The sequence below is a fragment of the Papaver somniferum genome, chromosome 3 (genome assembly GCF_003573695.1).
Source record: "Papaver somniferum cultivar HN1 chromosome 3, ASM357369v1, whole genome shotgun sequence".
Lineage (NCBI taxonomy): Eukaryota > Viridiplantae > Streptophyta > Magnoliopsida > Ranunculales > Papaveraceae > Papaver > Papaver somniferum.
Genome location: NC_039360.1, coordinates 188,047,181 through 188,119,269, shown reverse-complemented (window position 1 = coordinate 188,119,269; position 72,089 = coordinate 188,047,181). Strand labels below are relative to the sequence as shown.

The 72,089-nt window shown below is 36.5% G+C and overlaps 2 protein-coding genes across 2 annotated transcripts in view; both read left to right on the top strand.

Annotated features, from left to right (window-relative positions):
• The first annotated feature begins 37,514 nt into the window (after positions 1-37,514).
• LOC113360439 lies at positions 37,515-39,236 on the top strand. Its single transcript, XM_026603948.1, has 5 exons — positions 37,515-37,857; positions 37,922-38,251; positions 38,411-38,584; positions 38,651-38,986; positions 39,118-39,236. Exons 1-5 carry the CDS (start codon positions 37,515-37,517, stop codon positions 39,234-39,236), a joined length of 1,302 nt encoding a protein of 433 aa, XP_026459733.1.
• Positions 39,237-64,916: 25,680 nt separating this feature from the next.
• The window catches only part of LOC113360438 (subtilisin-like protease SBT4.2), a 15,784-nt gene continuing 8,611 nt past the window's right edge, over positions 64,917-72,089 (top strand). The window contains exons 1-4 of the mRNA XM_026603947.1: positions 64,917-65,049; positions 65,144-65,235; positions 65,513-65,656; positions 65,742-65,844. Of these exons, the coding sequence (XP_026459732.1) occupies positions 64,931-65,049; positions 65,144-65,235; positions 65,513-65,656; positions 65,742-65,844 (458 nt within the window). The 5' untranslated portion in view covers positions 64,917-64,930. The remainder of the gene's footprint in view (positions 65,050-65,143; positions 65,236-65,512; positions 65,657-65,741; positions 65,845-72,089) is intronic.

The window sequence follows — 72,089 nt, the reverse complement described above, 5'->3', positions numbered from 1 at the left end:
TTTCATGGGGTGCTATTCGTGTTTTTGAGTTCGTGTCTATTTGGTAGCATTTTCTTTTTGCTTTGTCTTAATTTGCTGCGAAAGGAAGAGAATGAAGCACCAGGTTTCACCCGGGTGAAGCTTCCTGCCCAACAACTTTCTCCAATTCCTTACTTTACCTTACCATAACTTAGTTAGTCTAACTTGATACCTAGTAAATATATAGATACTGTGATATTTTTCTAATGTCCTACGGCTGTCTACATTTTTTTTGAAAAAAAAATTGCGAATTTTTTTGCATTGGTTTCCTTTTTTTTTTTTTTGTTTTCCCTTATAGATGAAACGTAAGTATCTCTCAAAACGTAGTCAGATAAGGAAATTTGAATATATCCCTCTCCCATATTTTTATTAGGAAACGTAGTTAACGTGGTATATTTTTCCCGATATATAATGGTCAAGACATCTTATTATGGAAGCATAGTCAAATCAGGAAACCCAACAATCCGACGGATGTCTATATTGAACATATAACGAATCGATCCACGCCGTGGGATGACGAAATCGATGGTCGGATTTATCAGGCTACACACACAACACTTCTTTTTATAATATAGATATATATCTATATTATAAAAAGAAGTGTTGTGTGTGTAGCCATACAAATCCGACCATCGATTTCGTCATCCCACGATGGAGATTGATCGGTTATATGTCTTATATAGACGTCCGTCCGATCCCTTGGCTTCCTAATAAAAATATGATTCTAAAGATTATTTAACGGCGTCAGATCCTTGGATTTCTTAATTTTACTGCAGCGTCGGATTTCCTAATTTGACTAAGTTTCCGTTAATATAGGCTAACACTAAGTAGATGTATTTATAGAACAGAAGAGCATCATTCTTTAACGGTTTCACCAACAAATGGTCTTCTATCTATAGTTCTTCCCCTCCATTAACGACTTCTAATTCTTAACTTCGTCTCTCTATATCATAATAATACTGAGTTATTAATACTAAGTTATTATTATGGAAGATTTAAAGGATGGATACGGTGAAATAAAAGAAAACAGAGCTGGTGATTTAAAAAAAAAATTGGTCTAAAGAGGAAAGGAGAAGAAAGAAAACCTAATAGAGGAAGAGGAGTGAATTGGGTAAGAGGTTTTATGTTTAATGCAACCAAATATCTCCTTACTAATACATCTTCACGGTAAACATATGGCTAAGGGTCTGTTTAGATTATGTTTGGTGGATGACCCTCCATGAAAGATTATTCGTATACACCAGATATACCCTGGTCCATCGAATAAGTCATTTGAACGTTCAATCATCCAATAAGCATAATGATTTGTACCATAACTTTCTCAAGAAAATTTAAGTTAGCCTCAACTAATCTAAAAGCTATTTCTAAAAAACAAATAAAATAAAAAACATGGTAAAGATTTATGTGCGAGATTTAAGTGTGACAACCCCGACCAACAAAACATTAGGGAATGTTTAAGGGCCACGGTCGGGGCTGTAAGCGCCGGCAAATTTGACCTGACCAACAAAATACTATAGTATTCTCAAGGGACCACGACCCCGGCTAATTTGACCCGATCAACAAAATACTATGGTATCCTCAAGGGACCACTGCCGGAGCTGTAAGCCCCGGCTAATTTGACACAACCACAAATACTAGGGACGCAAGTACGAACTAACTTATAAGCTCGATGTTTGACCGTTATAATCTAATTAGTTTTGCGAATGAATAAAAAAGATTTTGGTAGAATACGGACCAGCCGATCAAACAACAAAACGAAAACGAAAAAGGTTGAGCCCTGGACGTAGGCCGGGGTCATACCTAGTGTATATATATATATATATATATATATATCAAAACGTTCCCAGGTTTTATATTATATAAGAAAGATAATTTAATAAATGACTAATACAAAATTTAAAGAAATGAAATCTTCATAATTAAAATAAACTTCAAAAATAAATGAAATCTTCATAATTAAAATAAACTTAAAACATAGATAACGAGTAGAGATACTTACAAAGTAGTCTTTTATTCCTTTTAGATAACACACCAAACAACTTCAGATTCACACTCAGAACATGAAAACACTCACAAACTATCACTCTCAAAATAGGAAACACTCAGAAACTCTCACTCTCAAACTTATAAACAATGACTCTTGAAAACTAAAAACTTGCTCTTTCCCTTTCCCTTAACGGGTATTTATATAGGGGAAAGTTTGCAAGAAACAAAAGAGATAAGATTTTGTTTTTTGAGAATCCTATCTATAATTACAACAACCTATAAGTGGTAGACAAGTGGAAGACATATCTAAGGTGGAAATCTTAGATAAGATTTACCTTTTTTGTTTTTTGGAAAATATTAAACCTTTCCACTTTTACTATTTTGAAGCAAATACGTGTCCTTGATGAATAGTGGAGTCGATCCTGCTTCGTGTTGATGAAAAGTTGACCAATTTTTTTTTTTTTTTTTTTTTTTGCCGGAAAATAATTAGAATTTTCCTATCTTCTTCGAACCATTTAAACCCTAAATCATTCCAAAGCAATCATCACCATTTGCATTTAGGTCTTCTGTATTTTCCGATTTTATCTCTTCTTCCTCAAAGGTTTTTGACGAGGACGGTTGGGAACCCAAATCTTCGTTATCAAGTGCCTCCAAAATCTGCTTCTTAAATTCTTCCTTTGACAAGTCCCCGTGCCTATGCTTTAGTGCGAGTATGTGGGTTGAGAATTCCATCGGCATTGAGGTGGTTGATGCCGATACCATAAGCTGAGCTGCAACAAACTGCATGTTAAATGTAGATGGTTGTAGATGTGCTGCATTATATCTATCCCACCATTTGATAATAATTGCCTTTCTAAATAAGGGATATAATCCCAATCAGGATCATTATCTTGTGGAATCGAATAATTCCATCTTAGAATCCATGGGATTTCATACAGTAAAGAACCACTGCATTAATCTTCTTATATCATAAGATTGGCTATTAGCCTTGATAAACTTATTTAACATATCTACAATATATGCAGGTAAAATCTCCGGGCATGGCCCCCAGATACTTAGCCATGCTCAAACCAATTTGGTAGCTCTTTGATTGTATTGAGTTTAAAACCAATATACCAGGAATGAGAGAATCTCTGAGTTTGATAGCAAAAAATATGTGTCCATGCTATAATCAGTATAAGAATATGATCTCGGTTTGATATGGGGGTGATCATTGAATTTTTTTAACCCATGAGGGTTCATTCCCCAATCTCGGTATGATAATACCTTAAGAATAACAAGCTTGGAGAACGCAGGAGGACCATTACCATTACTGTTGGCCGTGTTATGTGTTAAAAGGATAGATCCTGTCTCTATGAGTATTGTTTCATAAAACTCTCTAGTTTTACCATAATGTGGTAAAATATGCTCTTTTAAGTACATGCTTGCAACTTCTGCAGGATCTCTGTTAGCATGTTCTGTTTCTACCGCTAAAAGCGGTATTGATGTGGACATTATAAATGCCGACTTTTCTTCTGAAGAAGAATATTGTTTTCCCTTATTTGGGTTTCCTTTAATCATAATAGGATTACTTTTGTTCCTTTTATTAGGAGATGGGTAAGAAAATTGAGGAGCCTTTCCCCTAGTTATCTGGCAGTCCATGCTTCCCCTGCAAAAATTCACGAGTCAAGAAATCAGGTAGAGAATTAGTTTCACCTTTTATATATTCAATTTTGAAATCAAACGCTGATAAAATGGCTTGCCATCTTGCAAAAATTTGCCGAGAGGCTAAATTTTTAACATCCTTTACCAATACTTCCTTAGCTGCCTGACAATCCACTCTAATAAGAAATTCCTGGTTTAACAAATCACTTTCAAATTTAGTAACACAATGAATTATTGCCAATATTTCTTTTTAATGGTTGAGTAATTTTGTTGTGCCGATTTCCATACACCTGAGGTATATCTTACTAATTGCTCTTTATTATGAATCCTTTGTTTAAGGATTCCTCCATATCCGACATCTGAAGCATCAGTCTCAACTATTTTGTAGGCTGTTGGATTCGCTATAGTTAGGCATGGCAATTCTTTAGCTTTAGCTTTGATTTTTATAACAGCAGTTGTATGCTCACTGCTCCAATTAGCAGGGTTTTTCCGTAATCTTGCATATAGAGGTTTGCTATCCTTAGCTAAATCCTTATAAAAATCTGCTATATAATTTAAGCTTCCTAAGAATCTTTGTAATTGTTTTTTATCCTTGATTTCATCAGGAAATTTATCAGCAAAGGATATAGCCCGTTCTATAGGTATTATAGTACCTTTATTAATATTGTGACCAAGGAATCTAACCTGGGTTTGAAATATTTTCATTTTTTTGCAGATACCACTAATCCGGCCTGTTTTACTATTTTGAGGAATATTGATAAGTGTTTAAAATGTTGCTCAATTGATTCAGAATATATAATACATCATCAATGTATACAATTGTAAAAGTTGAATAAGAATTAAATATGTTATTCATAATATGTTGAAATTCTGATGGAGCATTTTTTAAACCAAATGGCATAACATTCCATTCATAATGTCCAAAGGGAACCGTAAATGCAGTTTTATACTTGTCTTTTTCTGCGATTTGAATTTGCCAATATCCTGACTTTAAGTCAAATTTTGAAAATATGACAGCATTATGTAATCTATCTAAAAGATCTTTTTTATTAGGAATTGGATACCTAATCCATCTTAATGCTTTATTCAAAGGCTTATAGTTGATGACTAATCTCGGAACTCCTCTTTCTAATTCAGCTGCTTTTTCTACATAAAATGCAGGACAACTCCAAGGAGAGTAACTTTTTCTAATCAAACCTTTATCTAGTAAATCTTGAATTTCAGATTTACATATTTCTAATAATCTATTGTTCATTTGAATTGGTCTGGCTTTTGTTGGAATCATTTTTTCAGAAAAATCTGGTTCATAAGGTAATTCTACTATATGTTGTTTTCTTTCCCAGAATGCATTTGGGATTTCAGCACAAACTTCTTTCACTAGAAGATCATTAAAATCATTGATTTTTTTTGGAGTTTTGGGCAATTTAGTTTCTCTTCTATTTGCTTATATTGAATCTCCTCTTTTAAGAAGAACAAAATTTTCTTTGTGCTTGATTTTTTCTTGAACCTGGTTAATAAATTTTTGCCTAGGTTCAGAGACAAATTCAAATAATATTTTATGTCCCTGAATGAGGGCTTCAATGCCCGTATTGTTTAATGGGTATAACATATTCAAGAATGGAGTCCCTAATATGCAGGATTGAGATAAATTCTTTACCATGATAAATGGTGTCGCTAGACAAATACCATTATTACACACCGCAGCATCAGATAATTTGTAATTAATTATCAATTTGTTTCCATCTGCAGTATTAAGAACTTGGGTTGTTTTGCTAAAATACTTTGTGGGAACTAATCCTTCATTTAAGCAGTTTAGATCTGCACCCGAATCTATGAGTGCCATAGTTTCAAAACGGTATTCTTTTCCTATGATTAGGGTGACTAAGGTGTACCACTTTTGAGTGATTACTTTATCTATTATATTAATGAATTGCATGTTTTCGATATCCTGGTTATTAGTAGGTGATTCTGGTTTATCTATATGTGTAGTAATATGAGCCTGGTAGTTTTGTAAAATTTCATCAAAAGAGTTTTCTTCTTGTGAGTCATACTCACAGTCTACTGGTTTATGAAGTTCCAATATCTGGACTCTTTGCTTAAGACTTCTTAATTCTTCTTTAACCTGATTAACTTCTGCCCTAAGATCATTGACTGATGGTTCTTTTTTAATGTGATGATTTTCTACTCTTGCCATTATTTCCTTAAAACTATAAGGTTTGTAAGAAGTTTCGATTTTCTCTTGTTTTGGTGCTCTTTTAGCTACTTCAATATATTTTTCTAAAGCTATTCGCTTTGATTCTGGATTTTCAATTTTATCAATTAACTCTAATATAAAATTTTCTTCATTGGTGAGGACATTAATTCCTAGACTAGATATTTGTTTATGAAAACAATTTTTACAAGAACAACCATCTGTACATTCATCATCCTCCAATCCTGAAATTGTCCCTGAATCATTTTCTGAGGAGGATGATTCATCCTCTTCAGATAGATCGGAGTCCATTAAGAGGACTTGTTCTAATTGACGTTTGAGACCTTCGTCTAGATTAAGCTCATTTATTTTTGTTTTGTACGACACTTATTACTATAATGCCCAATTTTTCCACACTTGTAACAGACCGGAAGTGACTTATTAGTCTTTTTATTTAATTGTTGTGTCTTATTGTTGTTTTTCCTAAAATTGGGTCGTTTAGATTTCAATGGATACCTATTAGGATATCTAGTAGTCTTAGGATTGTTATGGGAAGGTGGTCGAGTACCTTTCTTCCTAGATAATAACGCGGATGGTGTATTAGTGTATCCAAATTGCTCACAAAAATCACCTCTCTTGTTAGATAATTTATTCTTTTGTATTTGTCTATGTAGCTTTATGTCTGAGCATAAAGCTAAACCTTCACATACAATTTCGGAAGATAGTTGGCCAAAAGTATATTCGCCATACTCAATACGTTGTTGAATATTTTTTGATTTTAGTCTATTTCTAACCCTTTCAGCAAACAGAGGGGGTAATCCTGAGACGAATTTCTCTTTCCAAAAATCAGAATTAGAGGAACAATCTTCTCTGCTAAACAATTTTGAGAAGAATACATCCTTGTACCATCTATAATGGGAGAGGGTAGGACATTTAAGATTAATAAGTAATTCCCTAGATCTTTCCATTTGTTGGCTATTACTTCCTACAAAGTGCAGGCCAATGGTATAAAGTAGGGTACTAACAATATCTTCCTGAGAGTATTCAGTACCATCTTCTAGCTTGATTGGTTTCTTTGCCATATAAATGCTATATTTTGCCTGGTCGGACATATGGAAATCCCACCATCCTTTAAGTTGGCCAGTAAAGCCAGTAACTATGGATTCAACAATTTTTTTTCTGGGTTTTTAATGAGTCTAGAAGCAGAAGCATACATCGACATTTGTCTTATGATATTTACTATTTGGTATTCTGTCATACCATCTATGTTCCACTCAACTATGGATCTTCCATCAAACGAAGTCTGATTCCAATTATAATCCTCTTCCAGTTGTAAATCTACCGGTGTTGGTCTAGGGTAATAATTTCTAGTAGGAACTGTCGGTGTATTTTTTTTTCCAAAAGATATTTATTAATGTCATCAGAATTGTTAATATTACCAGAATTTGATGAATGAAAAATTTCTTCCAGTTCTTCTATATCTATATCACTGTATTCTTCGTGTTTGGACATAACATTTATTCCTTCTTTTGATTGTTTGGATGCTTTAGATGGGCCTGAACCAGATAAGCTTAATTTTCCTAGCTTTTCTACTAGTGCATCTACAAAGCTATTATCTGGGTTGGACAACCTGAAGACATTTGGTTTTTGGATCACATTTATCTCAAATTCTAGATCGGAGAATGTCGGTTCTACTTGTTCAGGAATATTTCTAACCGTAGATTTTGGCGTTTCTACTTTATAATAAGGTTTATTAACCTGATGCGCGGTTTTTTTAACTCCTTCTATAATATTATTTGGGTCATTTATAAAATTATGAATAGGATCTGTATAAGAAGAAGATGCTACAGATGGCCTTGGTACACTTCCCTCGCCTTCTGATATCTTAAGCCTAGTTTTCCTAAAGATGTAAACTGTATTTCCACATCTCCATCTTCATATTCAATTATTTGTTGAAGATTTTGGTTTTGGTAAGGCTTTGCTGGAACTTCTACCTGTAAAGTCCACTTTTCAGGGAGGGTAACCTGATCCCACTTTATGGTTCTGGGAATAACTGTATGGGCTTTACCAATATTGGTATGAAAAAGAGTAGTCTGACCTTTTGTGTCATAAACTTGAGCATTAGGACATAAGGTATTCATAACCTTATAATATATTCTATACACAACAGCTAAGTTCTTCGACCCTGCGACCATATCAAACCCCTGAGTTCTAACATTTAAAGTTAGAGTTTTAAGGAGTCCTGGATTAGACAGAGACACCGAAAAATTTGGGAAACAATTAAAATAAATTGGACCTTCACATAAGGTGGACTCAATAATTCCTAATAATGAATCAGTGAATTTATTGTGTCTACAATACCTGACACATAAGAGTACAAAATTATTTAATCCTGTCCTTGTCAATGGTTTTACGGCTATTTGGATTAAGCCTATATGAAGATAATTAAATCTTTTTTGTTTATGATTTTCTATCATTCTAGGAGAGAAAATCTCAAAATTATCATTCGAATCAATTATAGATATGGTCTTTTCTACAGTTTTAATTGCCCAATCGCTTCTGAATTGAAAAGATCCTTTCTTATATACTTCATTAACTGGAAGTTTAGGAATATTCCAATTTTGTAATTGTTTTTCAATGTCATGCATTATGACCTTTTCTGAATTAAGGGTTATTTTATTTTTCAAACTATTTTTCTTTGAAAACGATCTGACAAAGCTAGCCATAATTAGGGTTTATAAAGCTGTAAACGGTCAACAGGAATAAATGCTCTAATTTTTTTAAAGAGATTTTATTTAACTACGAACTCACTGCGACTAATATTTAGCACTTTATCTCCCCTTTTACCTGGCTCTGGGGAGATATTTAGCAGTGAGCTCGTAAAATAAATGGCTCTGATACCATGATATCGAAAAACCTGGCTCTGATACCAAAATATATTAAAATAAACCAGTGATTCTAATTTCAATATTAGGAATTAGACTACTTTGCAAGTTATTTTGTTGTATTAACTGACCAATATCTTTATGGTTAGCTACTGAATCAGTTCCCTTATGTTCTAATTTGTATGGGGCTGCTATAGCACCTTTGATATCAAGTACTACTTCTGGTGGATGGATTGACTGAATAACATTTCCATCTTTTGTCGTATAAGATTGAAACTGGGTTTCCAACATATTAAGCGATCTCTTATATTTATTTAAATTGTAAGTTTTGGTAAAATCTTCAAACCAGGTGAAAAATGGGTTTGGATTTTTATTATGACTTAAGTATAGAGCATAAGTTTTATATATTCTTGTTCTTCTATTAGAACTAAAGTTGGATTCAAACCAAGCCCTTTTATTTGTATTTTCTAAAATATAGTACTCTTTTCGAAGTTCTTTTAAATCCAATGATGGTTTTTAGATCACATTTATCTCAAATTCTAGATCGGAGAATGTCGGTTCTACTTGTTCAGGAATATTTCTAACCGTAGATTTTGGCATTTCTACTTTATAATAAGGTTTATTAACCTGATGCGCGGTTTGTTTAACTCCTTCTATAATATTATTTGGGTCATTTATAAAATTATGAATAGGATCTGTATAAGAAGAAGATGCTACAGATGGCCTTGGTGCACTTCCCTCGCCTTCTGATATCTTAAGCCTAGTTTTCCTGAAAGATGTAAACTGTATTTCCACATCTCTATCTTCATATTCAATTATTTGTTGAAGATTTTGGTTTTGGCAAGGCTTTGTTGGAACTTCTACCTGTAAAGTCCACTTTTCAGGGAGGGTAACCTGATCCCACTTTATGGTTCTGGGAATAACTGTATGGGATTTACCAATATTGGAATGAAAAAGAGTAGTCTGACCTTTTGTATCATAACCCAGCGGAAGCGTGGTGGGCCCATACCCACAGGTCCCAGGTAAAAGGGGAGATAAAGTGCTAAATATTATAAATGTATGGGCTTTACCAGGCTCTGATACCAAAACGTTCCCAGGTTTTATATTATATAAGAAAGATAATTTAATAAATGACTAATACAAAATTTAAAGAAATGAAATCTTCATAATATCTTCATAATTAAAATAAACTTAAAAAAGAAATGAAATCTTCATAATTAAAATAAACTTAAAACATAGATAACGAGTAGAGATACTTACAAAGTAGTCTTTTATTCCTTTTAGATAACACACCAAACAACTTCAGATTCACACTCAGAACATGAAAACACTCACAAACTATCACTCTCAAAATAGGAAACACTTAGAAACTTTCACTCTCAAACTTATAAACAATGACTCTTGAAAACTAAAAACTTGCTCTTTCCCTTTCCCTTAACGGGTATTTATATAGGGGAAAGTTTGCAAGAAACAAAAGAGATAAGATTTTCTTTTTTGAGAATCCTATCTATAATTACAACAACCTATAAGTGGTAGACAAGTGGAAGACATATCTAAGGTGGAAATCTTAGATAAGATTTACCTTTTTTGTTTTTTGGAAAATATTAAACCTTTCCACTTTTACTATTTTGAAGCAAATACGTGTCCTTGATGAATAGTGGAGTCGATCCTGCTTCCTGTTGATGAAAAGTTGACCATTTTTTTTTTTTTTTTTGCCGGAAAATAATTAGAATTATCCTATCTTCTTCGAACCATTTAAACCCTAAATCATTCCAAAGCAATCATCACCATTTGCATTTAGGTCTTCTGTATTTTCCGATTTTATCTCTTCTTCCTCAAAGGTTTTTGACGAGGACGGCTGGGAACCCAAATCTTCGTTATCAAGTGCCTCCAAAATCTGCTTCTTAAATTCCTCCTTTGACAAGTCCCCGTGCCTATGCTTTAGTGCGAGTATGTGGGTTGATAATTCCATCGGCATTGAGGTGGTTGATGCCGATACCATAAGCTGAGCTGCAACAAACTGCATGTTAAATGTAGATGGTTGTAGATGTGCTGTATTATATCTATCCCACAATTTGATATATAATTGCCTTTCTAAATAAGGGATATAATCCCAATCAGGATCATTATCTTATGGAACTGAATAATTCCATCTTAGAATCCATGGGATTTCATACAATATAAAGAACCAGTGCATTAATCTTCTTATGTCATAAGATTGGCTATTAGCCTTGATAAACTTATTTAACATATCTACAATATATGCAGGTAAAATCTCCGGGCATGGCCCCCAGATACTTAGCCATGCTCTAAACTAATTTGGTAGCTCTTTGATTGTATTGAGTTTAAATCCAATATACCAGGAATGAGAGAATCTCTGAGTTTGATAGCAAAAAATATGTGTCCATGCTTTAATATAATCAGTATAAGAATATGATCTCGGTTTGATATGGGGGTGATCATTGAATTTTTTTTAACCCATGAGGGTTCATTCCCCAATCTCGGTATGATAATACCTTAAGAATAACAAGCTTGGAGAACGCAGGAGGACCATTACCATTACTGTTGGCCGTGTTATGTGTTAAAAGGATAGATCCTGTCTCTATGAGTATTGTTTCATAAAACTCTCTAGTTTTACCATAATGTGGTAAAATATGCTCTTTTAAGTACATGCTTGCAACTTCTGCAGGATCTCTGCTAGCATGTTCTGTTTCTACTGCTAAAAGCGGTATTGATGTGGACATTATAAATGTCGACTTTTCTTCTGAAGAAGAATATTGTTTTCCCTTATTTGGATTTCCTTTAATCATAATAGGATTACTTTTGTTCCTTTTATTAGGAGATGGGTAAGAAAATTGAGGAGCCTTTCCCCTAGTTATCTCGCAGTCCATGCTTCCCCTGCAAAAATTCACGAGTCAAGAAATCGGGTAGATAAATAGTTTCACCTTTTATATATTCAATTTTGAAATCAAACGCTGATAAAATGGCTTGCCATCTTGCAAAAATTTGCCGAGAGGCTAAATTTTTAACATCCTTTACCAATACTTCCTTAGCTTCCTGACAATCCACTCTAATAAGAAATTCCTGGTTTAACAAATCACTTTCAAATTTAGTAATACAATGAATTATTGCCAATATTTCTTTTTTAATGGTTGAGTAATTTTGTTGTGCCGATTTCCATACACCTGAGGTATATCTTACTAATTGCTCTTTATTATGAATCCTTTGTTTAAGGATTCCTCCATATCCGACATCTGAAGCATCAATCTCAACTATTTTGTAGGCTATTGGATTCGCTATAGTTAGGCATGGAAATTCTTTAGCTTTAGCTTTGATTTTTATAACAGCAGTTGTATGCTCACTGCTCCAATTAGCAGGGTTTTTCCCTAATCTTGCATATAGAGGTTTGCTATCCTTAGCTAAATCTTTATAAAAATCTTCTATATAATTTAAGCTTCCTAAGAATCTTTGTAATTGTTTTTTATCCTTGATTTCATCAGGAAATTTATCATCAAAGGATATAGCCCGTTCTATAGGTATTATATACCTTTATTAATATTGTGACCAAGAAATCTAACCTGGGTTTGAAATATTTTCATCTTTTTTGCAGATACCACTAATCCAGCCTGTTTTACTATTTTGAGGAATATTGATAAGTGTTTAAAATGTTGCTCAATTGATTCAGAATATATTAATACATCATCAATGTATACAATTGTAAAAGTTGAATAAGAATTAAATATGTTATTCATAATATGTTGAAATTCTGATGGAGCATTTTTTAAACCAAATGGCATAACATTCCATTCATAATGTCCAAAGGGAACCGTAAATGCAGTTTTATACTTGTCTTTTTCTGCGATTTGAATTTGCCAATATCCTGACTTTAAGTCAAATTTTGAAAATATGACAGCATTATGTAATCTATCTAAAAGATCTTTTTTATTAGGAATTGGATACCTAATCCATCTTAATGCTTTATTCAAAGGCTTATAGTTGATGACTAATCTCGGAACTCCTCTTTCTAATTCAGCTGCTTTTTCTACATAAAATGCAGGACAACTCCAAGGAGAGTAACTTTTTCTAATCAAACCTTTATCTAGTAAATCTTGAATTTCAGATTTACATATTTCTAATAATTTATTGTTCATTTGAATTGGTCTGGCTTTTGTTGGAATCATTTTTTCAGAAAAATATGGTTCATAAGGTAATTCTACTATATGTTGTTTTCTTTCCCAGAATGCATTTGGGATTTCAGCACAAACTTATTTCACTAGAAGATCATTAAAATCATTGATTTGTTTTTGGAGTTTTGGGCAATTTGTTTTCTCTTCTATTTTCTTATATGGAATTAGAGCTGTGAAACGGGCCAAGCTAGGGTCAACCCGTCCCTAGCTTTCCAACCCGTACTAGGGTTAGGGTCAACCCTAGCCCTAGTACTATTCACGAAAAAGCTCAAAACCCTAACCCTAACCCTAGACGGGTCAACCCTGACGGGTTGGCGGGTTGGCTTGTTAATGTTATCAATTTAAAAATTAAATTTAAAATTTAGGATTGTTTAGGATTATTCATTTAGTAAAGGTCGAACCTAGGTCAATTTGGTGTTTAACTAGAAGCCCCACCACTGAGTTGTAAAGTGGACGTTTTTATTCCCACTTAATCAACGATATAGCCGGTTACGACGCTTTAGTTTTCTTAGGCAGAGAACCCTAACATCAACTAAGCATTTTACTTTTTTTTTTTTTTTTTATCATTTATAAGTTTAAATTAATGTGAGTAAGACTAACTCACTATTTAAATTATGCTAGTCTTTTTATCAATTTAGGACATCCTGAATAAATATGTGATTGATGAATCTAAGTTGTAATTTAATTTATTGATTGATTATTTAAAATCTAATAATTGTTATGGGATATCTAGTAGTCTTAAGATTGTTATGGGAAGGTGGTCGAGTACCTTTCTTCCTAGATAATAATGCGGATGATGTATTAGTGTATCCAAATTGCTCACAAAAATCACATAACTCTTGCTTTTTAGATAATTTATTCTTTTGTATTTGTCTATGTAGATTTATGTCTGAGCATAAAGCTAAACCTTCACATACAATTTCGGAAGATAGTTGGCCAAAAGTATATTCGCCATACTCAATACGTTGTTGAATGTTTTTTGATTTTAGTCTATTTCTAACCCTTTCAGCAAACAGAGGGGGTAATTCTGAGACGAATTTCTCTCTCCAAAAATCAGAATTAGAGGAACAATCTTCTCTGCTAAACAATTTTGAGAAGAATACATCCTTGTACCATCTATAATGGGAGAGGGTAGGACATTTAAGATTAATAAGTAATTCCCTATATCTTTCCATTTGTTGGCTATTACTTCCTACAAAGTGCAGGCCAATGGTATAAAGTAGGGTACTAACAATATCTTCTTGAGAGTATTCAGTACCATCTTCTAGCTTGATTGGTTTCTTTGCCATATAAATGCTATATTTTGCCTGGTCGGACATATGGAAATCCCACCATCCTTTAAGTTGGCCAGTAAAGCCAGTAACTATGGATTCAACAATTTGTTTTTCTGGGTTTTTAATGAGTCTAGAAGCAGAAGCATACATCGACATTTATCTTATGATATTTACTATTTGGTATTCTGTCATACCATCTATGTTCCACTCAACTATGGATCTTCCATCAAACGAAGTCTGATTCCAATTATAATCCTCTTCCAGTTGTAAATCTACCGGTGTTGGTCTAGGGTAAGAATTTCTAGTAGGAACTATCGGTGTGTATTTATTTTTTCCAAAAGATATTTTATTAATGTCATCAGAATTGTTGTTAATATTACCAGAATTTGATGAATGAAAAATTTCTTCCAGTTCTTCTATATCTATATCACTGTATTCTTCGTGTTTGGACAAAACATTTATTCCTTCTTTTGATTGTTTGGATGCTTTAGATGGGCCTGAAGCAGATAAGCTTAATTTTCCTAGCTTTTCTACTAGTGCATCTACAAAGCTATTATCTGGGTTGGAAAACCTGAAGAAATTTGGATCTATTATTAGGTTTGGTTTAAATAATAATCCACTAGATGGTGCCAGATTAAGTTTAAGCTCATTAGGTTGTATATGTTGGATTTTATCCTTGTTTAACAAGCCTTCAATTCTTGTCGTTTGTTTTCCTATTGAATGTAAATATAAATTGGTGTAGTTATTTTGTTGTATTAACTGACCAATATCTTTATGGTTAGCTACTGAATCAGTTCCCTTATGTTCTAATTTATATGGGGCTTCTATAGCACCTTTGATATCAAGGACTACTTCTGGTGGATGGATTGACTGAATAACATTTTCATCTTTTGTCGTATAAGATTGAAACTGGGTTTCCAACATATTAAGCGATCTCTTATATTTATTTAAATTGTAAGTTTTGGTAAAATCTTCAAACCAGGTGAAAAATGGGTTTGGATTTTTATTATGACTTAAGTATAGAGCATAAGTTTTATATATTCTTGTTCTTATATTAGAACTAAAGTTGGATTCAAACCAAGCCCTTTTATTTGTATTTTCTAAACTATGATACTCTCTTCGAAGTTCTTGTAAATCCAATGATGGTTTTTGGATCACATTTATCTCAAATACTAGATCGGAGAATGTCGGTTCTACTTTTTCAGGAATATTTCTAACCGTAGATTTTGGCGTTTCTACTTTATAATAAGGTTTATTAACCTGATGCGCGGTTTGTTTAACTCCTTCTGTAATAATATCATTTGGGTCATTTATAAAATTATGAATAGGATCTGTATAAGAAGAAGATGCTACAGATGGCCTTGGTGCACTTCCCTCGCCTTCTGATATCTTAAGCCTAGTTTTCCTGAAAGATGTAAACTGTATTTCCATATCTCCATCTTCATATTCAATTATTTGTTGGAGATTTTGGTTTTGGCAAGGCTTTGCTGGAACTTCTACACACTTTTCAGGGAGGGTAACCTGATCCCACTTTATGGTTCTGGGAATAACTGTATGGGCTTTACCAATATTGGTATGAAAAAAAGTAGTCTGACCTTTTGTGTCATAAACTTGAGCATTGGGACATAAGGTATTCATAACCTTATAATATATTCTATACACAACGGCTAAGTTCCGCGACCCTGCGACCATATCAAACCCCTGAGTTCTAACATTTAAAGTTAGAGTTTTAAGGAGTCCTGGATCAGACAGAGACACCGAAAAATTTGGGAAACAATTAAAATAAATTGGACCTTCACATAAGGTGGACTCAATAATTCCTAATAATGAATCAGTGAATTTATTGTGTCTACAATCCCTTACACATAAGAGTACAGAATTATTTAATCCTGTCCTTGTCAATGGTTTTACGGCCTATATGAAGATAATTAAATCTTTTTTGTTTATGATCTTCTATCATTCTAGGAGAGAAAAGCTCAAAATTATCATTCGAATCAATTATAGATATGGTCTTTTCTACAGTTTTAATTGCGTAATCGCTTTTGAATTGAAAAGATCCTTTCTTATATACTTCATTAACTGGAACTTTAGGAATATTCCAATTTTGTAATTGTTTTTCAATGTCATGCATTATGACCTCTTCTGAATTAAGGGTTATTTTATTTTTCAAACTATTTTTCTTTGAAAACGATCTGACAAAGCTAGCCATAATTAGGGTTTATAAAGCTGTGAACGGTCAACAGGAATCAATGCTCTAATTTTTTAAAGAGTTTTTATTTTACGAGCTCACTGCGACTAATATTTAGCACTTTATCTCCCCTTTTAAATGGCTCTGATACCAAAACGTTCCCAGGTTTTATATAATCTTTATATTGAAAGAGAATATATATATATATATATATAAAACTTCAAAACAGAATATATTATTAAAACTAATAAATAGAAATAGTGATTGAAAGATAATTTAGAAAATGATGAATAGAAAATTAAAAGGAATCTTCATAATTAAAATAAACTTAAAACATAGATAACGGGTAGAGATACTTACAAAGTAGTCTTTTATTCCTTAATAGATAGCACACCAAACAACTTCAGATTCACACTCAGAACATGAAAACACCCACAGACTATCACTCTCAAAATAGGAAACACTCAGAAACTTTCACTCTCAAACTTATAAACAATGACTCTTGAAAACTAAAAACTTGCCCTTTCCCTTTCCCTTAACGTGTATTTATATAGGGGAAAGTTTGCAAGAAACAAAAGAGATAAGATTTTCTTTTTTGAGAATCCTATCTATAATTACAACAACCTATAAGTGCTAGACAAGTGGAAGACATATCTAAGGTGGAAATCTTAGATAAGATTTACCTTTTTTCTTTTTTGGAAAATATTAAAACTTTTCACTTTTACTATTTTGAAGCAAATACGTGTCCTTGGTGAATAGTGGAGTCGATCCAGCTTCCTGTTGATGAAAAGTTGACCAATTTTTTGCCGGAAAATAATTAGAATTTTTCTATCTTCTTCGAACCATTTAAACACTAAATCATTCCAAAGTAATCATCACCATTTGCATGTAGGTCTTCTGTATTTTCCGATTATATCTCTTCTTCCTCAAAGGTTTTTGACGAGGACGGTTGGGAACCCAAATCTTCGTTATCAAGTGCCTTCAAAATATGCTTCTTAAATTCTTCCTTTGACAAGTCCCCGTGCCTATGCTTTAGTGGGAGTATGTGGGCTGATAATTCCATCGGCATTGAGGTGGTTGATGCGGATACCATAAGCTGAGCTGCAACAAACTGCATGTTAAATGTAGATGGTTGTAGATGTGCTGCATTATATGTATCCCACCATTTGATATATAATTGCCTTTCTAAATAAGGGATATAATCCCAATCAGGATCATTATCTTGTGGAATCGAATAGTTCCATCTTAGAATCCATGGGATTTCATACAGTATAAAGAACCACTGCATTAATCTTCTTATATCATAAGATTGGCTATTAGCCTTGATAAACTTATTTAACATATATACAATATATGCAGGTAAAATCTCCGGGCATGGCCCCCAGCTACTTAGCCATGCTCTGAACCAATTTGGTAGCTCTTTGATTGTATTGAGTTTAAAACCAATATACCAGGAATGAGGGAATCTCTGAGTTTGATAGAAAAAAATATGTGTCCATGCTTTAATATAATCAGTATAAGAATATGATCTCGGTTTTATATGGGGGTGATCATTGAATTTTTTTAACCCATGAGGGTTCATTCCCCAATCTCGGTATGATAATACCTTAAGAATAACAATCTTGGAGAACGCAGGAGGACCATTACCATTACTGTTGGCCGTGTTATGTGTTAAAAGGATAGATCCTGTCTCTATGAGTATTGTTTCATAAAACTCTCTAGTTTTACCATAATGTGGTAAAATATGCTCTTTTAAGTACATGCTTGCAACTTCTGCAGGATCTCTGTTAGCATGTTCTGTTTCCACCGCTAAAAGCGGTATTGATGTGGACATTATAAATGCCGACTTTTCTTCTGAAGAAGAATATTGTTTTCCCTTATTTGGGTTTCCTTTAATCATAATAGGATTACTTTTGTTCCTTTTATTAGGAGATGGATAAGAAATTGAGGAGCCTTTCCCCTAGTTATCTGGCAGTCCATGCTTCCCCTGCAAAAATTCACGAGTCAAGAAATCAGGTAGAGAATTAGTTTCACCTTTTATATATTCAATTTTAAAATAAAACGCTGATAAAATGGCTTGCCATCTTGCAAAAATTTGCCGAGAGGCTAAATTTTTAACATCCTTTACCAATACTTCCTTAGCTGCCTGACAATCCACTCTAATAAGAAATTCCTGGTTTAACAAATCACTTTCAAATTTAGTAACACAATGAATTATTTCCAATATTTCTTTTTTAATGGTTGAGTAATTTTGTTGTGCCGATTTCCATACACCTGAGGTATATCTTACTAATTGCTCTTTATTATGAATCCTTTGTTTAAGGATTCCTCCATATCCGACATCTGAAGCATCAGTCTCAACTATTTTGTAGGCTGTTGGATTCGCTATAGTTAGGCATGGCAATTCTTTAGCTTTAGCTTTGATTTTTATAACAGCAGTTGTATGCTCACTGCTCCAATTAGCAGGGTTTTTCCGTAATCTTGCATATAGAGGTTTGCTATCCTTAGCTAAATCCTTATAAAAATCTGCTATATAATTTAAGCTTCCTAAGAATCTTTGTAATTGTTTTTTATCCTTGATTTCATCAGGAAATTTATCAGCAAAGGATATAGCCCGTTCTATAGGTATTATAGTACCTTTATTAATATTGTGACCAAGGAATCTAACCTGGGTTTGAAATTTTTCATCTTTTTTGCAGATACCACTAATCCGGCCTGTTTTACTATTTTGAGGAATATTGATAAGTGTTTAAAATGTTGCTCAATTGATTCAGAATATATTAATACATCATCAATGTATACAATTGTAAAAGTTGAATAAGAATTAAATATGTTATTCATAATATGTTGAAATTCTGATGGAGCATTTTTTAAACCAAATGGCATAACATTCCATTCATAATGTCCAAAGGGAACCGTAAATGCAGTTTTATACTTGTCTTTTTCTGCGATTTGAATTTGCCAATATCCTGACTTTAAGTCAAATTTTGAAAATATGACAGCATTATGTAATCTATCTAAAAGATCTTTTTTATTAGGAATTGGATACCTAATCCATCTTAATGCTTTATTCAAAGGCTTATAGTTGATGACTAATCTCGGAACTCCTCTTTCTAATTCAGCTGCTTTTTCTACATAAAATGCAGGACAACTCCAAGGAGAGTAACTTTTTCTAATCAAACCTTTATCTAGTAAATCTTGAATTTCAGATTTACATATTTCTAATAATCTATTGTTCATTTGAATTGGTCTGGCTTTTGTTGGAATCATTTTTTCAGAAAAATCTGGTTCATAAGGTAATTCTACTATATGTTGTTTTCTTTCCCAGAATGCATTTGGGATTTCAGCACAAACTTCTTTCACTAGAAGATCATTAAAATCATTGATTTGTTTTTGGAGTTTTGGGCAATTTAGTTTCTCTTCTATTTGCTTATATTGAATCTCCTCTTTTAAGAAGAACAAAATTTTTTCTTTGTGCTTGATTGTTTCTTGAACCTGGTTATTAAATTTTTGCCTAGGTTCAGAGACAAATTCAAATAATATTTTATGTCCCTGAATGAGGGCTTAAATGCCCGTATTGTTAATACTTAACGGGTATAACATATTCAAGAATGGAGTCCCTAATATGCAGGATTGAGATAAATTCTTTACCATGATAAATGGTGTCGCTAGAAAAATACCATTATTACACACCGCAGCATCAGATAATTTGTAATTAATTATCAATTTGTTTCCATCTGTAGTATTAAGAACTTGGGTTGTTTTCCTAAAATACTTTGTGGGAACTAATCCTTCATTTAAGCAGTTTAGATCTGCACCCGAATCTGTGAGTGCCATAATTTCAAAATGGTATTCTTTTCCTAAGATTAGGGTGACTAAGGTGTACCACTTTTGAGTGATTACTTTATCTATTATATTAATGAATTGCATGTTTTCGATATCCTGGTTATTAGTAGGTGATTCTCGTTTATCTATATGTGTAGTAATATGAGCCTGGTAGTTTTGCAAAATTTCATCAAAAGAGTTTTCTTCTTGTGAGTCATACTCACAGTCTACTGGTTTATGAAGTTCCAATATCTGGACTCTTTGCTTAAGACTTCTTAATTCTTCTTTAACCTGATTAACTTCTTCCCTAAGATCATTGAATGATGGTTCTTTTTTAATGTGATGATTTTCTACTCTTGCCATTATTTCCTTAAAACTATAAGCTTTGTAAGAAGTTTCGATTTTCTCTTGTTTTGGTGCTCTTTTAGCTACTTCAATATATTTTTCTAAAGCCATTCGCTTTGATTCTGGATTTTCAATTTTATCAATTAACTCTAATATAAAATTTTCTTCATTGGTGAGGACATTAATTCCTAGACTAGATATTTTTTTATGAAAAGAATTTTTACAAGAACAACCATCTGTACATTCATCATCCTCCAATCCTGAAATTCTCCCTGAATCATTTTCTGAGGAGGATGATTCATCCTCTTTAGATAGATCGGAGTCCATTAAGAGGACTTGTTCTAATTGACGTTTGAGACCTTCGTCTAGATTAAGCTCATTTATTTTTTGTTTTGTACGACACTTATTACTATAATGCCCAATTTTTCCACACTTGTAACAGACCGGAAGTGACTTATTAGTCTTTTTATTTAATTGTTGTGTCTTATTGTTGTTTTTTCTAAAATTGGGTCGTTTAGATTTCAATGGATACCTATTAGGATATCTAGTAGTTTTAAGATTGTTATGGGAAGGTGGTCGAGTACCTTTCTTCTTAGATAATAACGCGGATGGTGTATTAGTGTATTCAAATTGCTCACAAAAATCACCTAACTCTTGCTTGTTAGATAATTTATTCTTTTGTATTTGTCTATGTAGCTTTATGTCTGAGCATAAAGCTAAACCTTCACATACAATTTCGGAAGATAGTTGGCCAAAAGTATATTCGCCATACTCAATACGTTGTTGAATATTTTTTGATTTTAGTCTATTTCTAACCCTTTCAGCAAACAGAGGGGGTAACCCTGAGACGAATTTCTCTTTCCAAAAATCAGAATTAGAGGAACAATCTTCTCTGCTAAACAATTTTGAGAAGAATACATCCTTATACCATCTATAATGGGAGAGGGTAGGACATTTAAGATTAATAAGTAATTCCCTAGATCTTTCCATTTGTTGGCTATTACTTCCTACAAAGTGCAGGCCAATGGTATAAAGTAGGGTACTAACAATATCTTCCTGAGAGTATTCAGTACCATCTTCTAGTTTGATTGGTTTCTTTCCATATAAATGCTATATTTTGCCTGGTCATACATATGGAAATCCCACCATCCTTTAAGTTGGCCAGTAACTATGGATTCAACAATTTGATTTTCTGGGTTTTTAATGAGTCTAGAAGCAGAAGCATACATCGACATTTGTCTTATGATATTTACTATTTGGTATTCTGTCATACCATCTATGTTCCACTCAACTATGGATCTTCCATCAAACGAAGTCTGATTCCAATTATAATCCTCTTCCAGTTGTAAATCTACCGGTGTTGGTCTAGGGTAATAATTTCTAGTAGGAACTGTCGGTGTATATTTATTTTTTCCAAAAGATATTTTATTAATGTCATCAGAATTGTTGTTAATATTACCAGAATTTGATGAATGAAATTTTTTTTCCAGTTCTTCTATATCTATGTCACTGTATTCTTCGTGTTTGGACAGAACATTTATTCCTTCTTTTGATTGTTTGGATGCTTTAGATGGGCCTGAAGCAGATAAGCATAATTTTCCTAGCTTTTCTACTAGTGCATCTACAAAGCTATTATCTGGGTTGGACAACCTGAAGACATTTGGATCTATTATTGGGTTTGGTTTAAATAATAATCCACTAGATGGTGCCGGATTAAGTTTAAGCTCATTAGGTTGTATATGTTGGATTTTATCCTTGTTTAACAAGCCTTCAATTCTTGTCGTTTGTTTTCCTATTGAATGTAAATATAAATTGGTGTAGTTATTTTGTTGTATTAACTGACCAATATCTTTATGGTTAGCTACTCTTATGTTCTAATTTGTATGGGGCTGCTATAGCACCTTTGATATCAAGGACTACTTCTGGTGGATGGATTGACTGAATAACATTTCCATCTTTTGTCGTATAAGATTGAAACTGGGTTTCCAACATATTAAGCGATCTCTTATATTTATTTAAATTGTAAGTTTTGGTAAAATCTTCAAACCAGGTGAAAATGGGTTTGGATTTCTATTATGACTTAAGTATAAAGCATAAGTTTTATATATTCTTGTTCTTCTATTAGAACTAAAGTTGGATTCAAACCAAGCCCTTTTATTTGTATTTTCTAAAATATGATACTCTTTTCGAAGTTCTTGTAAATCCAATGATCGTTTTTGGATCACATTTATCTCAAATTCTAGATCGGAGAATGTCCGTTCTACTTTTTCAGGAATATTTCTAACCGTAGATTTTGGCGTTTCTACTTTATAATAAGGTTTATTAACCTGATGCGCGGTTTGTTTAACTCCTTCTGTAATAATATCATTTGGGTCATTTATAAAATTATGAATAGGATCTGTATAAGAAGAAGATGCTACAGATGGCCTTGGTGCACTTCCCTCGCCTTCTGATATCTTAAGCCTAGTTTTCCTGAAAGATGTAAACTTTATTTCCATATCTCCATCTTCATATTCAATTATTTGTTGGAGATTTTGGTTTTGGCAAGGCTTTGCTGGAACTTCTACCTGTAAAGACCACTTTTCAGGGAGGGTAACGTGATCCCACTTTATGGTTCTGGGAATAACTGTATGGGCTTTACCAATATTGGTATGAAAAAGAGTAGTCTGACCTTTTGTGTCATAAACTTGAGCATTAGGACATAAGGTATTCATAACCTTATAATATATTCTATACACAACGGCTAAGTTCTGCGACCCTGCGACCATATCAAACCCCTGAGTTCTAACATTTAAAGTTAGAGTTTTAAGGAGTCCTGGATTAGACAGAGACACCGAAAATTTGGGAAACAATTAAAATAAATTGGATCTTCACATAAGGTGGACTCAATAATTCCTAATAATGAATCAGTGAATTTATTGTGTCTACAATCCCTGACACATAAGAGTACAGAATTTTTTAATCCTGTCCTTGTCAATGGTTTTACGGCTATTTGGATTAAGCCTATATGAAGATAATTAAATCTTTTTTGTTTATGATCTTCTATCATTCTAGGAGAGAAAAGCTCAAAATTATCATTCGAATCAATTATAGATATGGTCTTTTCTACAGTTTTAATTGCGTAATCGCTTCTGAATTGAAAAGATCCTTTCTTATATACTTCATTAACTGGAACTTTAGGAATATTCCAATTTTGTAATTGTTTTTCAATGTCATGCATTATGACCTCTTCTGAATTAAGGGTTATTTTATTTTTCAAACTATTTTTCTTTGAAAACGATCTGACAAAGCTAGCCATAATTAGGGTTTATAAAGCTGTGAACGGTCAACAGGAATCAATGCTCTAATTTTTTAAAGAGGGTAACCTGATCCCACTAAAAAGAGGGTAACCTGATCCCACTAAAAAGATCCCCTATTTTACTTTATCAGTGGGTTAGTTACTCCCCATTTAAAACATAGATAACGGGTAGAGATACTTACAAAGTAGTCTTTTATTCCTTAATAGATAGCACACCAAACAACTTCAAACTCACACTTAGAACATGAAAACACTCACAAACTATCACTCTCAAAGCAGGAAACACTCAGAAACTTTCACTCTCAAACTTATAGACAATGACTCTCGAGAACTAAAAACTTGCCCTTTCCCTTTCCCTTAACGGGTATTTATATAGGGGAAAGTTTGCAAGAAACAAAAGAGATAAGATTTTCTTTTTTGAGAATCCTATCTATAATTACAACAACCTATAAGTGGTAGACAAGTGGAAGACATATCTAAGGTGGAAATCTTAGATAAGATTTACCTTTTTTCTTTTATGGAAAATATTAAACCTTTTCACTTTTACTATTTTGAAGCAAATACGTGTCCTTGATGAATAGTGGAGTCGATCCTGCTTCCTGTTGATGAAAAGTTGACCAAATTTTTTTTTTTTTTTTTTTTTTTGCCGGAAAATAATTAGAATTTTCCTATCTTCTTCAAACCATTTAAACCCTAAATCATTCTAAAGCAATCATCACCATTTGCATTTATGTCTTCTGTATTTTCCGATTTTATCTCTTCTTCCTCAAAGGTTTTTGACGAGGACGGTTGGGAACCCAAATCTTCGTTATCAAGTGCCTCAAAAATATGCTTCTTAAATTCTTCCTTTGACAAGTCCCCGTGCCTATGCTTTAGTGCGAGTATGTGGGTTGAGAATTCCATCGGCATTGAGGTGGTTGATGCCGATACATAAGCTGAGCTGCTGCAACAAACTGCATGTTAAATGTAGATGGTTGTAGATGTGCTGCATTATATCTATCCCACCATTTGATATATAATTGCCTTTCTAAATAAGGGATATAATCCCAATCAGGATCATTATGTGGAATCGAATAATTCCATCTTAGAATCCATGGGATTTCATACAGTATAAAGAACCACTGCATTAATCTTCTTATATCATAAGATTGGCTATTAGCCTTGATAAACTTATTTAACATATCTACAATATATGCAGGTAAAATCTCCGGGCATGGCCCCCAGCTACTTAGCCATGCTCTGAACCAATTTGGTAGCTCTTTGATTGTATTGAGTTTAAAACCAATATACCAGGAATGAGAGAATCTCTGAGTTTGATAGCAAAAAATATGTGTCCATGCTTTAATATAATCAGTATAAGAATATGATCTCGGTTTGATATGGGGGTGATCATTGAATTTTTTTAACCCATGAGGGTTCATTCCCCAATCTCGGTATGATAATACCTTAAGAATAACAAGCTTGGAGAACGCAGGAGGACCATTACCATTACTGTTGGCCGTGTTATGTGTTAAAAGGATAGATCCTGTCTCTATGAGTATTGTTTCATAAAACTCTCTAGTTTTACCATAATGTGGTAAAATATGCTCTTTTAAGTACATGCTTGCAACTTCTGCAGGATCTCTGTTAGCATGTTCTGTTTCTACCGCTAAAAGCGGTATTGATGTGGACATTATAAATGCCGACTTTTCTTCTGAAGAAGAATATTTTTTCCCTTATTTGGGTTTCCTTTAATCATAATAGGATTACTTTTGTTCCTTTTATTAGGAGATGGGTAAGAAAATTGAGGAGCCTTTCCCCTAGTTATCTGGCAGTCCATGCTTCCCCTGCAAAAATTCACGAGTCAAGAAATCAGGTAGAGAATTAGTTTCACCTTTTATATATTCAATTTTGAAATCAAACGCTGATAAAATGGCTTGCCATCTTGCAAAAATTTGCCGAGAGGCTAAATTTTTAACATCCTTTACCAATACTTCCTTAGCTGCCTGACAATCCACTCTAATAAGAAATTCCTGGTTTAACAAATCACTTTCAAATTTAGTAACACAATGAATTATTGCCAATATTTCTTTTTTAATGGTTGAGTAATTTTGTTGTGCCGATTTCCATACACCTGAGGTATATCTTACTAATTGCTCTTTATTATGAATCCTTTGTTTAAGGATTCCTCCATATCCGACATCTGAAGCATCAGTCTCAACTATTTTGTAGGCTGTTGGATTCGCTATAGTTAGGCATGGCAATTCTTTAGCTTTAGCTTTGATTTTTATAACAGCAGTTGTATGCTCACTGCTCCAATTAGCAGGGTTTTTCCGTAATCTTGCATATAGAGGTTTGCTATCCTTAGCTAAATCCTTATAAAAATCTGCTATATAATTTAAGCTTCCTAAGAATCTTTGTAATTGTTTTTTATCCTTGATTTCATCAGGAAATTTATCAGCAAAGGATATAGCCCGTTCTATAGGTATTATAGTACCTTTATTAATATTGTGACCAAGGAATCTAACCTGGGTTTGAAATATTTTCATCTTTTTTGCAGATACCACTAATCCGGCCTGTTTTACTATTTTGAGGAATATTGATAAGTGTTTAAAATGTTGCTCAATTGATTCAGAATATATTAATACATCATCAATGTATACAATTGTAAAAGTTGAATAAGAATTAAATATGTTATTCATAATATGTTGAAATTCTGATGGAGCATTTTTTAAACCAAATGGCATAACATTCCATTCATAATGTCCAAAGGGAACCGTAAATGCAGTTTTATACTTGTCTTTTTCTGCGATTTGAATTTGCCAATATCCTGACTTTAAGTCAAATTTTGAAAATATGACAGCATTATGTAATCTATCTAAAAGATCTTTTTTATTAGGAATTGGATACCTAATCCATCTTAATGCTTTATTCAAAGGCTTATAGTTGATGACTAATCTCGGAACTCCTCTCTAATTCAGCTGCTTTTTCTACATAAAATGCAGGACAACTCCAAGGAGAGTAACTTTTTCTAATCAAACCTTTATCTAGTAAATCTTGAATTTCAGATTTACATATTTCTAATAATCTATTGTTCATTTGAATTGGTCTGGCTTTTGTTGGAATCATTTTTTCAGAAAAATCTGGTTCATAAGGTAATTCTACTATATGTTGTTTTCTTTCCCAGAATGCATTTGGGATTTCAGCACAAACTTCTTTCACTAGAAGATCATTAAAATCATTGATTTGTTTTTGGAGTTTTGGGCAATTTAGTTTCTCTTCTATTTGCTTATATTGAATCTCCTCTTTTAAGAAGAACAAAAAATTTTTCTTTGTGCTTGATTTTTTCTTGAACCTGGTTAATAAATTTTTGCCTAGGTTCAGAGACAAATTCAAATAATATTTTATGTCCCTGAATGAGGGCTTCAATGCCCGTATTGTTAATACTTAACGGGTATAACATATTCAAGAATGGAGTCCCTAATATGCAGGATTGAGATAAATTCTTTACCATGATAAATGGTGTCGCTAGACAAATACCATTATTACACACCGCAGCATCAGATAATTTGTAATTAATTATCAATTTGTTTCCATCTGCAGTATTAAGAACTTGGGTTGTTTTTCTAAAATACTTTGTGGGAACTAATCCTTCATTTAAGCAGTTTAGATCTGCACCCGAATCTATGAGTGCCATAGTTTCAAAACGGTATTCTTTTTCTATGATTAGGGTGACTAAGGTGTACCACTTTTGAGTGATTACTTTATCTATTATATTAATGAATTGCATGTTTTCGATATCCTGGTTATTAGTAGGTGATTCTGGTTTATCTATATGTGTAGTAATATGAGCCTGGTAGTTTTGTAAAATTTCATCAAAAGAGTTTTCTTCTTGTGAGTCATACTCATAGTCTACTGGTTTATGAAGTTCCAATATCTGGACTCTTTTCTTAAGACTTCTTAATTCTTGTTTAACCTGATTAACTTTTGCCCTAAGATCATTGACTGATGGTTCTTTTTTAATGTGATGATTTTCTACTCTTGCCATTATTTCCTTAAAACCATAAGGTTTGTAAGAAGTTTCAATTTTCTCTTGTTTTGGTGCTCTTTTAGCTACTTCAATATATTTTTCTAAAGCCATTCGCTTTGACTCTGGATTTTCAATTTTATCAATTAACTCTAATATAAAATTTTCTTCATTGGTGAGGACATTAATTCCTAGACTAGATATTTGTTTATGAAAACAATTTTTACAAGAACAACCATCTTTACATTCATCATCCTCTAATCCTGAAATTGTCCCTGAATCATTTTCTGAGGAGGATGATTCATCCTCTTCAGATAGATCAGAGTCCATTAAGAGGACTTGTTCTAATTGACGTTTGAGACCTTCGTCTAGATTAAGCTCATTTATTTTTTGTTTTGTACGACACTTATTACTATAATGCCAAATTTTTCCACACTTGTAACAGACCGGAAGTGACTTATTAGTCTTTTTATTTAATTGTTGTGTCTTATTGTTGTTTTTCCTAAAATTGGGTCCTTTAGATTTCAATGGATACCTATTAGGATATCTAGTTGTCTTAGGATTGTTATGGGAAGGTGGTCGAGTACCTTTCTTCCTAGATAATAATGCGGATGGTGTATTAGTGTATCCAAATTGCTCACAAAAATCACTTAACTCTTGCTTGTTAGATAATTTATTCTTTTGTATTTGTCTATGTAGCTTTATGTCTGAGCATAAAGCTAAACCTTCACATACAATTTCGGAATATAGTTGGCCAAAAGTATATTCGCCATACTCAATACGTTGTTGAATATTTTTTGATTTTAGTCTATTTCTAACCCTTTCAACAAACAGAGGGGGTAACCCTGAGACGAATTTCTCTTTCCAAAAATCAGAATTAGAGGAACAATCTTCTCTGCTTAACAATTTTGAGAAGAATACATCCTTGTACCATCTATAATGGGAGAGGGTAGGACATTTAAGATTAATAAGTAATTCCCTAGATCTTTCCATTTGTTGGCTATTACTTCCTACAAAGTGCAGGCCAATGGTATAAAGTAGGGTACTAACAATATCTTCCTGAGAGTATTCAGTACCATCTTCTAGCTTGATTGGTTTCTTTGCCATATAAATGCTATATTTTTCCTGGTCTGACATATGGAAATCCCACCATCCTTTAAGTTGGCCAGTAAATCCAGTAACTACGGATTCAGCAATTTGTTTTTCTGGGTTTTTAATGAGTCTAGAAGCAGAAGCATACATCGACATTTGTCTTATGATATTTACTATTTGGTATTCTGTCATACCATCTATGTTCCACTCAACTATGGATCTTCCATAAAACGAAGTCTGATTCCAATTATAATCCTCTTCCAGTTGTAAATCTACCGGTGTTGGTCTAGGGTAATAATTTCTAGTAAGAACTGTCGGTGTATATTTATTTTTTCCAAAAGATATTTTATTAATGTCATCAGAATTGTTGTTAATATTACCAGAATTTGATGAATGAAAAATTTCTTCCAGTTCTTCTATATCTATACCACTATATTCTTCGTGTTTGGACAGAACAATTATTCCTTCTTTTGATTGTTTTGATGCTTTAGATGGGCCTGAAGCAGATAAGCTTAATTTTCCTAGCTTTTCTACTAGTGTATCTACAAAGCTATTATCTGGGTTGGACAACCTGAAAACATTTGGATCTATTATTGGGTTTGGTTTAAATAATAATCCAATAGATGGTGCCGGATTAAGTTTAAGCTCATTAGGTTGTATATGTTGGATTTTATCCTTGTTTAACAAGCCTTCAATTCTTGTCGTTTGTTTTCCTATTGAATGTAAATATAAATTGGTGTATTTATTTTGTTGTATTAACTGACCAATATCTTTATGGTTAGCTACTGAATCAGTTCCCTTATGTTCTAATTTGTATGGGGCTGCTATAACACCTTTGTTATCAAGGACTACTTCTGGTGGATGGATTGACTGAATAACATTTCCATCTTTTGTCGTATAAGATTGAAACTGGGTTTCCAACATATTAAGCGATCTCTTATATTTATTTAAATTGTAAGTTTTGGTAAAATCTTCAAACCAGGTGAAAAATGGGTTTGGATTTTTATTACGACTTAAGTATAGAGCATAAGTTTTATATATTCTTCTTCTTCTATTAGAACTAAAGTTGGATTCAAAACAAGCCCTTTTATTTGTATTTTCTAAACTATGATACTGTTTTCGAAGTTCTTGTAAATCCAATGATGGTTTTTGGATCACATTTATCTCAAATTCTAGATCGGAGAATGTCGGTTCTACTTGTTCAGGAATATTTCTAACCGTAGATTTTGGCGTTTCTACTTTATAATAAGGTTTATTAACCTGATGCGCGGTTTGTTTAACTCCTTCTATAATAATATCATTTGGGTCATTTATAAAATTATGAATAGGATTTGTATAAGAAGAAGATGCTACAGATGGCCTTGGTGCACTTCCCTCGCCTTCTGATATCTTAAACCTAGTTTTACTGAAAGGTGTAAACTGTATTTCCACATCTCCATCTTCATATTCAATTATTTGTTGGAGATTTTGGTTTTGGCAAGGCTTTGCTGGAACTTCTACCTGTAAAGTCCACTTTTAAGGGAGGTTAACCTGATCCCACTTTATGGTTCTAGGAATAACTGTATGGGCTTTACCAATATTGGTATGAAAAAGAGTAGTCTGACCTTTTGTGTCATAAACTTGACCATTAGGACATAAGGTATTCATAACCTTATAATATATTCTATACACAACGACTAAGTTCTGCGACCCTGCGACCATATCAAACCCCTGAGTTCTAACATTTAAAGTTAGAGTTTTAAGGAGTCCTGGATCAGACAGAGACACCGAAAAATTTGGGAAACAATTAAAATAAATTGGACCTTCACATAAGGTGGACTCACTAATTCCTAATAATGAATCAGTGAATTTATTGTGTCTACAATCCCTGACACATAAGAGTACAGAATTATTTAATCATGTCCTTGTCAATGGTTTTACGGCTATTTGGATTAAGCCTATATGAAGATAATTAAATCTTTTTTGTTTATGATCTTCTATCATTCTAGGAGAGAAAAGCTCAAAATTATCATTCGAATCAATTATAGATATGGTCTTTTCTACAGTTTTAATTGCGTAATCGCTTCTGAATTGAAAAGATCCTTTCTTATATACTTCATTAAATGGAACTTTAGGAATATTACAATTTTGTAATTGTTTTTCAATGTCATGCATTATGACCTCTTCTGAATTAAGGGTTATTTTATTTTTCAAACTATTTTTCTTTGAAAACGATCTGACAAAGCTATCCATAATTAGGGTTTATAAAGCTGTAAACGGTGAACAAGAATCAATGCTCTAATTTTTTAAAGAGGTTTTATTTTACGAGCTCACTGCGACTAATATTTAGCACTTTATCTCCTCTTTTAAATGGCTCTGATACCAATAAATTCCTTATGTATCCTGCATGTTGGTATAAGAGCCAGGTAAAAGGGGAGATAAAGTAAAATAGGGGAGGGTAACCTAATCCCACTAAAAAGATCCCATATTTTACTTTATCAGTGGGTTAGTTTCTCCCCATTTAAAACATACATAACGGGTAGAGATACTTACAAAGTAGTCTTTTATTCCTTAATAGATAGCACACCAAACAACTTCTAACTCACACTTAGAACATGAAAACACTCACAAACTATCACTCTCAAAGCAGGAAACACTCAGAAATTTTCACTCTCAAACTTATAGACAATGACTCTTGAGAACTAAAAACTTGCCCTTTCCCTTTACCTTAACGGGTATTTATATAGGGGAAAGTTTGCAAGAAACAAAAGAGATAAGATTTTCTTTTTTGAGAATCCTATCTATAATTACAACAACCTATAAGTGGTAGACAAGTGGAAGACATATCTAAGGTGGAACTCTTAGATAAGATTTACCTTTTTTCTTTTTTGGAAAATACTAAGCCTTTTTCACTTTTACTATTTTGAAGCAAATACGTGTCCTTGATGAATAGTGGAGTCGATCCTGCTTCCTGTTGATGAAAAGTTGACCAATTTTTTTTTTTTTTTTGCCGGAAAATAATTAGAATTTTCCTATCTTCTTCGAACCATTTAAACCCTAAATCATTCCAAAGCAATCATCACCATTTTCATTTAGGTCTTCTGTATTTTCCGATTTTATCTCTTCTTCCTCAAAGGTTTTTGACGAGGACGGTTGGGAACCCAAATCTTCGTTATCAAGTGCCTCAAAAATCTGCTTCTTAAATTCTTCCTTTGACAAGTCCCCGTGCCTATGCTTTAGTGCGAGTATGTGGGTTGAGAATTCCATCGGCATTGAGGTGGTTGATGCCGATACCATAAGCTGAGCTGCAACAAACTGCATGTTAAATGTAGATGGTTGTAGATGTGCTGCATTATATCTATCCCACCATTTGATATATAATTGCCTTTCTACATAAGGGATATAATCCCAATCAGGATGATTCCAATTATAATCCTCTTCCAGTTGTAATTGGAATCAGACTTCCATAGTTGAGTGGAACATAGATGGTATGAAAGAATACCAAATAGTAAATATCATAAGACAAATGTCGATGTATGCTTCTGCTTCTAGACTCATTGAAAACCCAGAAAAACAAATTGCTGAATCCATAGTTACTGGCTTTACTAGCCAACTTAAAGGATGGTGGGATTTCCATATGTCCGACCAGGAAAAATATAGCATTTATATGGCAAAGAAACCAATCAAGCTAGAAGATGGTACTGAATACTCTCAGGAAGATATTGTTAGTACCCTACTTTATACCATTGGCCTGCACTTTTTAGAAAATCATCACATTAAAAAAGAACCATCAGTCAATGATCTTAGGGCAGAAGTTAATCAGGTTAAAGAAGAATTAAGAAGTCTTAAGCAAAGAGTCCAGATATTGGAACTTCATAAACCAGTAGACTGTGAGTATGACTCACAAGAAGAAAACTCTTTTGATGAAATTTTACAAAACTACCAGGCTCATATTACTACACATATAGATAAACCAGAATCACCTACTAATAACCAGGATATCGAAAACATGCAATTCATTAATATAATAGATAAAGTAATCACTCAAAAGTGGTACACCTTAGTCACCCTAATCATAGGAAAAGAATACCGTTTTGAAACTATGGCACTCATAGATTCGGGTGCAGATCTAAACTGCTTAAATGAAGGATTAGTTCCCACGAAGTATTTTAGCAAAGCAACCCAAGTTCTTAATACTGAATATGGAAACAAATTGATAATTAATTACAAATTATCTGATGCTGCGGTGTGTAATAATGGTATTTGTCTAGCGACACCATTTATCATGGTAAAGAATTTATCTCAATCCTGCATATTAGGGACTCCATTCTTGAATATGTTATACCCGTTAAGTATTAACAATACGGGCATTAAAGCCCTCATTCAGGGACATAAAATATTATTTGAATTTGTCTCTGAACCTAGGCAAAAATTTATTAACCAGGTTCAAGAAAAAATCAAGCACAAAGAAATTTTTTTGTTCTTCTTAAAAGAAGAGATTCAATATAAGCAAATAGAAGAGAAAATAAATTGCCCAAAACTCCAAAAACAAATCAATGATTTTAATGATCTTCTAGTGAAAGAAGTTTGTGCTGAAATCCCAAATGCATTCTGGGAAAGAAAACAACATATAGTAGAATTACCTTATGAACCATATTTTTCTGAAAAAATGATTCCAACAAAAGCCAGACCAATTCAAATGAACAATAAATTATTAGAAATATGTAAATCTGAAATTCAAGATTTACTAGATAAAGGTTTGATTAGAAAAAGTTACTCTCCTTGGAGTTGTCCTGCATTTTATGTAGAAAAAGCAGCTGAATTAGAAAGAGGAGTTCCGAGATTAGTCATCAACTATAAGCCTTTGAATAAAGCATTAAGATGGATTAGGTATCCAATTCCTAATAAAAAAGATCTTTTAGATAGATTACATAATGCTGTCATATTTTCAAAATTTGACTTAAAGTTAGGATATTGGCAAATTCAAATCGCAGAAAAAGACAAGTATAAAACTGCATTTACGGTTCCATTTGGACATTATGAATGGAATGTTATGCCATTTGGTTTAAAAAATGCTCCATCAGAATTTCAACATATTATAAATAACATATTTAATTCTTATTCAACTTTTACAATTGTATACATTGATGATGTATTAATATATTCTGAATCAATTGAGCAACATTTTAAACACTTATCAATATTCCTCAAAATAGTAAAACAGGCCGGATTAGTGGTATCTGCAAAAAAGATGAAAATATTTCAAACCCAGGTTAGATTCCTTGGTCACAATATTAATAAAGGTACTATAATATCTATAGAACAGGCTATATCCTTTGCTGATAAATTTCCTGATGAAATCAAGGATAAAAAACAATTACAAAGATTCTTAGGAAGCTTAAATTATATAGCAGATTTTTATAAGGATTTAGCTATGGATAGCAAACCTCTATATGCAAGATTACGGAAAAACCCTGCTAATTGGAGCAGTGAGCATACAACTGCTGTTATAAAAATCAAAGCTAAAGCTAAATAATTGCCATGCCTAACTATATGGAATCCAAAAACCTACAAAATAGTTGAGACTGATGCTTCAGATGTCGGATATGGAGGAATCCTTAAACAAAGGATTCATAATAAAGAGCAATTAGTAAGATATACCTCAGGTGTATGGAAAGAGCAATTATAATAAAAAAAGTATAATTGTAATTATATGTAAATGACATCACAATATTTTGTTAACGAGGAAACCACAAATGAAGAAAAATCCCCGGACCTAGTCCAGTTTTGAATACTCTTAGAATTAAGCTGTTATACAAAATCTAATACCAACTTTGTATAGTGGAGACCAAGATGACTACCCCTAGCTACTTAGTTTCCTCAGTATCCCTGCGCCTTCAACTTCGAGAGTCACGCACGTGAATAGGTACTCTTTTGGATCGTATTCCAAACAACAAAGGAATAAGTATGTTTGGTAATTACTCTAATCAATCTTTGGTAAAAGATATGTATGAGTTGTTGACAAAGGCTCTTCCGTTTCAACTAATAAACTCCTTTGTCTGGTTAGATCAAACCCAAAACTTGATTACCAAAATAACTAATTTTCGGATTCGCAATCAATCAATATAGATCTCAAAGAGTAACTATAAAGCGATGCCTATCTACACAACTAGACAATCAAGCCTATCAAAGATAAACACGATTCTAGTTGGATCCCATCCAATCAAGGTTTGTGCACTAAATTCACAAGATACGAAAACTGATAAGAAAATCTTCTTCGTCTTCTAATCTTCTATTTCCTTCAATAATCTGCATAACACAACTTGAATTCTCTTGTCATCTATCACACATAGAACGAAGTTTGTTAACAATGGATTATCACAAAATGTCTTTAGATCCTCAAATGGTTCTAAAGATCATGTCGATACTTTGATCTAGTTTGAGTGACCCTAATATCAAAAGAGAAGGATCTCAAGAATAATCAAACTAGGTGCAATCAAAGTTTCAACAACCATTTGTCAACCAAATCAATAATCGAAAACTAAAATAACAATGCAATTATCTATTTTCTCACTAACAGTACTCATAGAGCTTCTTGATCCCACAGAAGACATTAAGTGAGCGGTCGTAAGAGATTTCGCCTAAATAGGGTACTTTCCTCTCCGGATAGACGGCTCCACCAGAGACAACACGAATGAGGTTTGACTGGCTCTTAGGATAGTTTACAAGAAATGCAAACTAAAGTATTTATAGACCAAGGTTGTTTGGACAACAAGGAAATTCCAAAACCGAAAATATTCTCAAGATATTTCATTAAAGTACCTAATTTCGTTTTTTCTATTTCCAATTAAATGCCAGAACATATTTTCGAAATTTCGCTTAGAAAATTTTCTATTATTAGCTTTGCACATTAACTAATAACCTTTTCTAGAGGATACGCTTTAATTGATGGTAATTAAAACATATATATTTGAAAATCATAATTAAATGCTTTTCAATATTTCGGTTTGGGATCATGCTAAGTACATATTTTGCATATATTTTGTGTCAAATCCATGCTAGTAATTGCTTAGTTTCTTGCAAATTTATTGTATATTACGTTTGTTTTGTTTTATTTATGTTTTACTAGGTATATCATCCAAAAGAAGCGAATCAGCACTTAATTGTGAAAATAAAGAAGTTAGTTACAATTGGAGAAGGGCCAAAGACCAAGTGGAACTCATCCAAACCTAGGAGTCCTTGCTATCACCTTGAATAGGGCGAAAAGACGAAGCAAACAGTGAAACAATAGACTCATTCCGACGTCGTATGAAGAAGTTATGGGAGAGACGAGAAGTTGAGCTTGTCGGTTCCCCGGAACTGACATTTCAAGAAGAATGATGCAGAAAACTGAACTGTCAGTCTCGCAAGACTGACAATTTAAAGGCAATTGTTAAAGGAAGACAACAAGTTTACTTGGGGATGCCTCCATCATCTCCTTCACTACATGATCAGTTCAGGGAGGTTCCGGCTGAGTTTTTTTGACGTTGATGAATATGAAATCGTGGGTTCATGGCAGTCGAATGAAGGAGGAGAACGACTCGAGTCTGTGATGAGACAACACTGGAGTTGAGTTTAGCTTGCTGCAATACTCGACAGTAGAAGAACAGGGAATGGAGGACGAGTTTGGCGTTGTAGGTGATGTTTCTATTTATTGGTGGCATTAGGAACTCATGGATAAGGATGGATAAACTCTGTAAGGAGAGGTTGTTGTTAATGGAGTTCAGGAAGATCATGATGGACTCGGTTGTGCTGAGAAGACCGAGGGAGAAGCTTCAGTTTGTATAGCTCGTGGTGATGCTGATAATTAAGAACAAAGAAGGAATGAAAAGAGCTGTTTATGGTGCTAGGAAGAGATAGAAGATGGTCCGAGCTGGTGATGGAAAACAGGAAGAAGAGTCATTTGAATGGTTGCTGTAGATGAATGATGAGACTCGAGGGAGATAACATGAACGTCTGTGATGTTGTTCATGAAGCTGTTGTGATGGGTTTAATGGGGCTTTCGATCATGGGTGTAACAACATACAAACAAGTGGTGAAGGATAGGTTTGTGTTGCAGTGCAGGTTAAGGTTCTAAACTCTATTTCCCTCTCTGTATCTCACGTGCTAGTCAGCTGATGTAAACATCTGACCTGTTACTATGTCACACGTGTGACAACTGCGATTTGTCTGTGATACCTGTCCATAAATACTTTGTAATATACTGACATAACTGTAAGAATCATAATTACTATGATGAGAGTTTCTCTCATTTCAATGATGAATACACTGTCGTTATGGTATCATCAGGATAGGTTAGGGTTTCTCGATCTTCTCCAACCTCAATTTTTCGATCCTGATTTACAGTGAAGCATCTTCTTTCTTCCCTGAGTGTGTATTATCAATCTGTTGTTGCAGAGGTATTGATTCAATCTTTGTTCTTCGCATCAAGATTTACTTTCTTGATTTCTTTCTTGAATTTTTTTACTTCGATATACTTTCTGGTAATCCTTCTTCATTATCTTCTTGAAGAATTCTTTTAATTCAACAATGAATTCAAGTTTTCACTACTTCAATCATGGAAAATCCAACAACAACAGCTTCTTTCTCTAAAATTCCACTAAATCAACTCACTGACTTTGTTCATCTTAAACTTAAGGAGGACAATTTCATAACTTGGAAGAATTTGATGAATCCGGTAATTCAAAAGTATAAACTCAGGAGATATCTAGATGGATCTCATCCTTGTCCTCCTCAGTTCACATCTCCACGTAATGAAGCTAATGGTGTTGAAAATACTCTTTACCTCGAATGGATTGATGAAGATTCAACCATCATCATGTGGATAAACTCAACAATTTCAGATGTTGTAATAGCTTACTTTTCCAGATCTACAACTTCTCATCCCAGTATGAAGAAAGGTTTCTCGAGCTTCATCCACTCATTCAATTCAATTATGCACCAAATTCTTGTCATTGTCTCAAGGTGATAAATCTATCCCTGCTTTAGTTAATGAAATCAAGTCATTGTCTGATCAATTAGCAGCAGCTGGTGAGGTAATTTATGATAAAGAGTTAGTAGTTGTTACTCTAAAGGCTTTGAATTCAGATTACATTCCTTTTTCCACTGCTATGCGACATAGAAATCCACCGGTTACATGTATTGAATTACACAATAATCTGTTAAGTGAAGAAACATTTATTAGTGAGAGACACAAAACTACACATGATACTTCAGATACAAAAGCTTTTGTTGCTCATAATGGAAATTACAAAAGTGGGAATTATAGAGGTGGATCTTCTTATAGAGGAAGAGGTTTTCATGGAAATTGATATCAAAATCCTTCAATTTTTGGCAGAAATACTTCAGGAAGAGGTTACTCAAAATTACCTGAGCAGGAACCATGTCAAATCTGCAAAGAAGATGGTCACATTGCACCAAATTGTACTCACAGGTTAAATTTTTCTTACAAAGGAAGATCTCCTCTAGCTAATCTGAGTGTTATGCTAGCAGCAACAAATATATTTGATGCAGAAGAGTGGATTGCAGATAGTGGATCAAATAATCATATTACATCTTTTACTACTCAGCTACATGATATTACTTCTTATGATGGTGTTGAAGAGATTCAAACAGCTAATGGAGCAGGTATGTCCATTTCTTGAAAAGGAAACTCTACTAGACTTGCTAATGATCATTCATTCATTCTTAAAGATTTCTTAGTTGTTCCACAATCATCTCATAATCTTTTGTCAATTCATAAGTTTACTACTGATAACAACTGCTCTTTAACTCTTGATTCTGATGGATTTGCGGTGAAGGACCTAACTTCTGGGAAGACTCTCTTCCAAGAACCACATAAAAATTGTCTCTATCCAATTTCTTTCAACACACAACCTCATGCTTTCACATTATTACCATTGATCATGCTCTCCTTCACAGAAGATTTGGACATCCCTAATTTCAGACACTTCAAAGACTTTGTAGTAAACTCAAATTGTCTAATGTTTCAAATAAACCATTCTTCTGTAATGACTGCAAAATTTGCAGGTCTCAAAAATTACCTTTCCAATTATCTTGTAATGAGTCTAGTAGACCTCTTGAATTGTTGCATATGGATTTATGGGGTCCTTGTCAAACTACCTCTACTTCTGGTACTTTGTACTATGAAAATGTTGTAGATGATTTTACAAAATATTGTTGGGTTCTGCCATTATCATCTAAATCTGATTTCAAACACTCTTTTGTATCTTTTGTTGCTAAAATTGAAAATATGTTCTCTGTTTCTGTTGTACCATAAGAACTGATAGTGATGGGGAATTTCTCAACAAATTTCTTCACCAATTTTTCTCTGCAAAAGGCATAACTCATGAAATATCCTGTCCCAATACACCTGAGAAAAATGATGTTGCTGAGATCAATCATAAACATCCCATTGGTGTCACTAGTACTCTTTTATATCAATCTGTTTTACCTGTCTCTTTTTGGGTTGAAGCACTTCAAACAACCAATTATCTCATTAATAGATTACCCACTAGAGCCATTAATTTTCAAACTCCATATGAAATGCTCTTCAAAAGACCTCCTAATTACAATTTTTTAAAAGTATTTGGATGTGCTTGCTTTCTTTGGCTCAAGCCTTATACAACTAGCAAACTTGAACCCATAAGCAAACAATGTATCTTTATTGGGTACAGTCTGAGTCACAAAGGTTATAGATGCTTTGATCAATTTCAATGATGAATACACTGTCGTTAGGCTGAACTCGATGGAAGTGGTTAGATACGAAGGAGAATGAAAGATGAAGATGTTGTTAATGGATAAAATGAAGGAACGATGATGGCAGTTGGTGAACCCGAGTCTGCCATGGAAGCCGAGATCGATGGAGTTTGGCAGTGGTTATATAAGATAGAAGTCGAGCTGCTGGTCAGTTAGTGAATCGAGCAGATGGAATTCAAGTAAGAAGAAAATCTCATAAACTTTTAGCTTTCACGGAGGGCCTGGTATAAGTGAGTTTCTGCGGAAAAGAAACAAAATCCAGGGAAGAAAAATACTCACTGATAGATGAGTATCCGAGGGTTACTGACTGAGAAAGTGAAACTCAGGTGAATTATATTTTCACGGATAGTCGAGAGTCCGTGAGTATGACGACATAAACTACAGAATCCAGGGAGAAAATATTCTCTCGGAGGGATATCTAGACGAGATTCTAACGGAGGAAAAATCAAAACCCAGGGAAAATTTATTTTTCACGGAAAGAAGAGTATCCGCGGTATTGGTCAGTCGAAAGAAGCTGACAACTGAAAGAGAAGACTAGCTTGTTAGTTTGCTGGAACTGACAAGCTTAGCGAAGGTAGATGGGATGGGTTTTACTGTTCATATCCGAGCCCATAAAGACTGTTTGGCCGTAGCTTGTGTATTCACACGAGTTTTACAAGATTTTGGTGTTGTTTTGTCAAGTCTTTGCAGCTATTTCACTAGGATTTAACGCATGACACTTCCACAATTTGGACACCTATATAAGAGATATTTCTATCATTAGTCTTTTAATCTTTCATTTTCTTATATGTTTAACATGGGTGTTTCTACATCCATGAGTAGCTAAACCCATAATTGATTGGGGATGAATTCTAAGTTCTAGACATGATTTGAGTTATCATATGAATCTATTTTGAAGTTCTTCACATGATTATTGATTGTTTATACTAATTAGAACATTTATGATTGATTGATAGATTGTTTAGGTGGCCAACTGAATTAATTTGTTGATTGAATCAAATGCTAGTATTGAGTTAAGAGATAAGTAATAGTCAAATAATTCATACAAAAGTAGAGACCACAAGACCTTGCAATGGGATTCTATATAGCGATTGTGTGTATAAACAACACTAGAAAGTGGACCTTGAGATAAGAGTCTAACTACTAGGATCAATCTATAATTCACAAAAGATAAAGCATTCGGAGAAATTACACCTTGAGTGAGCTACTACTAGGTGGTTTAGACGAATAGAATCTGGTATTGGAGAGCTTCCATATTCAGTGATTTGAGGAATTTAGGGGATAGCACTGAGCTAGCTGTTATTCCACGATTGGTAATAATATGTGATTAATTGTATCAATGGATAAATATAATAGCTTGATGATAGTTTAGTAACGAAGAAGGATTCCCTGATCATATTTCTCTTCATTGCTTGCAAACTTTATTATTTTCAATTGCTTTGTTACTTACTTTGTTCTAAAATCTAAAACAGACCCCCATTGTGACACTTTTTGACTATTAAAACTCCATGCTCTTCGTGGGAACGAATCTTATTTTCTACTATATTATTCATTAGTAAAGTAGAATATAAGTGAATTAATTTATGCACCTACGACACGCATCAAATTTTGGCGCCGCTGCCAGGGAGCAGTTGGTAGCTTTAGTTGTTATTTTTTTTTAATAATTATTTTTGTTTTTAGTTTTAATTTTAGTTTTTGATTTAGCTTTTGAGAATTTTGTTTCAGGTACTTAATCTCTGGCCTCAAAGGATTGGAATTACCCGAGGTGTGGAATTCAAACTCGCAAGGGAATGGTACTACAGGCACGTCCAAAGTTGCAACAAGAACCCTCTACATAAGATATGGTTAATACAGACGACGAGAGAGATCCTCCACCTCCGGAGAGGAAGTTAGGAGAGTTGACATCTCCATGCTTAGATTGGAAACCACTGTGCATTACAATCACTAACCCAGTGGATCTGAAGTCGAATCTACTTCATCATCTACCAAAGTTCAAGGTACATCCAGGTGAAAATCCAAATCGACACCTTCAACATTTCTAGAACACAATGACAAGTATGAGGCATGCAATCGCAGATAGAGATATGGCCATGCTACAAGCCTTCCCGTTCTCATTGACATACTTAGCAGAAGAATGGTTGTATTGTCTTCCTCCAGGGAGTGTTACAACATGGACTGAGATGAAAAAGCTATTTCTAGAGAAATATTTTCCTGCTTCCAAAGCGACATCCGTTCGTAAGGAGATTAATGGCATTCTACAGATGTCTGGGGAGTCTCTATATGAATATTGGGAGAGGTGTAAGAGGTTGTTGGTAAGCTTCCCACACCATAATATATCCTCAATACTTATCAGTGAATACTTCTACTTCCAGAACAGAGGAATTTGATTGATGCAGCTGCCGGTGGTTCACTTACTGAGAAGACAATATCGCAGGAAACCATTTTGATTAAGAGTATGGCTGCCAATGCTCAACAATTCTACACCAGAAACAACTCTAATGCCAGAAGAGTTAGCGCAATGGGTGAGTCTGCACAGTCAGAGCAACAAATGAACAACATACAGAAGGTAGTACAACGAATGGAAGTAGTGATTATTCCTACTTGTGAAGAAGAGTCTGAATAGGTAAATGCCGTGTTACCTAATCTGATGCCAAGGTATGATACCTACTCTAATACTTATAATCCAGGTTGGAAAGATCACCCAAATTTCAGTTATGCAAATCAGCAAGCTGCAGCTTCTAATCCTTATGGGCGACAAAGTGGTTTTCAACAACCACAATTCCAACCGCAACCACAACCTAAACCTCAACAACAGAACCAAACGGTTGTTGAACTTTGATTGCACCTAGTTTGTTTATTCTTGAGAATCTTCTCTTCTGATATAAGATTCACTCAAACTAGATCGAAGTGTCGACGGGATCTTTAGAACTGTTTGTAGATCTAAAGACGTCTTGTGATAATCCATTGTTAATAGACTCCGTTTCGTGCGTGATTGATCACAAGATATTCAAATTGTGGTGTGCAGGTGTTTATTGAAGATCAAAGAAGATTTGAAGACAAAGAAGATTTGTTATTGGTTTCATATCTTTGGTGTGCACAAAACTTGATCGGCTGGGATACAACTATAATCGGTTTATCCTTGATATATTTGATTGCTTAGTTGCGTAGATCAACATCACTATATAGTATCTTGGTAGATTCTATATTTGATTGCAAAATCTAAACTATGCTACTTTGGTAGTTGTTGGATAGATAGATCTAAACCCGAAAAAGGAGTTTATTGGATTAAACAGAAGAGCCTTTGTCTAACTCATATCACTGAGATTGAATAGAGTTGTTACCGAACAAATTTGTTGTTCCTTTACTGTTTGGAATATGAACCAAAGGAATTGTTCCAGTGCGTGCACTTATCGAATGTCGGAAGCGCAGGGACACTGAAGAAACTAGGTGAAATATAGGTTTAGTTGCTTCGTCCCAACTATATGAAGTTGGTTTGATTTTGTATAGCAGCTTAATTCTGAGAGTATTCAATTCTGGACTAGGTTCCGGGGTTTTTCCTGCATTTGCGGTTTCCTCGTTAACAAAATCTTGTTGTGTCGTTTACTTTTGTTTTTCGCAATTATAATTGTTGTTATTATAATTTAAAGTAAATTACAAAAACGTTAACTCTGTATTACTTGATAGTGATCCTATAGAGTTTGGTTAAGTTCGAACCTATTATCAAGTAATCACACTTTGATTGTTGTATTGTCTCGATCTCGTATCCATAAACGATCACACAAAGTGTGAATACCGATTCGTTGTATTGTCTCGACTTAGTTCATAGACAATCACTTTCGGCAAGAGGACTTATAGGTGGAAAAGTTTAATATTGTGGTATATTTGGGTACCCTCGTCTTTTCATGGCTGATCCTCAGCTGGATTCCATGGATTAGTAATAGATGACCATTTTATCTCATTACTCTGTTCCATGAATTCTCAGTTGAATCTATGGATTAGTAATAGATACTCAATTAATTTTATTGCTCTTTTTCATTACTGATTCTCAGCTGAATTTCATGGATTAGTAATAAATATTCATTATCGGGCATCTGTGACACTACCGAGTAATCCCCGAGAAAATGGTGCGAGTGTGCTCAGCAAATAATGCACAAACGAGCACCCGAACGCACGATCGAGTATTCGAAAATATGGACAAACGAGGAAACCTGTGAAAAATTGGGAGGAAAATAATATCAATAAAATAATAAAGAGGCGCCTAACGGGGCCGGGCCCACCGGCCGGCCGGTCATGCCGTCGTGGCCGGTCCGGCACCTCTTTAAATTATTTTGTTATTTTTCCCTCATCTCATGAAGACTCCTTCATTTGAGCAAAGTCCCTCGTTTGAGCAATAATCTTAGTTTCTCCATACTTTCCATCAAAAGATGAAAAAATAGTAAAAAATATGAAAGGTGTCATTGGACCGGGCCACCTAGCCGGCCTCCATCATTTGAGCGAAAACCTTAGTTTTTCAATATTTTCTCAAAAATTGCTCAAGCCATGAGAAAGAAAAAAAGTCAAATGGTCACATGACCGACTAGGCTTCTTACGTCAAAAATTAAAATATTATTATTTTAATATTCTCAAAATATTGGTCGCACGAGCAAAGTTCTACTTGCTCATTTGAGCAAAATCGAGAGTCTCAGTCAAGATCAAACTATTATGAAAATCCAAAATATTGCTCAAACGCGCACCAGAAAATACCAAAACTCTCAAGGAATGAGACGCGGGTAGTATGGTGACACAGGCGGGTCCCACGACCACCAAGGGCCGGTCCCATGACCCCTTGGTCGGTCCCTCATCTCTCCATAACTAGGTTTTATTACCTAATACGAGCACTATTTTAATAAATGATTAAACCATCATTTGATCTTCCTTTCACCAACTGGTCAACAAAGGACTTTGGTGCATGCTCACTCGATCGCCTGGGCGCTACATGGTCATCCATCATCCCATGTAGCCGGTCCTTCCTTCACTGACTTATTTTCAGTAAACCATCAATTGATCAAAATTAGGGTTTTGAACGTATGCTCTGCAAATCATAGTTCTGAGCAAGTTCAAACACTAATAATTTTATGTTGATCTAGCAATCAACATATGGATTAATTATCTAAAATATTTGTTCCAGCTACCAATATTTTAATTAATATTTTATTTGGTCACACTACCAATAATTCATCAAATGAGCAATATTTGCTCAGATGCTCGGATATTGATTCAACTATCAATATTTAGTAATTCATCGAATGAGTAATATTTGCTCAGATGCTCGAATGTTGATTCAACTATCAATATTCAGTAATTTCTTGAATATTGATTCAACTATCAATATTCAGTAATTCATCGAATGAGCAATATTTGCTCAGATGCTCGAATATTGATTCAACTATCAATATTCAGTAATTCATCGAATGAGCAATATTTGCTCAGATGTTGATTCAACTGTCAATATTTAGTAATTGCTCGAATATTGATTCAACTATCAATATTCATTAATTCATCGAATGAGCAATATTTGCTCAGATGCTCGAATATTGATTCAACTATCAATATTCAGTAATTCATCGAATGAGTAATGTTTTCCCGGATGCTCTAATATTGATTCAACTATCAATATTACTATTCATCAAATGAACAATATTTGCTCAGATGATTGGATATTGATTCAACTATCAATATTCGGTAATTCATCAAACGAGCAATATTTGCTCAGACGAGCGATATTTTCTCAGACTATCAATATTCATTATGTTGATCCGATTATCAACATCATTTATTCGAGAACTATACGTCCCAGCAGACATATTCAATCCATGAATCCTAGAGCATTCAACAATCATGCTCGACTGAACAATACTTAGACTCATCGTCTAATCAAGTCAACGACTGACTGATCAAATATACGTCTGCCTTGCAGACTCCGGGTTCGCGAGACATCAATCACGTCACATGGGGGATATTAATTAGGGTTTTGGTCTGGCATCCTACGACATGTGTGTTCATACACGATGAGAAATGTGAGTAAGTCGTGCAAGCAGTTAAGGGAGTTATCAAAGTAGTGGGTGGACAATCAACCAAGTCTCCGCACGACCTGGAACTGGTTAAATCACGATTTCCCACTTTCCCCCTCTTTCACTCGAGCAACCGTCGCACTTACTGAGGATCAATGTGTATACATTCTTGCAATATAAATAAGTTTCTGAATTCACGATTGAGAACAACATTGGTCGATTATACAACATCCATCGTCTAACCAAGAATCATCGTGTGAGCAACACTCTCTCAATTGAGCGAACTTATTCATCATTTGCAGAAACCCACAACACATTCACAATCCTTGGTCATGATTGATCTCACACACTTCTCAGCTTCCCTCCTACAGATCAACCCTCTTCCCTCTTTGTGACCGAACTGACTCTGGAACGACTATTTCTTGGTTTAGGCCGGAGTCCTACAGATTGATCTCTCAAACTCAAAGCACTCCCGTGCAGTGCATCTGTTTGAGGTTAGGAAGTTTGATCGGTTGAGGAGCCTCAGTCCGCATGGTCGCCTCTTCATTCCCTGAAAAACCAGCAAATCGTTTTTCCCCACCAACACCTCGGTACTGTTGGACGCTTTCATTCTCACATCACAAGTATCATCATTCTCACTCGAACTCTTGTTAAGACATTCATTGGTTTATTCTATAACCAAGTCCTCCTCATCGGAAAAGAAATTAGAATCTTCCATAAGCAAATTATCGTAATCCTTACGTTCTTCACAAGTTGACTTCTCATCCAAAGTATCCATTATCTCTGAATTTGGGGTGGGATGCACAAATAAATCATAATCATCATCGCTCTCATACACAACATAAGTTTTATTATCAATAATTGTAGTGTTTCTAGACTTAACTTCTTCCTTTTGAATATGAGAATGATCATTAAAATCATGAGTTGAGGTAGTAGCACCGTCATTATCAATATTTTCCAAAGGTTCATCATCCTCGGAATCTTCTTCTTGGGGATCTTCTCAATTATCAACACGGTGGTTAACCTCCATATGTATGTCCCTAGAAATTGCTTGAAGAGTCTTTTCTGTTGCCCCCTCTTCTTCCAACTGCTCATATTTTTTAAAGAGTTTATTTATGTTCACACGTTTCCCGCTACTACTCTCAATAGGTTCTTTAGACCACGTCTCTTCCCGTTGGATGGGTGAGAGATCATATGTACGATCCGGAACAGGTCTAAATACACTATCATATGTTTCACTTGGTACGAAACTCTGCACGTTGGGAGTTGAGTTAATCTGGTTCCATGTACGTCGCAAATCCTTGAATTCTTCAAACATCTGCATGAAGCTAGATTAGAATGTATAAGAAGTATAACTATCCCCCCATCCTTGTGACGATCCTCTTACATAACCACCATAAGGTTGCTGCGATGTATGAGCATAATCACAAGGTCTTGTAGAATAGTCATCATAGCCAAATGATTGGTTTTGATTGTATCTCAAGTATGGTTGGAAGTTATTGTAAGAGTGAGATTGAAAATCAGAATTATTACCATAATATGTATGGACTTGTGAACCATATATGTTGTTTTCACAAGGAAACATCTTGAAAAATTATGCACACAACTCGTTTGGAGACTTACCTCTAGTTCTCAATTGTGCACACGCCAAAAGAATGATTCTTTGTACCTGAAAATAAAAATCTAAGAAAACAAATTAATAAAAGACAAGAATAAATAATGAATGCAAAATCAGAAAATTCAATAACAACCCAAACTACCGACTGCTCCCCGGCAGCGGCACCAATTTTGACGAGGTGTCGAACTCGCAAAAATAAATTCCTTACTTCTCTTTAAACTAACTAGTAGTATACGGATAAGCAGGTTCGTCCCAAGAGAGAGTTGAGCTAAAGTTGTCAATTCAATTTCTGAATAAAAATAATGCAAGACAATGGACTAATGCAAATATGAGAATGAGAATGATCAATGACTCTTTCTAAGCCACGAAACGTGAATCTTACTGACATCGCTATGTTTTTGCAAAATATCTTGATACCAACAACCTTAGAATAATTAGTATGCTCAATTGTTCCGCTATTATCTCCTTATTTCACCGGACAGGGAAGCGCACGACTACCGGATTGTACTTGTCAAGTTTCCTAAAGGTACGCTCTCTAGGTGTGACTTAAACAAATGCTTTAAGTTTTATGAGATAAGATTGTTCCTAGTGACAAAATCAAAGGCATGGATTACCTACTATTGTCAATTTCTACATATGGGTTAACAAAGTCCCATCATCAATATCCATATATTGCTACTTATGTTTATAATTTCTAGACAATTACGGATTGAAAAAATTCTAAACTAGCAATAAGAATCATCAATCAACCAATTAATTTGCAACTTAAACGATTTAGAAATAATTCATAAACAATATGAGCATAGTAGAAAATGAACAATAATAAGACAATTGCAAGAAAGCAGGCATTTAAATATCATTTTGAGTTGATATTCGGACGTCGAAATCGTCCGTAATCAAGATGCAATTAGCTACTGGAGTTCATGATATACAAAGCAAAAAAGCAAACTGCAAAACAAAACTAAAAGACAAATCAAACCAATGACACAAAGTGTCCAGCTCGTGTGAAGTAATGGAATAGTGGCGGCAAAGATGCGAGAAATATGGATGGAGTTGCGACTGAAAGTGGTATTCACTTGATGTTGGTATGGTTGCCTAACAGTCTGTTGCAGTGACGGATTGTGGAGGTGCTGGTGCAGGTGGACTGGTGGGTAGATAGACTGCAGCTGCTGTTGTTGGTGCTGTAGATGATATGCAGATGGCTATGAAGGTTGGTGGATGTATGCAGGTGGAGTGCAGGTGGTGGAATGCGATGCAGGTGATATGCAAGTGATGATGGAACTGCGAACTGGTGGTGATGGATGTACGCAGTTAATGTAGGTGGTATGCTGTATGCAGGTGATGGATGAATGCAAACTGATGGATGTATGCTGATGAAGATAGTATGCAGTATGAGATGGAGATGCATCTGGTAAGGGTTAGAGAGGAGCAAAACTCCTCTCTGTTGGATATGGAAAACAATCGCAAGGGGGTATGTGATGATCGCTATAGGCTTATAGGTATTCTTCTTTTATAGCTTCCATATCTCCCTACAAAATCGAATCGGGTAAAGTCCCATGTTTCCTAATCCTGTTTTGTCGGCCAAGCAAACACTCGTATTTGTTGCGTCCCTATTCAGTATCTCAACTTTCCTAATTCAATATAAACTGTAGAACGCATTCAAATCTCAACCATTCAACACCCGAAATCAACGGAAACAACATCACTTGGTGGTTGTCTTCACGGCAAGAAATTCACCTGAATCATCTCATAATCGACCCCAAACTCTTAGCCAATTCCTTTACTGATTCTCACCCATTGTGCCGTGTTCTTTCGAGTCTTTAAATCGTGTCATATCCAAAGTCGACCAACCCTTATACACAGCGAACCCTGGCAAAACACAATATTTACCAGACGCCATTTACTACCAAATTCATGACATCAACTCATCCATTGCTCCCTATAACCTCAAACCGGAAACAAACCAAACATCCCCATTATTCACACAAGTAGAGTGCACGTGCGTTGCACGTCGGCTAAAGTTAGTATTTTTCACTATTAATTGATTTTGTAACTTCGTCCTCTGCAGTGTACGTGTGGATTGCACGTGGCCACATTTCTTTAGAACCCACATACGAAACAAAACATGGACTTGGGCCACTTGATTAATCCGGTGGTAGACAATTGTTAATTTTTGTGCTTTCATGTTACACACGTGTAGTAGTGCGAGAAATCTAACCTTTACCCCCTTTCTGGCTTCTAGGCCACTCTCTGGTTTTGCCTCTCTATCTCATCAAGCAAAACCAAAAACAGAAAAGCCTTGTCTTCCGAGAGAGATGGAAGATGTCAACGTACTACACAACTCTTTCTTTCTCCAGCTAATTATTTGTTTTTTCTTCTGGTTGTTTCAATTGTGAACACACGAACCACGAAGGGATCCGAGTGCTCACAATCAATCATCATCATCTAAGGAGATTTGTGATGATGATATCCTAGTGTTGATTCATTGGCTCAAAACCTTCGGGTTTATCATAGCCTCATCTAACAACTCCATGCGAGGCGTCTGCGTACGGGATATAAGTACAAGCAAAGAAAACAAAACGTATAAGTAAAGATCCATGGGGCTAAATAAATATAAAGTGCTGAAATGTAAATAAGACCAAGGTTTACGTGGTTCAGCGCTAAGGCCTACGTCCACGGGGTTTGTTGTTTTACTATATTCTTCACGGTTACACGAATAGTCGAATGACTTTTGGGTTTACATGTTTCTCTCTTCTAAATGATTAACTTACACTTGCAAACTCTCTCTCTCTCTCTCTCTCTCATTTCCTTCCTGATTCTTCCGATCCCCTTTCCTCTTGGTGGAGACGGGGTATTTATAAGGTTAGAATGTGGGACCCATCTCTGATGACCGTTGGAACCTTATCTTCTTGTGTCCTTGCGTCTATCACGTAGAGGTCTGCGTTTGCCCCTTGATCCCGCAGAGACATCCTCGCTCGTTCCACAGGTTGATCGACACGTACACTGCTCAGAGTGTTTAATGTGGGTAGTTGAGGGGTCTGCTCGTGTCAGACAAGTGTCTTATGCCCCTGCCACGTCCGTGTCAGCTAACTTTCTCTCCACCGTTGATCCTAGCTTCTCTTTTGGGGATGCGATAAAGTAACTCCTCGGGGTTTATTTGGTGTTTCGTGGCGCATCATGTTTTGATGTTTTGGCCTGCATGCTTTCCACGTATCCTTTTATATACACGTGTCTGATAGTGAGATATATGTGTACACAATTTGCCCCTTTTCTTCGGGCTTGAATGTCTAATGGGTGCCTTGAAGAAAAACTATCGTCGCATATTCTTCTCACTCCTAATAACTTTTCCTAGATACTTGGGCACGTCTTTTATTCCTAAACATTCTCTCAGTTTTCGTTCTTTGTTTTTCAGCCCTTAAATTCTATGTCTGTCTTCATTGAACCTGTGACCTTAAATTCTCTGTCAGTCTTCATTGAACCTGTGATCTTAAATTCTCTGCACCTTAGCATTAATCACGCCCGCTTCCACTGTTTGTTTCTTCTGCTGCTGTTTTTGCCGGTAAGTTTTTCTTTTCTTTGTTTCCACTGTTTTACGCCGTGTTGATTTGTAAATTCTCTGCTACTGTTGTTCCTTGTTTGTGATGAAGAACTTCTTTTTGATGCTTGCATACTAGTTTGCCCCTGTTCTTTATCTTAAATCAAGGAAGCCACTGTTTTGCTTGTATTTGAGTTTTTGAGGGTCTGAATTTTATGGAATTTTGAGCATGTATACTAATTTTAGGTTTTCTGCGTTATCGTGTGTGTATTGCTATTGATGTGGTTTTTTGATCTTTGGTAATGTTTTTGAATGCGTGTAACTTGTTCTTGATTTTAATCTTTTCGCAGCCATGTCTGACCGTCCGCGGCTTACTTGTCAAACTCCTGGTTCTGGTCTATGGAGATCTCCTCCGCGTAGAGAGTCTCAAGATGATGTTCGTCGGAGTCGAGTTTCTTCTGGAGCGAAGGCCTCGTCTTCTAGGGAAGAGATTCCTCCGACAAATCTTTCTGGTTCCCGAAGAGTCTTCGATCGCGCAGCGTCTCGTCCTCGTGATGATATTAGGAGTACGCAGGCTCCGCCTCGTGCTGTTGCTTTTGACGTTCCTCCTCTACGTTTGTTAGTGCCCGAGCATCATCTGCGGTCCCCTCCAACTTTTAAAGGGAAGAGTACGAAGGGTGTAGTTCCGAGGGCTGAATCTTCAAAGAATCCTCTGGTGAAGAGAAAAGCTTCCGAAGCGTTCATTAGTTCATCCGGCCCCGCCGAGGAGGATGAGGCTGCCCCCTTGATACGTAGTGTCTCGGTTAGTAAGAAAAAAGTAACCTTCAAGCATATTGATCTCGAAATATTCAAGGAAAAGCATGAGCTCCAAGCCTTCGGGGTTCGTTTCTATGCCCCTGAGGATGATATTACTTATGAGCTTATCTCAAAGTATGAGTTCGATGAATTTCATTTGTTAACGACGGTTGGAGCGTTCGAAGCTGGTCTTATGCTGCCGTTGTACAAATCAGGTGATTCCTTCTACTATGACGTGCTCGCTAGTCGTGAAGGCTCTTCCACCAATACTCACAGCCGTTCCGTATCCCAACTATCGGGGAATTATCTCCGCGCCCTGAAGGAGTGCTATCTGCGGAGTAAGGGGGAGACGTCGTGACTTGCTACGTACCCAATCCCACGGAGAAGGAATGGTATACTCCTGAGAATTTCAATAACTCCTTCGGTGATTACGTCAATAGTAGGAACCGCAAGCCGTGGAATGTCAGCCTTCGGAATCTCGCTGCTCCTCGGGGCGAGATTCGTCTGTTAAATGAGGGCAACGATGCCAAGCTGAAGTATGTTCCTGGCACGGAGGGGTCTAGTCATCGGAAACTCTTCCCAGCGCGCGATAGGATCAAGCGCGATTATGACTACGAGTGGCACGCCATCGTTATTGAAATAGTTGGTCCGTGGGCTTACGGTTGGATTCCTGGTCCCCGCGGTTGGCGGCCTACCGAGAGTAGTAAGCCACGCGAGTCTCCTCCTGCTCGTTATGGAGATTTCTGTCCCTGGTGTTTGAACTTTGCGGGTATGAATTTTCCTTATGCCCTTGACGTCGTAGAGGGAGACGAGGAGGAAGGTTCTGGTGCTATACTTCCACCGAAGAATACCTCAACTGCTCAGGTACGCGGATTCTAGCGGCGCTTCTCCTTTTTTAGAAATTCATCTGACGGGAAAAATAATTCTTTTTGTGGTGTTGTTTTTCAGGTGTTGAAGAAGAAAAAGATTAAGCCGAAGCAGTCTTCTACTATTGTGATGGGCGAGGCTGAGGCCCAAGAAGAAGTTACTAGTCCAGTGAACGAAGAGTTTGCTGAGGATGAGGAGATTACAGATGGGGAGGAACGTACTGGTACTTCCCCTATCAATGTCGAAGAAGAGGTCTTCGTTGGTCATGTTGGTGATGAAGGAAGGAACAAAGCCGTGGTGGCTGATGGCGTTGTTATTGGGGATATTTCTGTCCCTGCTGGTGATGTCGCGGATACCCTTCCCGCCTCTCAAGAATTTTCTTTTGATCGGATGTACTCCACGGAGGAGTTCTTTGACGATGCCTTCGATTTTCCCGAGGACTTCTCTTTACTTTCCCCCAATGATAATTGGGATGTTCTTGGTGGTGATGGTAATGGAGACGCTACTGTTGAAGATGGTGGCGCGGAGGAGCATGCTGCGTATGTAGGCGCGGAGGAGCATGCCGACATTTGTGCTGAGGGGGCCGTGTCAGAGAATGGGAAATCGGTCATTGATGCACCTGCTGATAATCTTCCACATTCGCCGACGTCTGAGGGCGAGGACGCCATCATGGATTGGTTCAAGGAAAAGAATCTTCTATTTGTCCGTCATCCTGCCCCTGTTGTTGCTGGGGAGAAGGAATCTACTGCGTATACCCGTCGCATGATGGAGATGTCTTCTAAGGCGCGGGTGTCTGAAGCCTGGGGAAAAAATTTGAGTATTCCGAAGCTACCCTTGTGCCGGAGCCTCCTACTTCCGTTGCAGATATGATGGCCATCGCCGACGGGTATCAATATGGCTTTCCGCAGCAGCGTGTCTTGGAGGTAAATTTTCGTACATACTTTTTCGTGACAATCGAATGCTTCGGTGAAATAATGTTTGTCATCTTGATGTGTAGATGATGAGGAGTGAGCATTGTAACCACGTGTTGTATCAGTTCTTCAAAGCGAAATCTCTGAAGCTCGAGGCTAAGCTTCGTCACAGAGAAAAGGAATTATCTGCGGCTGAGGTCGAAATAGAAGAACTGAGAAAAAGCCTCAAGGAGAAAGAGAAGCTGGGTGAAGCAGAGGACGGTCTTCGTTCCGAGCTTGTTGCTGTTCGCGCTGAGTTAGAGCAAACTCGCAGCCAAGTTTCAACTTTCACAGGTTTGGTTCTTTTTCCCTCGCCGTATGTCGTCATTCCTCTATTTCTTAGTTGTTCTGTCTGAGTCTCCCCACCCTATCTCCAGTGGGTGGCGTCCCCGAGCTGATATGGCTTCGAAACGAAAGAGCTTGGCAAAAATCTCGTATTAGAGATCTGGTTGAGAAAATTAAGAATGAAGCCAAGAAATGGGATGCTCGGGCTGAGGTATGGCGCGCGAGGCATGTTCAGATGGTCGACATGCAAAATATGTACAACCATGATCGTGCTTTATTTAATGGCACACTGCTGTGGACACGTGATAGTCTGCGGGAAGCCCGTGAGCGTACTTTCTTGCTGGAGTCTAGGATTCAGCTGCTGGAGGAAGAATTACAGAAGGCTCGATCCATTCCTCTTTCAGGTGTTAAGGATAATATGCTCTGTCTTGTCAGAGAAAGAGATGATGCCCGTGCCGAAGCCCATGCTCTAAGAAAGGCCCTTGCCGCGTCCCGCGTTGAAGTAGCTCGTCAGGCTGAGTCTGAGAGGAATCTTGAAGTGTGTATGTACAGACTTAGCAAAGGGGTCTCAGAGATAAATAAAGAGGTCGACCATCTTCGTCACATGGACTCGATGAAGCAGGTAGAATTAGATGCCTGTCAATTTACTCTCACCAACCTTCAACTAGACTATAAGAAATTATCCGCGGAATATGACCATCTTGATGAAGCGCGAGATGCGGTTGTTAATGAGTATGAAGAGGCTTCGGCTTGTGTCGAAGGTATAATCCTATTTCATCGAGTGTGACCGTGTTTTTTTTCTGCGCTAACTCCGTGGTGTTGTCTTTTTCAGAGATCGAGGGACACCTTCGCGTCACAAATGAAAAACTTGAAAAGGCTCAATCTTCCTTAGCGCAGCAGGAAGAACAGACCAATCATTTCAAGAATTTAGCGGCAACCCGCGAGGAGGCCGTTGGTGCTGCTTCTAGAGAAGTGAATCGGCTATCTTCGTTATTATCCCAAGCCCAACAACGGATAACAGTTATTAAGCACAAGGCTCGTTGTCAATTGGCTGAGGAGACGAACAAGATGCTGGAGAGGATAGAACTTGGCCTAAAGAACGAGCATGGTCTCGTGAAGAACTATCCTCGTCGTCCAGTTCCTTCTGCATTGCCTGACTCCTCGGGACCCTCTTCTGGTGGGAGCGTCCCTTCAAGTCTTCGGAATAATCCTGCCGATGGGGCAGCAATCTAGGCAGAGACCGCAGCATTTTGTAGGGGCCGCGGCATCATTATCCTTCCCTTTTTGTAATCGTGTAACAAGAATATTTTTTGCTGATATCTTGTAAAAGGAATATTTTTTGATGTGTATCCTTGAATTGGCCTTTCACTTTTGTAATCATCCTTTATGAAATGGATCATTTTCTTGATATACCTGCAATGTTGGTTTGTTTTTATTTTAAGCATTTGTGAAAAAACAAAACAAAAGTTTTTAAGTGTTTGGGTGCGATACTGAAGGAAGGTACCTTCGTGATCGTCTTGAGACCTGTCACCCCGCTGGCGAATCCTGGGCCAGAGGATTCCCAGACGGTGGGGGCCGGGGCAACGTTCTAGGATATGGGATTAAAATATTTACACACCCATTCCGTCGACCCGTTGCCTTAAGATTAGTTGGGTATCTCTTTCTGCTGGGTGCCTTCCCCCTGGTCTTACACTTATGGACACTGATGGGGGATCCCTGAGAGATTGTAGATTAACTACTTTCCCCAATATTGTCGATAGATTCCGCTGACTTGATAATTTGAAAGCTTGTTTGATTGATAAGTCGAGGCCTGCAATTCCTCTTCCAGAGATAGAAACATGTGGAGCGGTCAGGCTCCCTTCTTCTTCTGGTACACTCCAAGCAGATTCAAGTCTGCGTTGCTCCTATGGGAAGTATGGTTTGAGCCACTTAGCATTCCAAGGATGCCGGAGGACCTCGCCTTTTAGATTACGAAGGTAGTAGGAACCGTTACCCGCAACGTCGTGTATTATAAAAGGTCCTCCCCACGTAGGTGCTAATTTTCCCCATTTCTTTTCTTGTTGATACCGTGGGATTGTTCTCAACACATACTGCCCCTCTACAAAATTCCGCAGTTTTACCTTTTTGTTGTACTCCCTTGCTAGTCTTCGTTGATAATTTTCCATCTTTTGTAATGCGACTTCCCTTCTTCCTTCCAAGTCGTCCAACCTTTCTAACATCATATCTGTTGTGAGGTTTTTCTCCCAAGCTTCGGTCTTCGTGGTTGGCATGAGGATTTCCGTAGGTATGACTGCTTCAGCTCCATAAGTTAGAAGAAACGGGGATTCCCCGGTGGCGGATCTTCGTGTTGTCCTGTATGCCCATAACACATTGTGCAATTGTTCGCATCATCTTCCTTTATGCTCGTCTAATTGTTTTTTGAGTATAAAGGCGAGGGTCTTGTTGGTAGCTTCCGCTTGTCCGTTGCTTTGAGGGTATATGGGGGTGGACTTGTTCTTTCTTATTTTGAAAGTATCGAAGAGCATGTATATATTTTTCCCCTGTAATTGCTTGCCATTATCAGATACGATTTCAGCGGGTATACCAAATCTGCAAATGATGTTCTGGAATATGAAAGTAAACACATCCACGTCTCTGATCCTGGCCAAGGCCTTAGCCTCCACCCATTTACTGAAGTAGTCCGTGGCTACTATCAAAAATCGTCTTTTCCCTGATCCTTCGATGAAAGGCCCGACGATGTCTACGCCCCATTTTGCAAATGGCCACGGGCTATCGACGGAGTTTAACATTGTCGCCGGCGCGTGGATCTTTTTTGCGAAGCGCTGACATTCTTCACATCGTCGGGACATCCTCGCGACATCCTGTATCATTGTCGGCCAGTAATATCCTTGCGTTTTTGCTTTGTCAGCTAGTGATGTCATGCCGCTATGATTCCCCGCGTCACCATAATGGATATCATTTAGAATTCGATGCCCCTCTTTCCGAGACAAGCAACGTAGTAATGGTCCAAGGAAGGATTTCTTATACAGGACCCCATCCCGAAGATCATATCTTCCCACTTTGGAGAGTATCTTCCTAGCTTGTTTCTGATCCGCAGGTAAGCTTCCTTTTTCGAGAAAGGCATGGATTGTCACTCTCCAGTCATCTTCGTTGCTGAAATCTTCGTCTTGATTTGCTCTTGACAGGATATCCTCTTCGTCAAAGTCATTATGGATGTCTTCTCCTACCTGGTCTTCGATATTTTCTTCCACTGTATCTTGATTGGTAGCGAAGGAGAATTGAGATGCAATCGAAGGCTCGTATACCCTTGCTATTTTAATAGCTTCGACATTTTTATCCCTCAGCATGGATGATATATATGCTAGGGCATCCGCGTGCCTGAGGTCCCTTCTGCATAAGTGCCGGAACTTAATGTTCAGGATTTGTGATGCCAATGTTTGGACCAAGGCCATGTAAGATGAGAGGGTGTCATCGTACACATTATACTCGAGCCCTATTTGCCATATGACAAGCTGCGAATCACTTGTCAGCCTTACATCGGTTACCCCCATCTCTATTATTATACGGAGGGCGTGTACGACAGCTTCGTATTCAACAATGTTGTTTGTATGCTCTTTGAATTCCAATCTAAGTGCCTGTATAATCCTTTCTCCAGTTGGGGTGATAATGACAATGCCTATTCCTGCTCCTTCCTTATTTTTGGATCCGTCGACGAAGACTTCCCATTGTCTTTGACTCGCAGGTTCGAGGATATCCATTAGATCCTTGTTTTCTTCCTCGGCTTCTGGTATTCCCTTAATCTCTTCGTCGTTGTCAAGGGGGAGGTCTGCTAAGAAATCCGCCAGAACTTGGGACTTCCGAGAATGTTGAATTTCATGAATGATGTTGAATTGATCCATATGGGTGTTCCATTTGGCTATTCGGCCCACTTTTCCCGTGCTTTTGAGGACTGCTTCCAATGATGCTTTGCATGGGACCCTGACGAGGTGAGTTAGGAAGTAGGTTCTCAGTTTTTGGGTAGCCCATACCAGTGCGAGGATGAGTTGTTCAATCTTAGTATAATTTCTTTCCGCAGAATTGAGGGTCTTGCTGACGTAATAGATAGGTTGTTCTATCTTTGTATTGGTTTTGACTAATACCGCGCTGACTGCGTCCTCTGTTGCTGCTATGTATAGTGCCAAAACCTCGTCAGGGTCTGGCTTCTGCAGGATCGGGATTGAGGCTAGGTGTTCTTTGATTTTTTGGAATGCTTCCTCGCATTCAGCGGTCCATTCGAACCTGCTCCCTTTTTTGAGAATATTGAAGAAATGTTTGCATTTGTCTGAAGACCGTGCAATAAATCTGCCCAACGCTGCTATAGATCCATTGAGCTTCTGCACTTCCTTTAAATTCTTTGGGGACGACATCTCTACTATGGCTTGAATCTTTGCTGGGTCTACCTCGATGCCCCTTTTTGTTACCAGATACCCGAGGAACTTCCCCGAGGTGACACCGAAAGTACATTTCTCCGGATTCACTTTCATGTGATGCTGTCTCATTGCTTCGAAGATATTCCTCAGGTCCTGGTGGTGATCTTTACGCATCTTTCTTTTGACGAGCATGTCGTCAACGTAGACTTCTAGGGTTCCTCCAATCCATGGATTGAAGATAGCATCGACCATCCTTTGGTATGTTGCCCCTGCGTTTCGAAGTCCGAAAGGCATTCTAGTATAGCAATAAAGGCCATGTGGGGTGTAGAACGCTGTGTGTGGCTGATCTTCTTCTGCCAGGGCTACTTGGTTGTAACCAGAATATCCGTCCATGAACGACAGCTCTTCGTACCCTTCCACTGCTTCAACCAGTTGATCTATGCTCGGCAGGGGATAGCTGTCCTTTGGACATGCCTTGTTGAGATTAGTAAAGTCGATGCATATTCTAACCCCTCCATTTTTCTTAGGAACAATGACCATGTTGGAGATCCAGGTAGGATACTTGACTTCCTTGATAAATCCTGCGTCTAGTAGTTTCCGAAGTTCTGTTTCTACTGCCTCATGATACTCTGGAGCTACTTTTCGTATTTTCTGCCTGAACGGGGGCGTGCCCGGTTTGATGCGTAGTTCATGTTGGATTACTTTTGGGTCAATCCCCGGCATATCTCCTAGCTTCCAGGTGAACACATCCGCGTATTCTTTAAGTAATTTGGTTAAGGAATGTTCCCTTCCTTCGTCCATTATGGTCCCGATTTTGATCATCTTCGGGTTTTCTTCCGTTCCTATGTTGATTTCCTTTACGGGCTCCACTGGTGTGAACACAGGCTTCGGGTTTCCGAGGACTGGGACGTTCTTTAATTGCTATTTAGCGTGTTTCTGTTCTTCGCTGGTTGTTGAAGTACTTGTTTCAGTGCTTAGGACATTATCATCTTTCGTCAAGCCCTTCCCTGTAGTTTCCTTGAGGAACAGGTATATGGCCTTCTCTTTCGCGGTTTCTTGATTTTTTACTCTTCGGATTTTTCGGTGCTCTTCTTGCTCGTTGTTGATATGATCCTGAGTGGCCTGGAACTCTCGCGTAGTGATCCGATCTCCCTTGATTTCCATTACTCCCTCAGGTGTTGGAAATATGAGATATTGGTGGTACGTTGCCGCAACTCCTTTGAGCTTATGTATCCATTTTCGTCAAATAATAGCGTTGTAGGGGGAAGGGGTGTCCACCACACTGAATCGGGTTTCCAGTTTCATGGGCCCTGCGTTAACCTGCAACACGATGTCTCCCAAGGGCTTCGTGGCTGCTCCATTGAATCCATAGATGGTGTGATAAGAGGTCATTAACTGTTCATCATGGAGATTCATCCGTTTGAATGCATCGTAAAATAGGACGTTTACGGAGCTTCCCCCGTCTATGAGGATCTTTTTGAGATTACATCCAGCTACTGGTAGTGTTAGGACCAAGGGATCATTATGGTCTTCCATATCTTCTTCGATATCCTCGGCATCGAAGATGATAGGAGATTCCATCCATTCTTCGTGTTCGTCCACCACTATCCCATCGACCTTATATAATTCGCAGCGGTCTTCGAATTGCTTCCGTAACCTCTTTCCTATCTGCGCTGTAAGTGAGGGTCTTGTGGCTTCAGAACACGAGATGGTGTTGATTGTTCGGTTTCCTTCCGGAAGTTGGACTGGTTTGGTTCGCTTAGATCTGTCCTCGGTAACATCCTTTCGTACGTAATGTTTGAGCTCTCCCGCATCAATTAATTTTTGGATCATTATTTTAAGGTTCTTGCACTTTTCGGTCTGGTGTCCGTTGAAACAGTGATATTCACAGTAATCTTTAGACTTCTCGGATCTCGGGGGCTGCTTTCCCTTAGACCATGGCCACTCCAAGTTTTCCCTCCCTTTGATCTCTCGTAGGATACGAGCATAGCTAGCATTGAGTTTCGTGTAAACTTGATCTTCGAATTTTCGGTCACCTGCTCTTCGTTCATCCCTTCGTTCCTTCCTATCTTCGTGAGGTCTCTCCCCTGAGCAACTCCTTTTGGCCCCATTGGTTTGTTCCGCTGAATTGGTGCGGTGAGACCTCTGCGGATATTCCCTCGGGTTTTCCCGTTGAATTTCTTCAAGTCGAGCGTGCTTTTCGATAATTATTCGAAGATCTCCCTCTGTCTTAGGCACGCTCCCATGAATTTCAACAAATAGGGGACTCATTCGGTCTAAGCCCCATTTGTAGCAATTGATGCTTACCACTGGGTCCACGCTTCCTATGGCTTGGCAGATCTTGTGCCATCTGTTAGTGTACTCCCTCGTGGTTTCCTTGTAGCCAATCGCTAGTGAAAAGAGCTTATCCATTCCGGTGTTTACAGTCTTGTTGTACATATACGTTCTTAAGAATTTCTCTGCGAGTTGGTCGTATGAGTGGATAGAGTTTGGTGGCAGATTATCGAACCATGATAACGCCGATCCCTTCAGGCTTGACGGGAAGTATCTGCAGAGTACGGCGTCGTTCTGACCCCATCTAGCTAAGACACGGTTGTAGTACCGAATATGTGCAGCAGGGTCGCTGGATCCATCATAGCATTCGAACGTTGGGACAGGGCATTTCAGTGGAATAGGGGTGTTGGCCAAGCGATGAGTTAAGGGCGTGGAGTTAGCTTCTCTCATGACCTCTTCTAACCTCCCCCCGCCTTGTTTATTTTTTAATTGCCTGATCTCGGCCATCATCTCATCTCGTAGTTCTTCCATTGCGCGGTGACTCTCCATCGTCATAATCCGGGTCAGATACGCTACTTCCCCTTGTCGCGTCTTCATTAGCCGCTATGACGACTCTACAGTCTCGGTTTGGCTCTGGTGCTTTGGAGTTTGCTTCATCAAGTTGTTGGCTGGTCTTCGTGCTTAGAGCAATCCGCTCCTTTAAATCTTGATTTTCTCTGGCCAACAGGGCTACAACATCTGCGTAAACCTGCTGGCTCTTCTTCAGTTCCTCAAGCTCAGCCATCAGTCGGTGTGATTGGTTGGACCCCTGATTGGTGGTCCCAGCGCGTGCTACTACAGCCATGGTGCCGCCCTCCTCCATGGTCTGCACTAAAGGTGGAAGGGGTTCAGCTTCGGTCGCTGGCATTTCCAAATTGGGGTGAGTGCCCCTCTGCGGTGCTAGAGCCGCCGGTATGGTTTGATTTTGATCATTTGTTGGTGGCATTCCAAAAGTTAGAAGGTGCACGGGTTGGAATGTTCTGGATTCATCCACCCTTTCTCTTGGTTGATTAAGTTGATTCATGGCGCAAGTATTGCTAGCCTCTGCAGCCTTCGGGACTACCGCAGCCGCACCGTACTTTGTCGCTGCTGCTCTGAGATCCGCCGCTGCAACTGAATTAGCGTTCATAGGTGAAGTGATTTCCGCAGTATCTTGCCTTTGACTGGTCATTTTAGCTTTATCTCCCTTCTGCTTGCTTCGGGTGATGACCGGGGTTGTCCTGGGTGTTTCTTTTGACAAAGCTTTGGATTTTCCTGCTTCCTGCGTCTTTTCCATCACGTGTCCTTTTGTTGACAATGAAATCTCGCCGAAACTCGCCTTCTTTACTCACAATACGTCCTTTCTTCATAAGGCATTTCAAACGAAAAACGGGAATATCCGCGTGAAGCGGGTTAGTTGACGAAATACATTCTTCCTAGAGAGGATTAATACACGCAAGTTACAATATACGGGTTAAAGTTTTACTAAAGGATATCCTTAGTATAAAAACTACGAAAAACCCCCCAGAGAGACGGGTTCGCATGAGATCTAAAGAAAATCGTAAATCCGCGGATTAGAACACTAAATCTTATCGAAGATAAAAGGTGGGTTTTTAATACAATACAGTTAACAAATGATCTATACGGTCCGAGCTGATAAATCAGAGCAATCATATGCCAATTTAAAATGAAATCACAGGATAAGATAAATCTTTTACCGGGACGAAGTCCCTGTTTCTAGCGCCAAATTGTGAACACACGAACCACGAAGGGATCCGAGTGCTCACAATCAATCATCATCATCTAAGGAGATTTGTGATGATGATATCCTAGTGTTGATTCATTGGCTCAAAACCTTCGGGTTTATCATAGCCTCATCTAACAACTCCATGCGAGGCGTCTGCGCACGGGATATAAGTACAAGCAAAGAAAACAAAACGTATAAGTAAAGATCCATGGGGCTAAATAAATATAAAGTGTTGAAATGTAAATAAGACCAAGGTTTACGTGGTTCAGCACTAAGGCCTACGTCCACGGGGTTTGTTGTTTTACTATATTCTTCACGGTTACACGAATAGTCGAATGACTTTTGGGTTTACATGTTTCTCTCTTCTAAATGATTAACTTACACTTGCAAACTCTCTCTCTCTCTCTCCTTTCCTTCCTGATTCTTCCGATCCCCTTTCCTCTTGGTGGAGACGGGGTATTTATAAGGTTAGAATGTGGACCCATCTCTGATGACCGTTGGAACCTTATCTTCTTGTGTCCTTGCGTCTATCACGCAGAGGTCTGCGTTTGCCCCTTGATCCCGCAGAGACATCTTCGCTCGTTCCACAGGTTGATCGACACGTACACTGCTCAGAGTGTTTAATGTGGGTAGTTGAGGGGTCCTCTCGTGTCAGACAAGTGTCTTCTGCCCCTGTCACGTCCGTGTCAGCTAACTTTCTCTCCACTGTTGATCTTAGCTTCTCTTTTGGGGATGCGATAAAGTAACTCCTCGGGGTTTATTTGGTGTTTCGTGGCGCATCATGTTTTGATGTTTTGGCCTGCATGCTTTCCACGTATCCTTTTATATACACGTGTCTGATAGTGAGATATATGTGTACACATCAATAGACTAATTGTTGTTCAAGGATATCCATGATTTTAAAAAGTGACAGATTAAAATCTCTACTTTTTGATTACATTGGGTTTCTTTAACCAATGAATTTATTTAATATGTGTTTGAATATATGAAATAGGTAGAAATAGAGAACTCATGTGTGTTGATCATAAATAATGATTTCAATTTCATGAATCCCCGATGAGCAAAAGTTCCAATCAGAAATTTCAGCAAATTGCACGATGTAATCTTCATAGCGAAACTGAGAAGGTTCATTTTGTAACCTTAGAAATTGATTTGAGAATTAGGGGGTTGGGATTTCCAGCCGTTTAGAGAAGAGAGAAAGGGTTGAGGGAAAAGAAGAAGAATGTTCGATCGAAGAGAAAGAGAAAGAAAAGGGTTTCTGTTGAAGGATAAGCGGTAGTTTTGTAATTTTGTAAATGAGTCGGATTGGACGATTTTAGTTGAGAGTTGGGCTTAATCCAACGGCGAATAGTAAAAATATGTGCGGGTGACGAAAAATACTTGCAGGAGGCAAAAAAAAACGTGCGGGAGGCGAAAAATTTGTTAACGTTTTTGGTTGTTGCTGTTAAAGGGGGGAGATAAGCCGCAAACATTCACCATTCAGTCCCCTTTGAGCAGCAACAGACCATTATCATCTTCCTTGGTTCAGTTGGTCTTCAAACTCCACAAACTGCTCAGTATTTTGAACCCAATATATAGCCTACAATCTTGAGCTACAAAAACCACACAAACTGGAGCCATTGATTAACCCAAATAACCGCCAGAATCCATAAAACACTTGGAGAAAGTAAGCTGGTTGCAGCTGGAATTTCAGTTGTAGAAAATACTCGTGCATGCCTTTACACAAGCACCTTGTGTGCAGTTTCTGGTGTTGAAGGAGATATGACCATGATGTTGATCCCAAAATCATTCCATCTCCTTTCCTGCATTGCATTTCATATTTAAAACGAACCCATTGATTCAAAGTTCTAAAACATTCGTCAAACAGACAAACCTAAGGGTGCACAGGAACCGAGCCGGACCGATGGCCGAACCGGAACCGGTGGAACCGTACCTGGTTTTGGACCGAATCGAAGTACAAGGTACAGGTACCGGTCCCAAAAATAGGAACCGAGGTCTGGGAGGTACAAGTACACGGTTCAATACAGGTACCGTGCCGTACCAGACCGAATGTACCGAACAATATAAACCGTTAGATTCAGTGGATAAGGGATCAATATTAGCCGTTAGATTAAAGGGGGTATATAAACTAAGGGTTAGGGTTTCACTTTCAGTTCACTACTACTTCCCTTTCTTTCGTTTTTTTCTTGTCTCCGACTCTCCTCTCTCTGAGAAGGAGAAGAACTTCTTCTCTGTTAACAATTGTTGCTCAAATCTTCGTTTCTTCATCAAGGTTGTTGCTTTCTTCATCAAGGTTGTTTCAATCTTCATCAGGTAAACCGTAAACCCTTTCTTTCGTATTTTTTTTAATTTCTTGAATGATAGGGTTTTAATTAATTTTTTGTTTTGTTTTTGTACGTAGAGGTAGAACTGTAGAAGACCTTCAAGTGGATTTATCTTTAGGGAATCAGATATAACATCTCCATCGCTTTGAATCCGTTGATTCAATTTTCTTGGTGTTATTACTTTGAAATTAGGGATTTTGTTTGTTTTACTGTAGTTCTAAGATTTTGTTTTTATTATGTAAAAGGGTTTCTCTTCATATGCCAACTGTTTAAAAAAATTGTATTTGTTTGATACTTTGATTTGTGTTTAGGGATTTCTACCTATTTGATTGTTGGTTTACTAATGAAACAACTAGTTGATTTCCTTCATCTTATCATCGTCGTCTTGTTTGTGTTTTACTTCTACTTCAAATGGTATGTGCATGTTCTGTTACTGTCAATGGAGATAATGAACAAGAGAAGGTATTACTGCATGTATTATTGTTAAATCAGATCTTTTAGTAATCAGTATCCATTAAGAATATGAATCTGATATTGATGTTTCCATTATTTGCAGAAATTCTATATTGTATATTTGGGTGATTCACCAGTTTTTAAGGATTCCATTGTTGATTCACATATCAATCTTCTGCCAGATGTTGTTGGAAGGTGCATGCATTTTCTTATCACCCTGGAATTATTACCTCGTGCACTTTTAATTTGTCAGACAATCCAAGATGTTAATATTAATTTGATGATGATCATAAAACGGCGAGCTTGCTGCAAAGGATTCGATCGTACACAGTTACGTCAACAACTTTAATGCATTCACCGCAAAGTTATCACCTGACGAAGCTAAGCAACTAGAAAGTATGTATGGTACTGTGTATACCTGGATTATTGTTCTGTCTTTATTTCGAGTCCTAATGTTAATTTCTTTTTGTAGGTTCGAGAGGTGTTGTTTCGGTGTTTCCTAATAAACAAAGAAAACTTCATACAACAAAAACATGGGATTTCTTGGGATTTCCTCAAAATGTTAAAAGAAAAGCGAAACTGGAGAGCAACTTAGTTGCGGGCTTAATAGATACAGGTACGTACTTCACTAATAGAGGATTTGCAAATTTGATATTAGGATGGTTTTATGCTTTGCTAATCAAGTAAAATTGAATTTGAAGGGATTACATCGGTATCTGAGAGCTTTAATGACAAAGGGTTTGGTCCTCCACCAGCTAAATGGAAGGGATCTTGCGGCCTTTATGCCAATTTTTCTTGCAAAAAGTAAGTAACGCTAGCTGGGTAACAAATTGGTGCATGACCCTCAATATGTTTTACTAATGAAGACTTTCCTTTTCTTCTTTAAAACATTTATTATTCTGATCCAATTTCTTATTTTCGTCACTGTGGTATCATCCTCTTTTAGATGCAAGGTAGTGACTCTTTGTCTGGCCTATGTGGTGTATTATAGATTCTGCACATCTCTCCCCTTCCCCTGGAATATAGCACATAGCTCATAAAAATCAGTTTCTATTATATTAGACAATAGATATAGTCTAATAGTTACTAACTGCTATTATTTGTTTTTAAAGCGTTACTTGGTCTTATCAACACTTATGACACCACAAGTGCTGCTGACATGGATTAGAAGATCAAAATTCAAGACTACTGCAGCACTAGCTGCACTGCTAGTTGTTCTTTTTTCAGATTTTCTCATTTTCAAGACTTAGTGTGTGTGTCTGTGGCTACTGCTACTTTTTTTTCCATATTTTCAAGACATTGTTTGTTTGGTTTGTTAGTAATATTGCTACTTATTAGTTGCTGCTTTGAATGAGAATTTGTTATATAGAAAAAACAGGTAAAAAGAAAGGCAGACAGTTTTTTCGTTGAAAAGGTACCGACTGGTACCGGTCCCGGACCGGAACCGAGGTACACGGTACCGGTACCGGTCCAAAATTTCAGTACCGACCTCTGGGGGGTACAGGTACTCGGCCTCGGCAAGAACCGAGCCGAACCGTACCGTGTGCACCCTTAGACAAACCCAACTCAATTCTCTATCATTCATCACAAAGAACTAATGGCAGAAACGAGTTGCTTTCTTGACTGATTTCTCTCATTCAAACGTTGTCCAAGCCAAACAAAAGCAAACCCATCTTCTGATTCTTTACAAACTCCTCACTTCTTTCTTCTTGAGTTCAAATCTCTTTATGGAAGCACAAATCAATCACACACAACATCTTCAATGTATGTTCTCGGCTTCGATTCAATTCTTTAACTACAGAATGTTGTACCACCTGTTCTGTATATCCTCGACTTCGAAAATCTCTCTAGACTGACTGTAATAACCCACGAACCATGGCTGTGGACTTGGTGAAAAGAGCGCATATCCTATTAATAGGCTACATGGTATGGCAGTTCCTTATCAATTACAACTATAAAGGGATCGTAAAATATTTTATGGGAATCTGCAACGTATGATACGCATTAGAGAATATTGTCCATGTGCATCCAAGGTCACTAAAAGAACATGTGCACATAGACAGATGGTACGTGGGGAAAAACCTTCGTCTTCAATATTTTCCGTCACTATTAGCAAGTACTTGGCAATTTTGGGTTAAAATTTTGCACGGAACCCTTGTACTATTAATGGGTGGAAATCTAATTGGAGAAAGAATTGCTAATATAGGACGCTATATGATTCTCAAAATACCTGAACTTGTAAGTCGATCTAGCCTAGGTTTAATAAGAAGTGGAAGATAAAGGCGCCCAATAATCCGATAAGGGCTGCCAAGGTGGTCTGCTCCTTAACCTTGTTGAGGTTTCCAATATCGCTCGCTCTTGAAATGACAGTTTTGCCCTTATTTCTAAAATGGATGATTTCTTCTTTTGTTCCATATGACTCCAAGATACCTACAAAAGCAAAACAAGCGTAATATACAAAAATACAAGAAAAATAGCTAAAAAAGCCTAAGAAATTAATACTCAAAAGATGTATTTTAGGCACCTATCATGTAATCCATATGTATTGATAGTTTTGTCACTAAAATTGACAAAGGGGGAGATTGTTAGAGAACTACTCGGTCGAACTCACAAGCGTTGCTATCTCAAGCATGTTTGTCAAGTTTAGTTGTCAAAACTATAAGTTTTGATTTCTAGTCTACTTATAGCTATGCCTCGGATTAGGATAGAATGTGTAGTTGAGCTTTAGACTTCACGACGTTCATCGATTGAAGACGAAGAACTACTAAGGGGAGCTTGTAGAACTTCATCAACAAAAGGAATGTGGAAACTTGAACTCATCTATCACTCAGAAGTATATTTCTATTCTATCTCCAATTGAGACAAAAGTCGTATAGCTATATAGACTTTACATTATACACATTTGATATTTCGAGCTGAGTTTAACTCGCCTACATATTTCTCGAAATATGTGTTGGTAAGCTTTCGCTTTAACCAAGTTCATATTTTATTCTTGACGAAAGTCAAAATATGATCATGTGAAAATCGCCTGATAACATCTTACATGATTTATGTGAGACAGTCATTTGATGTAGACTCAGAATGTTTCGTATTGATCTATTGATCACTTAAAAATTGCTTTGAAGCTAATAGTTTGTGTGAGACAGTTATTCCCGTCTTCCAAGAATGATTCAATGATTAAAATGGAGTTTAGAATGATTAACCATTGATTGGATATAACATAGTATGCGTACTTGTATGCTAACTGTTGCAAGTTACTCCAAGTCCGGAAACCATAATATGCATACTCGTATGCGTACTGATTTAACAGTCGAAGTCCGGGAACTTAGCATAAATATCCGTATGCGTACTGGCTTAATAGTTCAAGTTCGAGAATCTAGTATGCGTACCCGTTTTCATACTAAATCAACTGAGTTCGGTCATGAACGACAGTATGCGTGCCCGTTTGCATACTGGCGAACATACCAAGTCCGGAACTCTAAGTATGTGTACCCGTTTGCATACTTGAGTGGGTTAAGTTCTAAAATCGCTTTGTTCACGAATATATATATATATATATATATGTATATATATTAAGGAATGCAATCTTTTGCAAACCGTGGCTATAATGTTCATGAATTGATTCGAGTGAATCAAAATCGATTTTGTTTCAATTGTGTCTTGTATACTTCTATGAGAATATAAACAATTGAACAACTCTATAACTAGTTTCAATTGAGTCGTTTGAACTAGTTGTGATAAAGATGAACAAGGTTGATATGAAAGTGTTCATATGGCTAACTTCGGTTAACTATTGTTGAGCCAACCAAGTGTACACGTTTAGGTACGGTTAACCATATCTAAATAAAGACACATTTCATTTGTGTATAAGAAGCTAAGTTCAATCTAACGGTTGAAATATATTAACTTGAATCTAATCAGATTTTCATATAACAGTGATTATTGAATGCTTTGTTACCAAGGTAGAATTGATTGCAAACCCTGATTTGAAGACTATATAAGGGAGAACTCTAGCAACTGGGAAACCTAATCCCCACACCTCCTGTGTGATACTAGTTGCGACTAGAGTCGATTCTCATTTAACCTAGGCTTTTCCTAAAACCATTATAGGTTAACGACTTAAAGACTTCATTGGGATTCTGAAGCCAGACCCAACTATTTTCTCTGTAGTTGCGTATTCTGATCTTACTTTGTTCTATTGTATTAAGTACTATCTTCTCTAAGATTTGCTCGAGATTTAATCTCCGATAGGTAAGATAAAAATTAGTCACAAACATCTTCGTCTCATCGTTTGTGATTCCACAATATCTGGTTTCGCTACCATACGATTAAGATTATTGTGAGGTGGTTGACATTACTAGGCTGATCTTTGGGAATATAAGTCTAGTGTATCAATTGGTTCATGTTCACCTTGATTTATCAAAAGACGGAACAAAAACTCGTAGGTATTTCTGGGGGAGACAGATTTATCTATTCAATAGACTTTTCTGTGTGAGACAAATTTGTTTATCAAGTCTTCTACTTTGGGTCGTAGCACTCTTAGTTGTGGGTGAGATCAGCTAAGGGAATCAAGTGCGTAGAGTCCTGCTGGGATTCAGAGACGTGAGGAACGCGACTGTACCTTAATCAGTGTGACATTGGTTAGGGCTCAACTACATTCCAGACCGAAGTTAACTTGTAGTAGGCTAGAGTCTGTAGCGGCTCAATACAGTGTGGTGTTAAAATCTGGACTAGGTACCGGGGTTTTTATGCATTTGTGGTTTCCTCGTTAACAAAATTTCTGGTGTCTGTGTTATTTCTATTCCACATTATATTTTTATATAATTGAAGTATCACAGGTTATGCGTAGTTCAATCAATTGGTAAATCCAACCTTTGGTTGTTGATTGGAATTGATTGACGCTTGGATATTGGTCTTTGGTACCATACAAGTTGTTTCTCATAATAATGAGGCTCGCGGATTTCTATCTGTTTGATTTGCTGATTACATTGAGAAACAAAGATATAACTCTTAAATATATTTTCCTTGATTGAGTCTGACTGTCTAGTTGATTCTCTTGGAATTATATTGGAGTTAGTCCATACAGATTGCCGAAACGAAATATTAGGTGTGGTTGTTAGACACCCGCTTTTTTATATATCATTAAACAAGTTTTCTTGGAAGAAATCCTACTTACATCATACACATAATCAAGTAACTAAATACATAGATTATATTGATGTCGTATTTACGATGTTCAAAAGATAAGCGTTATACTTCGTAATTCAATAAATTCCTTGACACTTTGATCATAATGATATGACCAAGTCTAATCACTAGAATATTACATATACAAGCCTCTAACCTGGTGCATTCGCACCGGTAGTGTGTAAATTATTTGTGCCTAAATACGCAGTAACTAACCCTACATAATTAATTTGAACTACAACCTTATATTCATTGAGTCTGCATCTTTAATACTTGTTCCAGTTTGATGACTTTTATCTTTGTGATCTAACCGGTACCCTTTCAAATTTTTGATGGCGATCTTTCACCATTCTGAATTCTTATGCAAGAAGATTAATTCCATGTAGCATATTGAAAAGACTGTAGAAAATATCTTTGTCCAACTGTGTTTCATTGTTGATGCCCCAATTATAGTCGACCTTCGATTTACTATACTTTTAGTTTCATGTATGATTGTTTAATTATCACATGTGTTAGATCATAGCTCGTTTGAACCCACCAAGCGTTGGTATGTCAAGTTTGGTTGTCATATTTTAGTGAATCAAAACTCATATAAAGAGTCGCTTGATTATTTACTAGAGTCAACTTCATATAGGTTAGCTAGAAATTTACTAGGATATGAGACTTACAAGTATTACGTGAAGACTTGAAGAATGTGAAGAAGTAAAGAGCTATTTCGACGACATCATCCTTCCACTTGAGGTTAGAAATATTTGACTTGAATTGTTTCATTCCTAGCGTATCTTTCAAGTCGTGCATATTGAAAACATAACTGCGAAGCTGTGAATGATTATACTCTAGTTATACATAGTATTAAGGAATTATAATACGAAGTATAACGTCTATATTTTGAACTTCGTATATAAGACATCAACATAATCGTATGAATATTATTGTGATTATGTATGGGTATGGGTGAAGATTTCGTCCTAGGAGACAATGTTTTACTTTCGTTTAAAGGAAGTACAATTCGTAAACTTGTTTTATGAATCGAAAGGGAAATCGCTAGGCTTATTGGTATTGTTATTCATTGCAAATCTTTGGATTACCAATATGTGTGTTTAGTATAACCTCTCATAACTTGTTTATGTATCTTGGTAAAACTATTCACAATGCCTGACTTTTGTATTGGTATGACTTTTATTAGTGAAACCGATTTTAAGTAATCACCTGAGATGGTATGATCGATATTTGTGTCTGACCATTCCTAGTCATTACGGATCCTAGAACTTGGTTGGGACTAATCACAAGATGTGTAATCGATCCTTGTAGTAGGTTAACAAGTTTTAGTAATTGGTGTGACCGATCCTATAACTTTTACAACCTAATACAAGTTTATACCATATATATGTGGTAACCGATCCTAGTACCTAGTCAACCAACTTTTGGTAACTAGTGTGACCGATCCTAGTACCCACATGGAGGTAGAATCGAAACTTGTTTTGGTAGAACCGTGAAACCCATTAATGGTGATTGAATGTTTTTGATCAATCACATAATTCTTGGAAATCAGATGAACCAATTCTAAACTTGTTTGGAAGTGTGGTAAATCGGTTCCAAGATTGTAAATATGAAAAAGGATTTACAAAGTAAAGATGTCGACATACTTTGAACATGTGCAGTTACTCTTATATTTTATTGTTCAAAGATATTCCTTAATAACTAAAGGAGAATCCTGAATCGAAATAAATTGAGAATCTTTTAATTAAGGTTTTTAGTTCTATATGCTTTTAATTTCCAACAATTAAATGCATATCTTTAGAAAATAAAATTTGGTAATGTGCATTTAATAATTGGAGATTTTCTGCTGAGATTTCGGTCAA

What these genes read in the sequence shown, in the direction of transcription:
- LOC113360439 (XM_026603948.1), top strand. Translation starts at nt 37,515, where the DNA reads ATGGAAAATCCAACAACAACAGCTTCTTTCTCTAAAATTCCACTAAAT. An exon ending in TCATCCCAGTATGAAGAAAG is followed by an intron (nt 37,858 to 37,921) that starts GTTTCTCGAGCT and finishes CATTGTCTCAAG; the next exon opens with GTGATAAATCTATCCCTGCT. An exon ending in ATCTTCTTATAGAGGAAGAG is followed by an intron (nt 38,252 to 38,410) that starts GTTTTCATGGAA and finishes TTTCTTACAAAG; the next exon opens with GAAGATCTCCTCTAGCTAAT.